General features: G+C 39.3%; 1 protein-coding gene across 1 annotated transcript; it reads right to left on the minus strand.

The window, feature by feature from the left end:
- Window positions 1-1,129: 1,129 nt before the first annotated feature.
- Window positions 1,130-42,444, minus strand: acox3 (acyl-CoA oxidase 3, pristanoyl). The gene is made up of 19 exons (XM_070992707.1): window positions 42,351-42,444; window positions 33,538-33,686; window positions 31,341-31,438; window positions 31,073-31,208; window positions 30,769-30,843; window positions 29,153-29,242; window positions 28,005-28,148; window positions 20,039-20,127; window positions 17,328-17,424; window positions 15,247-15,429; window positions 14,930-15,052; window positions 14,720-14,840; window positions 14,511-14,633; window positions 13,919-14,032; window positions 12,644-12,759; window positions 11,422-11,596; window positions 11,264-11,331; window positions 10,647-10,733; window positions 1,130-4,008 (listed from the first exon to the last, which is right to left on the minus strand). The coding sequence occupies exons 2-19, from the start codon at window positions 33,655-33,657 to the stop codon at window positions 3,889-3,891; spliced, it is 2,079 nt and encodes a 692-aa protein (XP_070848808.1). The 5' UTR covers window positions 33,658-33,686; window positions 42,351-42,444; the 3' UTR covers window positions 1,130-3,888.
- Between the last annotated feature and the right edge of the window lie 21,558 nt (window positions 42,445-64,002).

A 64,002-nucleotide genomic window follows, 5' to 3' on the forward strand; every position in this document is an offset into this window, starting at 1 on the left:
ATAGTTGTCAGTAATGGAAGTTGTGAGCACATAAAAATGACTGGGCTGAAACAACTGCTATGGTCCCACAACAGTGTACAGATCATATATGTGTCTTAAAAGAAACAATTACAAAATTAGTTGTATTAATAAAATGAATTTAATTTGTATTATTATTTCAAGAAACTTTGTTCTTTGTAAGCATCATACAATACTTCACTTCACTTTACAGTGCAATACAATCTTCTTATTCATTACAATGTCACATCCCATAAGATCGCTCTCAGTTTGTACACGTTAATGACAACTACTCTGTGCTTGCTGAAGTCAGCTATGGAGTTCTGGGGGTTCTGTGCTTGGACCAATTCTATTCACCTTATATATTCTTCCTTTGTGGAAGATTATCAGGAAACGCTCAATAAATTTTCATTGCTATGCAGATGATACCCAGCTATACTTATCAATGAAGCCAGAAGACATCAGTTAACTAGTCTTCAGGACATAAAGACCTGGATGACCTGCAATTTTCTGATGCTAAACTCAGACAAAACTGAAGTTATAGTACTAGGACCTAAACACCTTAGAAACTCACTTTCTGATGATATAGCAGTTATGGATGGCATTGCACTGGACTGCAGCACCACTGTAAAGAATTTGGAGATATCTTTGATCAGGACATGTTATTTCACGCCTCACAAATTTCAAGGATTTTCCCTTTTTGACCAATGTAACATTGCAAAAATGAGGCACATCCTGTCTCAAAACAATGCAGAAAAACTAGTCCATGCATTCGTAACTTCCAGGTTGGATTATTGCAATTCTTTACTATCAGGCTGCCCAAATTTGTTGCTGAATATTTTCCAGTCGCTGCAGAATGCATCCCGAAGCTCACGGTATTCTTTCAGTCTCACACGGATGACAGCGTAGGAAGCGGCCCATCTAACCCATGAGCATCGGGGGGGGGGACGAGTCAGACGGCGCTTTTAGCAGTGACCCGGGTCTCTGGGGAAATGACTTTGACCGGCCCAAAGTACGCGCTTACTGGGCAAAAATGGGACCGACAGCTTGTCAAAATAAAAGCGCTGATATGTCTGCATCAGAGCACGCATATAAACAAAAGAGATGTTTTTTTGTTTTTTTTTTTCAAAAACATATTTCAGCCGCAAACAGAGTAACGGCGAGTGTGTAAATAGAGAATGGCTACGTTACTCACCATAAGCAGGGAGTGTATTTTGTTTCGGACCAGAAGAAAGCACTTCTAAAAAGGACAGTGCAGTGTTTATTGATAGCCTCTCCAGGTTTTCAGTTGTGGCTGTGCATTGTTTGAAAAGTAATGATGATTAAGCTATTATTTAGTGACATTTAGGCTATGCTCTGTCCATGGTGCTGTGTGTGTGTTGGGGGGGGGGGGCGAGTTTGTGTTTACAGGTACATGGGTTCACAGGGTTTGTAGTTTGATCTGTTGCTGCTATTATTATTTATTCATTCATTATTATATTCATTATCATTCATTACGTTCATGTTATTGATATGTCAATAAAACTAAATAAAAAAAAACTCGGTGACCTAAATATTATTTTCTATGAGACTCGGTAAATTTGGAGGACGGGACAAGGCCTACAAAACTTCTCAGCCCAGGGGCCTAACAGTAGGTTAAGGCGGCCCTGGCTGTAGGATGTGTTCTGACAAAAACAAGAAAGAGAGATCATATTTCTCCAATATTAGCCACTCTGCACTGGCTCCCTGTAAAATTTAGAATAGAATTTAAAATCCTCCCACGGATAGTGGCTGAATCTGCGGATTACAGCTACGTCTCCTGCCTTGGCCCTGCCTGACATTCACTGCAACTGCTACTACTATTATTACATCCACTGTCACTGTTACTGTGATTGCATTTCTGTCTGTCTCTCTCACCCAACTGGTCGAGGCAGATGGCTGTCCACCCAGAGCCTGGTTCTTCCTGAGGTTTCTGCCTGTTAAAAGGAAGTTTTTTCCTTGCCACTGTTTCCGAGTGCTCGCTCATGGGGGAATCGTTGGGCCTCTATAGATAGTTTGGTCTGTACCAGTTCTATATGGAAAGTGTCTGTTGTGATTTGTCGCTATACAAATAAAATTGCATTGATTTGAATTGCATTAATTTCCATCAACTTAAAATTACATCTAAAAAATACACTTAGATATGCATCAAATTTTGAGGTATTTATTGTAAGACATTTCCATTGGCTCAAACAAAAGTTAATGAGATTTTTTCAAGAAGTCACCACATAAAGCCCATGGTTGTATCTAAGTATCTGAAAACCTGTGGAAAAGATTTTGAAAATATTTGTAATTGTAGAAAATGTCAAAACAAGGTTTTCACCAATTGCTTTGTATCAACACTGAATGCAGGCAATTTGAGAAAGAAATGCTATTGAAAACAATCAAATCAAGATAATTTGTGTTACAAGTCCAGTTTTTTTGTGTGCCATGTATGTAAACACGTGTGACTTAAGTGTTACAAGTGTTACATTTTTAAAACCACAAATCTTTCCTACACCATCATGAAACAGAAGTGAGATCATACAGATAAGCAATAAATAACCACAGGCTTTGAAATAATCTCTTATCATTTAAAAATCTCAAAATATACCTTCAAGATCATTTGTTTGTTGACACTGCAAATTGTGTTACCAGTGTTACCAGTGAACACTGGTTGGCATTTACTTATAGTGTTAGTTGGTATGGCCATAAAGATGATTTTAAAATGTAAGTGAAACATAACTCCGCTGTAATTCTACTTTAAAATAGCATTAAAGCTGTGAGTGTAACAAAAAAGTGACACGGTTATGATTCACATACATAATTCACACAATCGGGGTTTGTATGCTATAGAACAAAGGATAGTGACTGTTGGTAGTTAAATTGCTGTGACACACAAATATATCATCAATACACTTACATTATTTGAGGGAAGAAAAGGGGTATCTGAGGATATCCTGGAAATGCTCTCTTGGTCTCCAAGCCTCTGAATGGTTGTGCTACTGTTCATGACTGACTAACAGTTGAGCGTAGACACGGCGCAGAGCTGGGAGGTGATTTTTGGTGTAGAGGTCATAATTGAAAACGCACATTACATGATGACGACTGGCCCAAAAAAACTTTTTGCCCATTTTTGCCCAAAAACAGCCAAGCCTTACAGAAGAAATGGCTGTTTCACAAAAACTGCATCAGTAAATTACAAAAAGACTTTTTTGGGGCATGTGCCCGACTTGTGACTGAGAGTACGTTTGAATGAATGGGGAACCATTTGAAACATGGTATGCAGTTTTCTTCATACATGTATGCTGGTAACTGTAGCCTAAGGCCAGACTGTTATGTTAGCTGTGGTGGTGAAGCATAAGGATCACATCATTTAAATGGGACAATGTCATTTGCAAGTAATTTTTAAGCAGCTCAAAAGCTGTTCTACTAGCTAATGAGTTTATCAGCTACAGCTGCAAACTGTTAGCAACTCACCTTTCTCTGGCGTAAGTTTGTTTAGTAGGGTAATCAAGACAAATGAACTGTTGAGAGTTGGTGTTTAAGGTGTTTTGTTGTTGTGTCACTGCCACTTCCTGACATTCACTCCATCAGTGTAACTATGTGTCAGGGATCAAGGGTTCTTGAGTAAATGCACACTTCTTCAGAGTGTACCAAATTTGGAGAATTTTAAGCATTTTAGGGTTTTTGGTTTTAACCCAGGACTTTGTCCAAAACCACTCATTTACTATTCCCTTCATAATAAACTCTTGACAGGGTGCATATAAGATTTTGGCACTCAGACACTCAGAATTATCTTCATTTTGTGCCGTAATTGACACAAATTTTAAACCTAAAGTTTGGACACTCCAAACACATGTCCAGGGTTGTGGCTCAAAACATGTCTAGGGTCTAGAGTTTTGGACGGAGGGATCCAACCACAGGCTTGTCTGAGCAGAACTCTTTCCACCAGGATGGCCGCTCGAGCACCTGGCTGCCCTGCATCACTGTTGACCACAAGTTCTTGTAAAGCTGCGTGAAAGAGACACAAAGAGATGAGTCAGAGAAGGTGTTTTTGAGTGCTCACTGTTAAGAAAAAGGTCCTGATTCGTATCCAATCTTCTGTTTCTTGTGACCTATTACACTTTCAATATCCCTGCTAATAAAAAACTTTCTGCTAAAATACTGGAACCATATCCTAAAGCACCTTTCCGTTGTGATGCCAGTAGATGTAGATGGAGATCCAGGACACTGCCCTTGACCTGAGCCACAGCTACAGAGTCAGATATACACACAACACAACACAGCACAACACCCCCCCAAGACCATGCATAAGTTATTCACTGCCATGTACATGTAAATCCTCTACAGTTGGCAGTTTTAATTGCACTGTTTTTTGTTTTTTTTTGTTCGTTTGTTTTTCAGATGTGTGTGAGGTATTTCTGAGTATATTCCTAGCACTTTCGCAGTGAGTGTTTTGTATGGCATGAAGAGGCTGGAAAGACACACCTGTTTCAGTACAATATGTTATGTTACATCGCAAGCTTTATAACATCCGATACATTTTATTTCCAGGCGTAAATAAATGTGTCCAAGATATGCTTTGCTGTTTTAGAGTTAACACTTTTCCTATCGTGAAACACTATTAACGTTAGCTAGGAAGTAGCTGAATGGCAATGTTAGCTGTTGGCTGAATGGTAATGTTAGCTGTTATCGTCGCCTACTGAGCACTGTGTCAGAGGGAAATGGCCACCATGTGAATATGGGCAATTTATAGTGGTCAACCAGATACCTAGGGCTTCAGTGTCCAGTCCAAGGGGATAACAACAGTACAAATTAATATTGTCGAATACTAGAAGAAAAGGGGATTGAACTTGTGACCTTTTCGTTATGCTGTGGGTGGACACTTTCTTCATGCCATGATTTGATTTGAAAGCATTTCCCTCCTGAATAATCTGAGTTATTATCACTTCCTGTCTAACAAGACATCAAAAACCTGCATTCAAACTCACTGATGGATCTGCACAAACCACAATTAGAGGCAAAGCTATCATCTTGAACACACTATAAACACATTTCTGCCCATCCAAAGGTCATATCTCTTCCTGGTTTCAGACAAACAGCCCAAACACATGTGATTCATTATGGCTCGGAACCTCACTATGTATTTGTATGTGACCGCAGCTGAGAGGGAGTGATTCACAGCAGGATGTGTTGCTGAGAAATGTGGCTGAGTAATTCTGACTTCACACTGTTTGTCTTATCTGATTATTTGGTGTTGTTAAATTTACAGGAAGGGGGATGAGAAGGATGTGACACGTGACCATGGTCAGGAGCTGACTAAACTCTGTGTTTGTGTGTATAGTGCCTCCATTGTGCTTCCAGACTGCATGGGAGCAACTACTTGCACATGTATACCACAGGAAATATACGCTCTCTAACCATCCATCCCTCCATCCATCTATAAGTACCAATCAGGGCTGACATTAGGCAAGAGATGGGTTACACTGTGGACAGTTTGCCTGTTCACCACGATTATCATAAATTATGTAAACACTAATAATAAATAATTTTTGTTGAGTGGTTGTGGATAATGGCATCACTGTCTGTGTTAGCTGAGGAGTAAACAGAAATTTGAGTACAGAAATGCTAAAGAATTGTTTGAGGTCATTTAGAAACAGTGTCTTCAGTACATAGTTTGTCTACCAGAGATCAATGACAAGTTGATTTTTCTATTGTAAAATGTCAGGCTCAAGATATGTATCTTGATCACTATTCTTAAATAACCTTAGAAGGGATCCCTATCAAATACGTTTGTTATGTATTTAGAGTGGCATGTGAAACTTTCGGTACCAGTGGTCAAAATTTCTGTTACTGTGGATAGCTACTCAAGTAAATGATGACCTGACCTGACAGCATGAAGTTACAGATCGAACCAAACTAAGTTTGGAGACCCTGCATGGTCAGTATTTGTTAACACCTCCTTTAGCAAGTATCACAGCTTGTAAAGGCTTTTTGTAACCAGCGAAGATAATTTCAGTTCTGTGGTGCAAACCTTCAGCTTATACCTGTTGAGGTCGTCCATTGTGGATTTTCAGTTGTGTTTAGGATTCTGTAGAAGCCATCCTGGGAGTTATCTTTGACCAAGACATGTCCTTTCACTCCCATGTAAAACAAATTTCAAGGACTGCCTTTTTTCACCTACGTAATATCACAAAAATCAGGCATATTTTGTCTCAAAATGATGCAGAAAAACTAGTCCATGCATTCGTAACTACCAGACTGGATTATTGCAATTCCTTACTATCAGGCTGCCCAAATTCGTTGCTGAATATTCTCCAGTTGCTCCAGAACGCTGCAGCACGTGTTCTGACAAAAACCAGGAAGAGAGATCATATTTCTCCAATACTAGCCACTTTGCACTGGCTCCCTGTAAAGTTTAGAAAAGAATTTAAAATTCTCCTCCTTACTTACAAAGCCATAAATGGCCAGGCACCTTCTCATCTCAAAGAGCTCATAGTACCTTATGGCCCCACTCGAACACTGCGTTCCCAGAATGCAGGTCTACTTATGGTTCCTAAAGTCTCAAAAAGCAGAACAGGAGTCAGAGCATTTAGCTATCAAGCTCCTCTCCTGTGGAACCATCTTCCAGTCTTTGTCCGGGAGGCAGACACTGTCTCTACATTTAAGAGTAGGCTTAAAACTTTCCTTTTTGATAAAGCTTATAGTTAGGGCTGGATCAGGCTGGTCCTGGACCAGCCCCTAGTTATGCTGCTATAGGATTAGACTGTCAGGGGACCTTCAAAGATACACCGAGCTCCTCTGTCCTTCTGTCCCTCTCCATCTGCACGCTTTCATGTCCAACCATGGCGTGTTACTAACTTAGCTCCTTCCCCGGAGTCTCTGTGCTTGGTCATCTTGCAGGTTCCACAGTGGCTGAATCTGGATTGTGGATTTCAGCTGCGTCTCCTGCCTTGGTCCTACCTGATATCCACTGCAACTGCTACTACTGTTATTATATCCACTGTCATTGTTACTGTGATTGCATGTCTGTCTCTCTGTCTCTCTCTGCCTCTCTCTCTGACTGCATTTCTGTCTGTCTGTCTCTCTCTGCCTCTCTCTCTCTCTCTCTCTCTCTCTGACTGCATTTCTGTCTGTCTGTCTGTCTGTCTGTCTGTCTGTCTGTCTGTCTGTCTGTCTGTCTGTCTGTCTCACTCTCCCTCTCTTGCTCTTCCTCTCTAACCCAACCGGTCGAGGCAGATGGCTGCCCACCCAGAGTCTGGTTCTGCCCGAGGTTTCTGCCTGTTAAAAGGAAGTTTTTCCTCGCCACTGTCGCCAAGTGCTTGCTCATGGGGGAATTGTTGGTTCTCTGCAGACAAAAGAGCTTGGTCTGTACCAGCTCTATATGGAAAGTGTCCTGAGACAACTTCTGTTGTGATTTGGTGCTATACAAATAAAATTGAATTGAACTGAATTGAATTGAATTGAATCCTATTTACATCTTCCACTTACAGATGGTGTGATGTTTGCTTCACGAATTTGCTGGTATTTAATCCATGCTTTCCTTTTCCAGTGAAATGTTTCCTGTGCCACTGGCTGCAACACAATCTCAAAGCATGATGGATCCACCCTTGTGCTCAACAGATGGAAAGGTACAGTTGGAGAGTCTTAGGCAAGGCGGTGAGGCAGACCCTCCCAAGTGACTCTTGCAACCACAGACTACCACATCGACCCAGGACGATGGACAAGTACTGCTCTAAAAGAGTTTGTTTTGACTGCCCAAAAACCACATCCATGAAACCAGCCAAAAGACAGCCTTTCTTCTGGAGTTCACCAGAGAGCCATTGAACATCGTCCTTAGGGTCAGCAATCTTTTTATTAGCTTTCTTTCAAAAATGTGTAAATAGACACTCATTACTGTATTTCTCTCCAGCCCTTTGGAAAACAAACTGCCTTCTGTTGCAGCTAAATATTTAAAATTTTGACTCATCAGTTCAGAGCACCTGCTGCCATTTTTCTGCACCCCAGTTCCTATGTTTTTGTGCATAGCTGAGTTGCTTGGCCTTGTTTACATGTCAGAGGTATGGCTTTTTGTCTGCAACTCTTGCAAGAAGACCACTTCTGGCCAGACTTCTCCAACCAGTAAATGGGTGTACATGGGTCCCACTGGTTTCCACCAGTTCTGAGCTGATTGCACTGCTGGACATCTTCCAATTTTGAAGGAAAATAAGCTTGATGTGTTTTTCATCTGTTGTCTCAAGTTTCCTTGGCTGGCCACTACATTCCTCAACGATGCCCGTTTCTTTGTGCTTCTTCAAAAGAGCTTGAACAGCAAACCTTGAAACTCTATTTTGCTTTGAAATCTTTGTTTAGGAGAGACCTTCGTGATGCAGTATAACTACCTTGTGTCTTGTTGCTATGCTCAGTCTTGCCATGATGTATGACCTTTGACAACCGTCTTCCACAACCTCACCTTAGTATCAGAGTTTGACTGTTCCTCACCCAGTTTTAAGCCTCCTACACAGCTGTTTCTGTTTCAGTTTTCCTTCCTGACAAAACTTTGTCTTAATTGGGGCGATGGAGTCAATAAGATTCATAACTTTGGAACTGAAACTATTTACAAGGTCATCAGTTGAAGCTGAGGGCAGTGTTGGTGATGGTGTAAAAGACTGAGTGAAGACTGCACAGGTGTTATCATTAATATAACACTTTTTGATTACCTCTGTTCCACTTTTGTTAAGAATAGCAGGTGTGGCCATTTTACATGACACACAGTGATGATCAGAAAATCATCATCATTATCATAAATTATGTAAACACTAATAATAAATAATTTTTGTTGAGTGGTTGTGGATAATGGCATCACTGTCTGTGTTAGCTGAGGAGTAAACAGAAATTTGAGTACAGAAATGCTAAAGAATTGTTTGAGGTCATTTAGAAACAGTGTCTTCAGTACATAGTTTGTCTACCAGAGATCAATGACAAGTTGATTTTTCTATTGTAAAATGTCAGGCTCAAGATATGTATCTTGATCACTATTCTTAAATAACCTTAGAAGGGATCCCTATCAAATACGTTTGTTATGTATTTAGAGTGGCATGTGAAACTTTCGGTACCAGTGGTCAAAATTTCTGTTACTGTGGATAAAACATAAAATCAAGCTTGTGCTTGATGATAAAGTCATTGATTAAGAATGATTTGCCTGCCAAAGACCTAACATTTAAAAGAGCAAACTTAAATGTGCTAAAAAAGTCCAACATCCCCATGTTTTAGAACATACTTTGGCTGACATGGAATACATGTTCCATGTTACATAAATACATAGGTACATTAGGTAAGTAATTAAGCCTATAACTTTGCCTATGCAATCTTTTATGGGGTTCAGGTAATTTAATAAGAACAGTTTTGAAACATTTTGAGGAGGGAATGATGCTTTCTCCTATGTCATTTATCTGAGAAATTTGTTGCACTCATCAACTGAAGAAATGCACTTAATGTACACAATATTTGCAGTTATTAATATGTCAAGTTATTGAAAATGCTGCAAGCAAAATGTCAGATCCATTCAATGTAAACCTTCCCAAACTACTTCTGTACTGGTACTGCTGTGGCTACTTAGTAGTAAGAAGTACCAATAATAATTTTACTACTTGTATTGGTAATCTACACTGTTGTGTGAGGTGTTTTTCTATGCTTTCTTTAGGTTACTTTTTACAGTATTTAAATTTAATACATTATGTTAAAACCTTTGGGTTGATGGAAGAAAGGTCCCATCTTTGTTATTCTTTGTAAAAGCACTAGTCCCACTTTCTATACCAATTTAAAACAAGCCATAGATAAATTAAGTAGAAGAGAGACGAATACGGTTTTCTTATTTGCAGATGATATACTGTATTATTGATAACAATCCTGTTTACTCGATTCCCTCTCTCATGGAAACTGTTAGTGTTTTTCAAGATCTCAGGGTATAGGAAAAACTGACATAAATTAGAAGCATTACCAAAGTCAGCTATTTGCACCTCAGACATGTTCATACCTTTTAAATAAACTAATTAAAAAAAGCCCCCAGAAGAAACAGGAAACTTGAATCTTAAGTTGCCTGGTCATGCATTTTCCTCATAGTTCTGCCCACTAGTCATCTGTCATCTTTTTACAGTTGCTGGTTTGTTGTTCAGCTATGATTTCCTCATTGATATATATCCACAACAGAACCAACTTAGCTAATGTACATAAATGATTTCTCTCCATCATCTTGGTTTATGGTCATAGATAGGTGGTCAGCTACATTTTTCATCTTGTTGAATGTTGGTAATGAACATTAGTAGATCCTAGACCATAATAACTTCTGGCATTTTTGTTTACCTTGTATCATTTAACTTCACTTTAAACTTTAAAACTTGCTGAAAGAAATAAAGGTTTGCCTGGCATGCTTTGGTGTAATCCCACTAACTGTCCCCCACATGGCAGCCATAGTTTTGGCTATGACCTCATTCTAACTGGGTCATTATTCAATATGTTGCAGGAGTGATGTCAACCGATTGGCCACTGTTTAATGGTTACTCATAGAGAAAAAGTGATTTCTTTGAGTATTTAGCTGGTTGGCAAAGATTTGAAGATACAAAAACGTCTTTACTGAGGTGCAATTATGCTTCAGGTGTTCACATCTTTACCTGTCCATCAGCATTGCCAATTGCAGAGTTGAGAATGAAATCAGGAGGTGCAAAAACATCTACCAATGCTACTGCATCATCTTTCAGCTGGAGGAGAGACACAGAGACAGAGCAGATAAGGTTGATCTTAAAGTCAGGTGGAGGAGCAGCACCTACCAGAGTCATAATTTCCTCATTCAGCCTTATGAAGATAGAAAGTAAGGAAGGGAGCTAATAACAGTAAACACTATAAAATGCAGTGTAACTAACTAATACAGAGGATGGTGTGTTATATTGCATTATCCATACTGCAAATATAAAATACATACGCAAATATAAATTGAGATGCAGTCTTGTTTAATCATTAGTGTGACTCAAGTCTGACTTGGGTCCAAGTGGTATGACTCAGGCCCACAGCTCTGTTTAATTGGGTCAGTAGAGGGCTGTGATTCACGTGGTGTGGTGATTGCGAAAATTCTGGTTCACATCTGTCAAGTGTAATGTAACTAAATCACATGTTTACAATGCCTTCCAGTCCGTCTACTTAAAACAAAATATAACTGGTGTGAGTTGCGCAAATCAAGAGCAACACAAAGAGCGAGACAGACAGAGAGACACAAAGACAGATGGTCCTGTACCTGGGAGCAAAGAATGAGAATGGCTGTTTGGACCAACTCTGCAGGCTTCTGTCCACTCAAGTAATTACCTGTACAGGAACAAAGTGTGTTACAAATATCAATACAGTGGAATTGGTTATCTACATTTATGCACCCAGTATACAGATGATGGTACATACCCTGGTACAGTGTGGCCATGTGGCTGCTGAGGCTCCACAGCCCATACAGGGCACACAGCTTGCTTAGTACAGGTCTGAGACCAGGTGGTGTGTCCTGATCAGTAGTCAGCTTATGAAATCTCTGGAGGCAGTTGTATTCAATGTAGGCCATAGCCAGGGAACGGCAATAGTAAACCTAAACACACGAGCATGCACATACACACACATACGCACGCACACAAACACAAGCAGACACACACCTTTTACTTCTGCTATAAACTCAGGTGTAAAAGCAAAGCAGTACAACATGATGGCACTCTTGTCATAGTTAAAATCTAATCATGTGTATGTCATAGGTGGTACTCATTGAATATCAACTGAGACTTCACATTAAATAATATTTTTTTAATTCTTAAAGGATGTCATTTTTATCTTTCTGTGTATCAGTCTGTGTCCAACGCAGTGATATCTCTGGTCCATTGTACATAACAAAGACTAGAAGAAGGACAAAACTGCCACACTAGCTTAATCAAAAGTGAAACTGGAGTTTCCAGATTTTATTCAAAATAAAATGCCCCTGAGGCTGCCAATGTAGCATATCAACAATTTTTTAATGCCTCCACCCTATCCAGCACACTGATTTTATGAAGAGCTGAACATGTTTACTTTACAGAAAAGGAATCTGATACAGCTAAATAGCCAACTAGATAAACCCAAACCTTGCAGAAACATATTGTCTTCTGTCTTACTGCTTCAAATGCAAAATCTTGACTAACTGTTGAACTGGTATCAAAGGGATCAAAGGGCTGCTCTCTCAGCTTCCTCTCCTCTCTGCTGCCTGTGCTTTCAGGGTCATTATGCTCAGACGATTGGCTGGTAACAGCAATATGCATGACTTAAATAGTATAGGTGACAGCCTGTACTACTGTCAGACATAGCAGCTTGGTGATAAGATGGTGGCATTGCTTGCTTTGTGGCTCTTGGTGGCAGTGCAGTGTATTACCATTGTATTATACCGCCTGAAAGAATTTAAATGACTTGCTACAAGAGTTTGTTTTTTCAGCTTGAGCTGTGGGCATAGCTGAGAGTATTCATGAAGGGACCCAAAAGGCCACTGTGTCTATGCAAGGGTGTGTGTGTGTGTGTGTGTGTGTGTGTGTGTGTGTGTGTGTGTGTGTGTGTGTGTGTGTGTGTGTGTGTGTGTGTGTGTGTGTGTGTGTGTGTATGCGTGCGTGCGTCTTACCTGGATGTTGTTCCGGGCCTCAAACTCATCCTTTCCCGAGGCCCTCTGCTGTTCTAGCCTCTTCTGGCTCTCCTTCAGCAGGAAGCACACCAGCCACTTATAGGCTGCCACAGGCACTGATTTTGTATCACAGAAAGGTTACAGATTTTCTGCACCAGACGCATGCAGTTTATTTATCAAACAGGAGCACCAGGCAGGACTTAAAGTTTCTACGTCAATTTTGTATTTAAGGGAGGATTACACAAAGGGAGAAATGTTAACAGAGGTTGATTATATTTTCCACTAGACTAAAGATTTGGTTATTATCAATGGTCAGGTTGGTATGGAAAACTAAATTTGAGAGGCAAAAATGGTAGAAGATTGGATTTACACGAGCCACAAGGTTGGTTGTGGTGGGAAAAAGAAACCTGATTTCATCTTTACTCTACAGAAGTCCTAACAGACACAGCATGACCACACAATGAAAATATCCAGAAAGTTACACTGTATCAGGGAAGTATAAATAAACTGGTAAAAATACCATATACTGTATAATGACAAATCTATTCTTAGAAAGTAAAAAATAAAGAAACAATTTGCACTAAACACAGTATCAGAGTATTTTGTAATAGCTTTTTGTTCATCAAATTCAATGTGAACCTGAAGATCAATGAACTGGGAAATCACTACAGATACTGTTTCTTTAGACATTCAAAATAGGTATGTGAAATACCTCTCACAGTGCAAAAAGAAGAACTGCATCCATTTCTTTTACAGCATTACAGTACTGGAAATAATCCCTGCATGTCTGTCTCTCTGTCTCTGTCTCTCTCTGTCTCTCTCTCTCTCTCTCTGACTGCTTTTCTCTCTGACTGCTTTTCTGTCTGTCTGTCTGTCTGTCTGTCTGTCTGTCTGTCTGTCTGTCTGTCTGTCTGTCTGTCTGTCTGTCTCCCTCTCCCTCTCTTGCTCTTCCTCTCTCACCCAACCGGTCGAGGCAGATGGCCGCCCACCCAGAGTCTGGTTCTGCTCGAGGTTTCTGCCTGTTAATAGGAAGTTTTTCCTCGCCACTGTCGCCAAGTGCTTGCTCATGGGGGAATTGTTGGTTTCTTTGTAGATAAAAGAGCTTGGTCTGTACCAGCTCTATATGGAAAGTGTCCTGAGACAACTTCTGTTGTGATTTGGCGCTATACAAATAAAATTGAATTGAATTGAATTAATTCTAGTTTTAACATGCAAAAAGTTTGGAAACAGCATATGGAATGAATCCAAATCTGACAAGCTCAAATATTGGAATACCTGCGGAGTCCATACACTGGTCCACCGTTGTTGCTGTAAATTTGCTTCCTAGGAGCTTGCCGCAATCATCTAGGAAATCCACAGTGTGAAGAGGAGACTCAATCTGCACACCATCTGAAACCAGAAAACAATAGCAACCAAAACTCAATCAAATTTGCCCATGACAGTCAATAAGAGCACAAAACCCACACGGCCTTAATATTTTAAAAATATCAAACATATATTTGAAATTACTTGTAGATTATTAATGCAGGCTGAAGGGCTTAAGTGAATTTGAGTAGCACAGCTAAGTTCAACTGCACACTTTGCAAAAGAGATGGTGAATGGTTATGATGCAATGGTGTCACGTACGGGATCAGACACCATACAAGCTTGGCTACTTAGTGATACTTGGCAAGCTACTGTGGTTAGCAAGCTAACTGCTCTAATGCTAGCAGGCTCAAAACTAAGCACTAGCAACTACACGTCAATCAACAATGAGCGATATGATCAGCAATCGGCACAATCCATGTGCAGAACTCAGTTATCACCATCACCTACAACTGACACCAATAAAACCTTGTAATAATCAATCAGTGCATAGGGGAATGACCATGATGTTTAGCATGGAGCCAGCTGAGCAGGTAGTTGCTGGTCTGTTGCAGCAAGACATTGTTGTCTCCTTCATATGTGCAGTTTGGATCATTGTCATTACGCAGATCACCCAGCCGGTTCACTGAAAGATAAACAAAAAGTAAGCTAGATAGGTCTCTGAGTGTGTACTTGTGTGTGTGTATGAGTATCTATATGTTTGACACTGACTGGCCAGGTATCCATGTCCACCGCAGGCCTCCCTACATTCCTGGATTCCCCTCTGAGCAGTCCATGAGCCCAGTGGTTTACTGGCACAGCCTATGGCATGAATTTCTCTGCCCATCTCTGCCTGGAAAATGCATACAGCAGATATATAAGACTATAGTTCATACAGCATGATAACTCTAGATATGGACACATGCCCTCATGTTTACTGACTTGTCTGTCACTCTTGTCCTTCATCATCTGTCCAATCTGGAACTCAACAAAGTTCATGAAGATGGATTTGGAGAAGTGTTCAAGGGCATAAGCTGCTGCCAGGTACGGGATCAGACGCCATTGCTGAAACAACATGCAACATATCGAATGAATTTTTGTAAACATTTACAGCCATGCTTAAAATGAGAGACATGAATTACAACAAAATAACTAAATAAAATATGTGATGTGACATGGCTTATATCTGCAACTCTGATAAGGGGCTCTGTAGTTTGACATGGTACATTTACTTAAAAATCCATTCCCTGCATTCTGACCTGTAACTGGTACTCCAAAACAGGAATCTCCTCTGTGTCTTTGGGACCAAACTGTCTCCTGGTGGCTGAGAAGCGGATGGCCGTAATCAGAGCCAGCTTCAGGTTGACCAGAGTAATCCTGGTAATGGACACCCTGCCACCTGACAGAGCACCCAGAGACGCCCCGAAACGCTTGTCGGGGTTCTGAAAGATACAATGGAGAGACATGGAAAAACAAAATAATGAAAAAGGATATCTATCTATCTATCTATCTATCTATCTATCTATCTATCTATCTATCTATCTATCTATCTATCTATCTATCTATCTATCTATCTATTTTTTTCTGGGTCATTATTTGTATTTTTCATTTCAAAAATGACACTTAAAAATGTTTGTTCTCCTGCTTGACACACACATAGAGAGGCAAGCAGGCAGGCAGGTTGTAATAATGGGGAGGTCAAGCAGCAATCTAACAGCACCAGAAATGACATTTTTATAACCACGATAACAAAAACCTATTTTGGCTCTGACACAATTCCAGTAAATTACTTTTGTAATAAAAGTTTAAAAGATCATATTATGTATTAGCATTATTGTCATGTCTGTTGTGAGATAATGTTACTATAATCCTAAAGGCAAGATTATTATTTCATTGATATTTTATGCCTTTATGGGATTATCCTGCTGCCTATATGTACGTTTATGTTGACGAAACTCAAGAGTTATATTCACTACAGAAAGTGGATTTAATAAAATAAGATTTACTCATTTAATCTGGTGAATCACTTCACTCAAATTGAGGATTATGCTTTAAGATTTTTTTTATGACAATGACACCATAAAATATGATAATAGACATGTGAAGCTTCATTCAAAAACCTCAACAGAAGCTTTGAATGTAAAAAAACAAAACAAAACATGAATTACAAATGATCTAAGATGGGAGATTTACAACATAATTTCCTGGCAGGTTTAATGACAGTGTGGATTTTTTCTCATAATAAACAACAGAGGGTTTCGTTTCTTATTTCCAATTATCACAAAGTTTATCATGTTAAAATCATTGACATTGTCAGAATTGTTTCTTATGGACCTTGACCTGGCAGTGGTTTTTGGCTTTCTTAGGTTTTGGTCAGCCATAATGCTAGTGGTTTGATTAGTTTTGCCTGGGTTCAACATAATTAGAAATATTACACCTTTCGTCTTTTAGAGTCAGTGGGTCACATTTGCTAGGCATTGACCGTTCAGGTGGTGGACTAAGCATTTGGGCTCTCGTATTGGATTTCTTGCTGGATTGCCTTTCCGGTAGATGATGTCAGGCCAAACCCTGCCTTGGCTTCCTTCTTTCGGTCTAGCATTGGTGCTTTTCCGGTAATAACCGTCATTCTGGAAGGTTGATTTGTGAGCCTACATTTTATATAATCCCATGTATAAAACTCTTTCCATTTTCAGTACCATATACAGGACCTGCAACACAGTCAATGAATTTGTCATTCTCACGTATTTGATGCAGCGTTTCAATCTTCTTTTCAAGCTGTGTAATTCTCTCATTCAGTCACTCACACTCAGTGCAGCTCACAGATTTTGCCATCTTGTCCCTGTCCTTATCCCAGGTCACAGTCACAGCAAAAAGGCATATGATGTTTGAAGGTCATACTTGCACAGTACTGAAGAAGTAATAAAAATGCTAAAAACATGTGGTGGTAGCCTACTGTGTTTTTAAGAAATTTAAGTCCCGGTGATGTATAAGTATCCTGGACCCACTGCCTGTTGCTTTCAGCAGAAAAACAAGGATATCAGCAAAAGAATGTGAGGAAAACAGAGAACAAGCACAAAATCTTCTGCACTATATGAGAGCAGAGAGTACTTGATGAGAGTGCTGAGACCAAAAGCAATGCGGTAAAAGAGGCTAAAAAGCTCAGTACAGCTGAGGGGATTACTACAAGCAGTTCATCACTACAAGCGACCCCTTTCACATTACATATAATCATTTTATTCAGTGTTAAAGTATTGTGTTATGCAGCTTCAGTCTAACTTTAATTGGTGCTTGGAATGTCTCTGGAGTGTTTTCTTTGGCCAAGAGTGGAAATCTTACTAACCTTGAATGGGGTAACATAGCGTCCATCAGGAGTAACATCACCAGTCTTATTCAGTAGATTCTCCCGAGGTATCCTCACATTATGAAACAAAGCAAATCTGATGGGAAAAAGGCAATGAAAGAATAAATAGAATTACAACAAACACTATTAAACACACAAACAAAATTAAATTAAACTTTAAGCAGCAAATATATCAACCAAAATAAATAATCAAATCAAAGATTGAAGATGATTTTCCAAGGAATCAACTGCTTTTTTGCCTGACAAATAGTCCCCAAACCCCCAAGTGATTGAATCTAGTATTCGGGCTAGGTATTGTTTTCATTTTTGTGTACTAGTACCTATACGGTATCTGAGCTTCTTTATCAATACCAAAATATTAGCTTTTTTGATGCCGTACTTTGAAGAACGTAAACATCTTTTCTATGAAGCTCTTTTTTTATTGAACAGCAGCCAGTTTTGGCTACGTTTACACATAGCAGGGTATTTTGGAAAACCGATATTTCAGTTCAGCTCTCAAACATTGTTTTCAAAAATGTTGTAGTTTACATGAGCCCGGATAAATATGCCATCGAGCGCATCATAAAACCTATGGGTGTGAGTGTAAATATAGGTCGCTCACATGACGTTAAGTATTTTCAGTTGCATGTTGTGATGTTTCGGAATCTAAAACGCTGTTTAACCCTGTTTACAGGCCAACACATAACCGGCGTTTTCAGAAATCTCCACTTTGGTTGGGGTTTTTAAAAATTATTGTTTTCCGTGAAAAAAACTCTGTGTGTAAATGAGAGGCCAAACCGTATGAAAACATATGCGTTTTCTCGAAGTGTAAATGTAGCCTTAATATGTTCAGTGTTTCCAAAACACAAGCACTTGTATAAGAACATTTGAACTCAGTACAAATTATTTTATTATAGTGAGGTTCACAATGATTTTTAGCAGAGCGACATTCTTTTTCACTGTAAAGATTAGTACCAGCAAATATTTGTGATTTCTGAACCAACAAATATTGATGTATTTGAATTCATTTAATTAGATAAATTACTTAAACAATGAATGAATATTGGTTCAAGATTAATTTTCTGTCATCTGTTAATTGATAATCCATATCAACTAACAGATGACAGAAAATTAATCTTGAAAATTAATTCAAAATTAATTTTCTGTCATCTGTTAATTGATAATCCATATCAATTAACAGATGACAGAAAATGAATCTTGAATTCAGGCGTAGCAGGCATAGTAAAAGCTGAAAATGGTTTGATTTTGTATCACTTGACAGCCTATTTAGTAATGATACACCAGAGATAACTGCTTTTTCTGCATGTTTTAGTATTAGTTTCTAATGTTTTCAAGAATCTTACATTCCTCTGCTATAAACTACGAATGTAGTTCCATCTAGTGGCTTTACTGAGGCACTGAAGAACATATGTTGCTGTTTTACATGACCAGAGGATAGTGTATGGATAAAACCACAGCACTTTGAATTATAACTTAGTTTGCAACAATCCTGATCCTGATCTTTAAATATATATAAAAAAACAAAACAAAACAAGAAAATAAACATAGTAGGTAAACTGACATGGAATCTAATCAAATTCTTTTGATATTTCAATGTTGTTGTGGGGATTCTGGGTTTTTTTTGGGGGGGGGGGTATTTTTGTGTTTCTCATTATCTCTTTGTTTTGTACAGGTTTGGAGGTGCGGCGGGCAAGTGTGTTTAAGTGCCACGTTTCTTGCTTCTGGTTGTCAGATCATCTTGGTATCCTGAATTCAACTCATGATCTCTGTTCCCTGTGTCACCATTCCTGGTGAGGTTTGCGCTGCCACGCAGCTGCTGCTTATTGACTGTTAGTATGTTATTATTCCTGCCTGCCCACCTCTGTAGTTTTGTGCTATTTTGTTTTCGGGACTCTCTTAGTCATTCTTGTGTTTTGTGGGTTTTTTCCCTCCTGTGGAGAGATTTTGGTTATTCGTTTCTTTTTTACTGAATAAAAACCGTTAAATGGCTACCTGTGTTTTTGTCCTTTGTGCCTTGGCATTAGAGTCATTTGCTTTAGCGGTCTTCAGACCTAACAGTTGTATTGTTTTATTCTATTAGAAGTTTTATAAATAGTTAACAGTTACACTGTTTCTTCCCCTGCCTGTCATGTATTATCAGAGCAACTCAGAGCTGAGCAAACTCCATCCACAGCACTTCAGAGAAAGCTAGCGAGTAAATCCTGACTTACGATTTTATTTTTTGTCAGACTCAATTGGTAGAATTCTAAAAATTTAAGACTATGATTTTATGTATTTTTCAAAACTAGAGAGTGTATATACTGCATTGCACTCAACAGCATCTATAATGACACAATGTCAGCTGCGGACTATACGGTTGACCTCTCTTTGCTTCTCCACATCATACTGTATGCTATGTATCAAAACTCTCAACATGCAGTATATATACTGTACCACCACACTAACATTTATATGTCTGTGTCTGCATCATTTTCTAGCCACAAGTTTAACAAGTTCTGTCTATTTCTGTATTAGTGATACATTTCTAAATGCAGCATACAGCATGTGTTGACAAATTGGTGAAAATGCTTTCTCCACATTGAGAGCCTTGGGCCACTGTAAAAAGCAATTCATATTAGACCAAAGGGCTAAAAAAAATCTTTCACCAAAAGAAAACAATGCTAATGTTTCTGTAATGTGCTGTCACTGACCCATTATCCAGTCCGTTCTGGCCCAGTTTCTTGCCCATGTCTCCAACAAGCACACCAGGCAGAGCCAGTAGGGTCTTGGGATCTCTCACCTGCAGCACATTTGTTATAGATTCACTGGATGTGACACAGCATGCTCAGTGTCTTCTAACCTGCACAAAAACAACACTGAGTCGCAACCATCTTGTTTAACATTAGGTTCAAGGTTTGTGTATTAATCATCCTACAACACAGGGCTGTACAATGAAATGCAAGTTGTAGCCCTTTTATGCTACACAAGAAAACTATTCATTTGTGGTGGAGTGCGGAGGATGAGTTGAGGAGTCTGCAGACTGGTGGTGCAACAGTAGATACGTCTGCATCGTTTGGCAGATGGCAGCAGTGTGAACAGGCTGCTGGAGTGGGTACTGTTTATTATTCCTTTTAAATTTATTTTTAAGACTGGCTGACATATTTAAGTCATTGTTAAAATGTGTATTTGTGGATAATCAGTTGACTGTGGCCAAAGCCTTAAAGCTCTGCTCAGGTAGAAGAAGAAGAAGAAGAAGAAGAAGAAGAAGAAGAAGAAGAAGAAGAAGAAGAAGAAGAAGAAGAAGAAATGTACTTTATTTATCACACATAGTTGTACACACTACATGCACACGCCATGCTTCCGTGAAATTATTTTTTCCGCATTTGTCTGTTGATCCTCCGCGGCAGAACAGGAGCGGTGGGCTGCCAGCCAATGCCAGTGCCCACGCCCGGGGTCTCGTCACCATTGGTCAGGTGGTGATCTTCTTGCATGTTTTTAGTGGGGGTTATTACGGAGGAAACCCCGGGTCAACACGGAGAGAACATGCAAACTCCACACAGAAAGGCCCCCTTTTTCCTCGAGCAGCAGGCACTGAAGACATGGTGGAGGACATGTCACCAGCGCCCACAGCGGGATTTGAACCGGGGACCTTCTAGCTGTGAGGCGACAGTGTTACCACTTGTGCCACCGTGCTACAATTTGTTGCAGATTGCAGACAATGATTAAACCTAGAGCATAAATGAGTATAACCTAGTTTGTAAGAGTTTGACTCATCCTCTCACACACATCGAATTTAAGAGAACAGAAATGACTGCCTTCTGAACTGTATTACTGTATTTCACCTTCAAGGAGCTGGAGCTACACTGGGTTTTCAGACCTACCACAGCAGGACACTTGGAATCAACGTAGCTATTGAAATTGTTTGGAGACATCTCAACAAGGAAAAAGACTGATCGACTGTGTCTGGGTAAACAAGAGCTATCTTTTACAGGACATGATGAAAGCAAGGACAGGGCTAACTATGTCAAGCTTCTTTCCTTTCTGGCCAAGCATGACAAAGAGTACCACCTTTCAACAATCAAAGTGTTTACTGGGACTTTAGACAAAATATAAAATGACCTGATCAGTATGATAGCTGAAGTGATGGGTGAGGAAAAATGAAGATCAATAAAGCCCCTTTTGTCTAAGTTATGATGGACATAATTACAGATGTGAGTACTGCAACCCAGCTGGCAATGGTGCTCCAATATGTGACCGACACTGGTGTCAAACAGACATTTGTCAGATTTGAGAATGTTGCTGGTGGCAAGAGGGCTGATGACTCTGCTGCACTAATTATTAGATTCCTAAAGAAACTCGAATTCTGCATGAAGTTGTGGTGCAGTGTTTTGATGGCACTGTCGTTGAACTAAAGGGGGTGCAAACTAAAGTTAAGACAAGGGCTCCTATGGATTTATTTATAGATCGCTTTGCACATCGACTTAATTTAGTACTGACTCAAGGGGCATTGAAGCTCTTTTTTGCACATCTCAATGGTCTAGCTTTGTTTTTTCCAGATCCCTTGAACACATGTAGCTGCCTGACGATATCTGCCTGTGGTGTCTTCTTCATGTGGCACCAACAAGATGGCAATAGAGTTTTAGATTCTTCAGCATAATTTTAGAAAAACAAGAAATTTAAGGTTTAGCAGTGGAAGGAGATGTAGTAGCCTGTCACCGCCAGACTGCCTGGAATTTTTAATTATTGGTATTGATTGGGACTGCAGATGTGAGACCAGCAACAATGTTAAGGCAAGTGCATAGAAGGAACATCTACCAGTAGCAGCGGGATGGCGGCATATATCAGAAAATCACAAATAAATATATTTCTACAAAGTATGTTTGTAAACAGTAAATTCAGCAGAGTAAAATATGCTGTGATAAAGTTTATTTTTATTTTATTATTAGAGTAAAAGGCACCCCTGTGCAGCCCAGTGTTGGTGAAAAATTTCAGTGTTACAAACACAGTGTATAAAAGTACTCTAGGAGCCTAGAGTGTAAAATCAAAGTTACATCAGACAGCAGTGAAGTACTCTGGGAGGTCCCGCCAACCTTCTCCTCATGCTGCAAATGGACCAGGAGTCTCACAGCCGCCATTTTCTTGTCGTCGACTGACTTCGGTAAGTCTCTCCTAATCACTTATTAAACTACCAATTTTTAATTTACATACAAACAGCATTTAGAATATCTCAATTACGTTTGTTAACTGTACATTTCAAACAAGTTGTTAGTCATAGTGTGCCGAATTTTAAAGGATTAGGTTGACGAAGTGGATGGCTATCTTAAATGTGCGTGTAATATTTGGAGAAAATGTACTAACTCATGTAAAACTCAACAGCAAAAGGTAACTTTTGTAAGGCGGAGATTCTTTGTGTTTTAGCCGAAGTACAGTTAGTCACTCGAAGCTGCATGTTTGGGACTTGTCTTGACTTGTCCTGGGCAAGCTTGAGCAGTTACCCGCATTTCCGTGGTCAGTACACGGTAAACACGGAGAATTTCATCCCGCACTCGCCACAAGGTAGGGCGCAGAGAGGCAGAGCACAGCGCCTCAACCGCAATGTCCTGTCTGCCTGATAAACAAATGTCTGGCTAACGTTAGCTTTGGAAGTATGTTCATAAACTATATGATTCACATATCGTATGCCCCAACCTGACGGTTCACATTTCGGCAGGCATTGTGTTCACTGGCTAAATCGTAGTCTGGTTTTAATGTTGTGTTACAAAGTTTAATTGGGGAACCCTGGAACACTTTTCTTGGCTCATGTCTGGAAGGGAACCCTTGATTTGTGATATTCTCGCGAGATTTTTGTATTTTGTTCCTTCATTATGATTGTAAAGTGATTACTCTCGCAATCTTCCGCAGGTCTGGGGTTAGCTTCAAAATCCGATTCGTGGTCTCTTCTGCCTGCGTCGTCACATTCAGCTGTGATCTCACTGGTTGCGCTTTGAAGGTTACATAATTTGAATTTTGAGCGCAGTGGTCATGGTTTCCATAACTGTAGTGGTCGGTAAGCTCATGTCGTATTTAATTAAGTGTAGTGTTTCTCTCTTTTGTGTAAATTTGCACGGACAAATGACCCTTTTAAGCTCGTGGTTTTACTAAAAAAGTGTGAATGATGTCCAGGCATTACTGGTTCATCTGTGCTCCTAATGTTATAGTGTTAGCTTACGTGAGTTTATTAACTCTGTAACTGCTCCTCTCCTCTCTGTGTCACAGCAGATCCGCTGCATGTTAGCCCAGTCTCTTTCACACACAGACAGCAGACAGTACACACACTGCCACACACATCGACACACACACACACACACACACACACACACACACACACACACACACACACCCACAGGCTAAACAAATACAGGGATCCTGCACATACTAGTCAAAAAACGTATTGAATTAGAATTTTTACATTCAAGGTCATAGAAGTAGTTTTTTTACATGTAGGTCTTAAATTTCAGATTGCATGTTACCAAGACTGTCTGAATCAAATCTATTTGGAGAGATATGGAGATATTTAAGAGCCCCTGTATTGCTGTTTTTGATTGATGAAGACATCAATGTTGGATTTTTAAAGGCTTGTGGACAGAGGAAGGATGGTACTTTTTAAACTCACTTTTTTGACATAACAGTAACATTTATGTGGATATTTAAGAATTTATAGGCTAAACTATAACTGTCATATCTTATAACATTATAGGGGACGAATATAGCACGAACAAAGATTAGAAATTAAAAGCCTGCCAACATGTCTAAGACAGCAGCAGTGTAAACAGGGACAAATTGCTTTTAATTATGTAAAGTAATTAATTTATTATTCTTATGTTTTTTAGATTTGTCTGGCATGTGATCTGTTGATGGTAAGTAACATTTCAATTATTTTTGGCATTAGTATTTGTGCTGGTGTTTACGTTCATGTTAAAATGTTGTGTGCTTTCTCACCTCAGAGATACAGCATGGCCTTAGGGCTTTAAATGTGAAATCTCATGATTTATTTTCACAAATCCAACACTTATTCTGTAGTATGCCAACAAGAGCTAATGCTACTGCTCGATATAGATGGGCAATGTGGCAAAAAAAAAAATAAGAGATTTTTTTCACATCAATCCACTATTTTTTGCTTTTCTTTTATAAAAAAGATACATTTATATCAGTTTTAGAACACTGGTTTTACACAAACAGTGCATAAACAAAAGAAACATTATTCTGTTAACAGGTGTCACTAAAACTCACAGAATTTAAGTTTCTGACAGTAGCTTAAACTTTTGGTGTAACTGCAATGAAGTTGAAGAAAACTTAAAAAAAAATCAATAATGAACAGAAGTACGTTAAGATCAGTGAACCCAGCCTGGATGAGTTCCTGAATTCTGGTAAGACGTTAGAGACACACTCTTGTAAAAGCAAAGAAAAGTGGATGTAGATGTTGATGATGATGTTAAGAAATGCATATTGTAATGGAAAATTGATCTTTTTGTCTCAAATTCTGGCATGGTATTTTAAGCATCTTTAGAGGTCACATCAATGAAATGTTGGATTTTTTTTATGGTCAGATATTTTAATTTTTGTTTGTCACCTCAACAGTTTGGTATCTAGAGAAGATGTCTGTTATTTTAAACTTGGTATGGTGGAGACTGTGACAATTTAAGTATGTTATGTCTAAAAGATATGTCTTAAGTCATTTTGGGAGCATACCGGAAAATCCTCACTGGGTAACTGACTGTCTTCACGCTCTGTGATTGGCCAGTCACACAGAGACTTAAAATAATGTACCGATTTAAGCCCCATCCATTTTAGGTCCCGCCGACTCCGAGTACAGATACAGTTACAGATCATTTAGATGGTTGAACAGATACAGATACAGATAGTGGTGTACTCGCTCATCCCTAATAGACAGCAAGTCAAATGTTGAAACTGAGAAATGTCATTGTTTTTGAAAATTATATCCTTATTTACAATTTGATGCCAGCAACAAAAAGTTGTTACAGGGTCATGTTTCAGACATTGCCATTTTGAAAGTGGAATGTTTTCGCATTAATGTACGATTTCAGCCGCTCAACAGGTCAAGGTCTCCTTTGTCATATTTGATGTTTCATAATGCAGCAAACATTTTCAATGGGTGACAAGTCAGGACTGTAGGCAGGCGAGTTTAGCACCTGGGCTCTTTTACTATGGAGCCATGCTGTTGTAATACATGCAGAATGTGGTTTGGCATTGTTTTGCTGAAACAAGAACGGCCTTCCCTGAAAAAGATGTCATCTACTTGGCAGCATATGTTGCTCCAAATCCTGTACGCATCCAGCATTAATGGTGCCTGCACAAAGTGCAGGTCACCCGTGCCATGTGCACAAATTCAGCCTCATACCATCACTCTTTTGCTCGGAGGACGCGGCCGTCAATGATTTCCAAAAAGAATTTCCAATTTCGACTCGTCAAACCCCAGGACAGTTTTCCACTTTGCCTCAGTTCATCTTAAATGAGCTCAGCATTTCACAAAATTCTCTTTTGTTGCCACTGTCCCAACTTTTTGAAATGTGTTTTCTCAGTTTCAACATCTGATATGTTGTCATTGTGCTATTTTCACTTAAATGTGGGGTTTCAATGTTTCATTGCATTCTATTTCTATTTAAATTTTATGCAGCATCCCAACTTTTTTGGAAATGGGGTTGTATCACTTCGCAGCAAAAATTAAAACGGGCATATTCCACCAAAGAAGCTGTCCTATGCTTTCACTTACCTACAACCTTAAAATAGTTTTATTGTATAAACTATGATGTTAATCATTAAAGGTAATGGAGTTTTAATTTATTATTTTGCTATTATTATCATTTTCACTTGGTCACATGAGCAAGTGTAACAGGTTTTTGTAAGCCTTCCTTTGTAATGACATTAATTTGAGCTTATAAACAATGTCTATTTGTGATGTAGCATCCTGTCATACAATAGCAGTACAGCCTTGATGGGACTTACGCCTTCAGTGCACTCAAATGTGGAGAATATCAAAAAACAAGATTCTTACAGTCATCACAGATAATGGGAGCAACATGGTTGCTGCAGTCAGACCAGAGGAAGAGGAAGAGGTACGCAGCTCTTTAGGTGATTCAGAAGAGAATGAGAAGAGTGAGGGAGAATGTGAAAATGAGGGGCAGGCAAGGTTAAACTATTATTAATATTTGAATAACTGATAGAAATGGTTGATTTTAAACCCTTATTTTTGTTGTGGGACTACAGTTGAGCCAGAACTCATATAGTTATCATTACTCGTTACGTTTCAATTTAGTAAAACTTATTGTATTGTCCCATGAGAGGAAGTTTGTGTTGTAGCAGGACACATACAAGACACTACAAACAGGATATAAATAAGACAAGCCATGCAATAGATATAGTACTGAAAATAAACAGTGTGGTCGTCATTTCTGACTTAATCCACAGTGAATACATAAACAGATATGGTAGAAACACAACGTTTTCCCTGTGCCGCAAACCATATCAACACCACAGAGGGATGATGAGTTGGATGATGGGGAATTAAGGGGTATTCTTTTAAGAGGTGCTGTCCTCAAAGTGACTGTGATTTAGGTTTTTGTCCACCAAGTCAGCATCGTTTCATTTCATTCTGGAGATTTGAAGACCAATTGCCTTGTTTCCTTTTCCTGCCTAGTTAATTCCACTAGGCCTCCATCATAAATCTCTCTGTCATGCTAAAACCTTTCCTGGGAGTGAATGATTCTTCCACTCCTTTTAAGTGTGATTGCTTTGTTGTGAGGGGGTTCAACGAAGATCCTTGGGTCCATGAACAAACTGAATGTACCCACCATGATCTCCTCAATGGTATGCCAATGATGTTGAGCCGTATCCACTACAATATTATGACTAAGAAATAGTGTTGCTTTCGTCAACAAAAATTCTGACTAAATATCGTCGTCACATGACGAAAACGAGACGAGACACAATGTAAATGCTATTCATGTGACGATAACTATAATTAAATAAATAATGCAATATTGTTCATGAATAAAAACAAGACTAAATGTGGTTTACAAAATAAAAGCTCTGCTAAAAGGTCTCTTCATTTTCATTGACTAAAACAAGACTAAAATGTCATCAGTTTTTGTCGACTAAAACTAGACGAAAATAGTCACAGATAATTCTGACTAAAATAAGACTAAAATGCTCAGACTTTTAGTCGACTGAAACTTGACTAGACTAAAAAGAGTATGAATGTGACTAAAACTAATAAACTAAAATGACAGCTTGACACAAAGACTAGACTAAGACTAAAATTAAAACAGACCGTCAAAAACAACACTGCTAAGAAATTGATTAAACTTAGATTAATATTAAAACTGGGTTCCACTGACTAAATCTTGACTAAAACCAAACCAAAAAAAGACTGAAATGTGACTATTAACTTCTGCTTTCATCACTTACACAAAGACCAAACATGCTGAGAAACTGTTTAAAAGGCTTCCAATGCAGGATTTCAGCAGTGAGCACAATATATATGTAATATATACACTATTATATACTTAAATATAATATTGTGGCTTTTGTCATATATCTGTGTGACATAATATCAGATAACAGCACCTGATAATGTATCCAGCTGTGACTTTGATCAGGGATCAAAGGTCAGAGTCTTACCGGGACAACGAAGGAGTGCAGGCCATGGCACACCTGGTCAGGTGTGTAGAGCTGAGCGAACACCACAGCATGGGTTGCAGTCTTACCCAGGTTCCCCACCCAGAATTTGGCAGCCTCAAAGTCCGGAGAGTTGATCACAAACTCCTACAGAGTGGAAAGTTACTGTTTTTACTCAGCACACATTTTATAAGATGAAGGTTTGAGGACCAAAACATGAAAAGAGTGAGTACAAGTGATTGAGAGTGTGCAGGATTTTTTGGCTTCTTTCTTATCAATCAGATCAGTTGGAGAACAAGAACTTTGTGGTAATTCATTTAAGAAAACAATTCTATGTTCTGTGATTCTATCTCATTAAGTGATGGTCTAAAGCAGCAGTTTTCTGTGGCTTTTCGTGTGAATTACATGGAAATTTTACCTGGCTAAAAATAATTCAAATAATTCAATTCAATTCAATAATTCAAATTTCTGTACAGTTACATGCAAAACTTTTGGCACCCCTAGGCAAAACTTCTGCTACTGTGAAAAGTTAACTGAGCACAAGATGGACTGATCTCCAAAAGACCTAAACATGACACGCTCTGTTCAAGATGTTGAGCAAGATTAGTTTATTATTTTTGTTTTGTACAATTCTAGAGTGAAAAAGGGATTTTTTTTCCTGACTCAAAGCATTTAGCTCATTTTACACATTTTGGCCTCTAAAAATATTAAAATGAAACAATCTGAGAAGGAAAATTCAGTCTTTGGTTGAACAGGCCAAGCTACACTTGCAACTTGTGATGAGGGATCAGAAGAATAACTTTGTTTTACGGAGTCACAAGCCAAAAAAGTTGGGAGTTGGTCTGAAGGCTAAAAGCCTCTCCAGGGTCCAGTAAACAGTAAATCCCTTTTGGTTTTCATTTTGTGTGAATGTGTGTGTAAGTGTGTGTCTGTTCAGCCTAAAAGAGTGATATAGATGCTGAGTTTAAAATATATCAGAATCAGTGTTTAAAATGTACTGTGTGTAATGTGTGTGTATTTTTAGATATACACTCAATGTTTAAATGCCAAAAATGACATCCTTAGATAGTTTTATGCTGTCATGAGCCAAATGTATTCAACATTCACGCAAACATATCCTGTGTGGTTTGTTGTGTGTTGTGTGTATTGACCTGGGTGGAGGAGTCATATGTTGCTGTTGTCCTCATGGCTCTGGTGTTGCTGCCATGGCTGAGTTCAGTCAGTGCAAAGCATCCAAATATCTATAAACAGATACATGCAGTTGCAAATTTTGAGTTCATGGTCATGTCCTGCTGACTGTGGAGCCTGGAGTAAAAATTCTGTGTCGATTAATGCAAAATCTGTGAAGCAGTAAATTGAACTGCTTTGAACAAGTTGCTAGGGCAGAATCTACTGCTGTGGACGCACTTAGCTCACTATGAACTAGGAATGAGCATGATTACTCAATGAGATGATCAGACATTGCTACCCTTGCTATTCGGCACCGGACACACTTGGTGGTTAAACTTATAACTGAACTTAGATTAGAAATAGAATTATATTATAATCGTTACCTTATTAATCTACACAAATAAAATACAGGTTATTGTGTTCATCATGCACAGCAGGGTTTCCGCTGTCCAGTGCTCACTGGCTATTTATTAAATAATTCCATTAAAATATTCTGGCTCTACACTCTGTCCACCCTCTCTCACACTCCTCTCCCGATCTGATGAATGAGTTTATTTCAACCAAACCAGAGTCTGTGGTGATTGTTGTTATTTGGTTTCTGTTAAGTGTGAATAAAGTGTGAATGAAGTGGGGTGGCTATAACTCAGGAGGTAGAGCAGTCATCTGCCAATCAAGAGGTCGGTGGTTCGTTCCCTGGACTCGGCAGCCCACATGCCGAAGCATCCTTGGGCAAGATACCAAACGCCAAAACTGCCCCTGATGTATGTCACTTTGGATAAAAGCGGCTGCCAAATGACTGTAATTGTAATTGTGTGTTTTACGATGATAAAATTACTGTTTCTGGAAAAGAAGTGCAGCAGCTTTGGAGAGGGTGGCATTGTGGCTGTTTCCGGTTAAACAAAAAGGGATCCTTTCCAGAAAGTTGTAAGACACTTAAAATAACAATCTGAACCTGTCAAGCACAAGCACTTTCAGTTGACCTACACTGACAGTACGCAAACGGCTGCAGTGCTATCCCTGAATACCGGACCAATTTCAAAAGTTGTTGTCCCCATTAGTCACTTAAACACAAAACCATGGGAAAATATGGTCCATAAACACGGGTCATGTTTGACCCAAATCTCACTCAATTTGTGCAGTACATTGAAATCTTCCAGGACACATGGACAGGCACCAAAGCCCTGATGCATGGCATAAAGTACCACACATTTATTTCAGCAGCATGTAAAATGTGGTTTGGTTACTGAAGAATGTGATTAACAGTTCAAAATGGCTCTTACACACAATATTTTTTTGGACGATGTTTAACCTTAGAGATTAAATTGTGTTTTCTGTGTATTTTCTTACTTTCAGACTATTCAACTGGTCTAAGATCCATTTAATCATCAGGGAAATTAGTTGTTCAGGGTTCACTGTTGTTCATACTGCTACTGTGAATATCATTCAGCACATCATATAAATCTACAGGGGGAGGATGGCATAACATCATTGTAGACCTTGTTCACTCTGGATTGTCCTGTTAGACTGCCATGAACAAAGCATTGATACAACTATAAAGTGTGGTTATTGACAGCATTAAGGTGTGTTGAACTCTGACCGTCATGTCTTCAGTGTTTTCAACATATTTGCTGTGTCTCCCTGATCCTGAGTTAGCAACGGTCGCTCCAAACATCTGAAACAGAAGATGTTTTTAGCATCTTTTACTGGGATGAGACAATGACAAAAAAGGGGGAAGAAAGAAGACAACAATGCTACTGTAGCAAGAACTCTCAGTGTTCAGCAAAGGCTGGAAAATTCATTTCAGCTCCACTGGAAAGTAAAATAGGTCTCTAAGTAGATCTTATCATAGTACACATTTGATACTCAGGCCACTACTTTAGTGCACACTCATGCACACGCACCTCTTTGCTGAGAAAGAACTTGGTTGCAACGGCCCAGTCATACATGCCCAGACAATCACTGAGGATCACAGTCTTCCAGGGGTCGGCCATCGTCTCTTCTTTTGTGATGAAGTCATAGCGGAAGAGTTGCTTCACCCTGTGGATTTTTATCTGAAGCTTTATTTGCTATATGTACAGAGGACATTACTGGTGGTAAAATAATTTCATTGTGATGTGTAGGTTGGTTCACAGTAGATACAAAAGGTAAATCCTTGTATTTTATTGATACCTGAGGAAGGTCAGCTCTCTCATTTTCTCTATAGGGACATCTTCACCAGGAAGACGGGCGAACAGAGGATCATTCTCCAGTGTCTTGAACACATGTTGCTGCAGCAAAAAGAAGAGAAAATGTACAGGTTATATAGTGGAACATTCAGATATCATAGGGTATCAAAAATATTTTCTTATTACTAAATGTTATGCAAAAAGTTACTTTATTACTATTATCATCAATTTCTGATGCTGTTTAAAGTTTCATTATATCAGTAAGATGCTTGTAAGAACATTATAAATAAGGCCATGGATTTATTTTTGAAATAATAACAATAATTACAACTACAAATAAGATTTAAGCGTTCTCATAAGGAAAATTGCAGATGTAAAGTAAACAGTAAACAAGTTAGAATATCTTAAAATATTATCTTTTTGCATGCACATGTTGTAGTTTCAGTAGGAACACTTGAACTTGAGGTATCAGTTGAACCATGAAAATAATGTGAAGTGTAAGAAGCAAAAGGAGGTTTAAGGATTCTGGGTTTGTGGCAGCGCAATGATCAGCACAAGCATGACCATTTCCTGTCAGCCAGGAGATGTATTTAAATCAGCATAAAAAAGTCATTTTTAAGGCCTATTTAAGCCCTTTTTGCATAAGGCTGCGACTGCACAAGAGCTGAAAGCAGCAGAAATGGAGGCCAAAGAGTAAGAGACGAAAGCTGTTGAAATGTCTGTTGTCCAGAAATCATTCTTGACCTTGGAAATGGCATCAAATGGTCTTCATCAGTGGATGGAGTTGCCCTATTATCATGGAGCTGTAGATATTCAAACTTTTAAGACTTTTTTTGAGTACTTTAAGAACTTCCTGTCCATGTTGACTTAATATCTGAGGTAGGTGCTCCACAGCTTCATGGCAACTAGGAGAACTCCATCTGGTGATGAAGATCATGTGATAAGATTGAAAGAGTAAAAACTAGTGCTGTCAATCAATTAAAATATTTAATTGCGATAAATCTCATGAATGTCATAGTTAACTTGCGATTAATCGCAAATTAATTGCACATTTTTATCTATTCTAAATGTCCCTTGAATTATCATTTTAATACTGTTATCAACATGGAAAAGTGGATAGGCTTGCTTTGTGCAAATGTTTTTTAATTGAAAACATGTTGTGTTATACTTCACACTAACATTCTCACTTTGAGCAGTCATTCACATTTGAATGAATCAAATCTCACAATTTAACACCGTCAATAGATGACAAAAAAAAAAAACTTGGTTACAAAAAAGCCCCTTCAACAACCTTTCTAAGCGATCAAAACAGGGTGATACAAGATAAAGTTACAAAGTGCACATCATTGTAAACTAGGACTCAGGCTATAGTGCAGTTAAACCATGGCTTAAACTTTCCTTTCTTAAGTTGCCTTTCAACATAATAGCATCCATATGCCTCTGTTGAAAGCCATCCATTGTCGCCTGGTTTTGACAAGGGGGTGGCGGAGAATTTGCATTCGTCGTGTGTTTGGCCATCAAGTGGCATTTCAGACTGAATATGCTATGGTGATAACTCAGTTCACAACAACAATACACACAGATAACTTTGGTCTTCTGGCAACTTTTTGAAACTAAACTTTCCATTCAGAATCTTGTCCGCATCAATTTCGGCGTTTCGCGCTTGACTTCCACACAAACCAGTAGCCTACACTTTTACAGCTAGCGAGCAGGCAAGACCAGACACGTGCGTGGGGCGTGCCTATTGTTTTGCTTCCGGTTTACAATCGGATCCTGTAGTTTTTCTTACGTTACTAGCAGTGGCCACAGCTTACAAAAAACTACAAGTTCTCTAGGTCACAAAGAGCATTAATCTTGCAATAAAAAAAATGACGCCGTCAAAAGTGATTTGCTTTAACATGTTAATAACGCAATATTTTTGACAGCACTGATAAAAACAGCTACTAAATGGAAGTTGTGGTGAGATTGTCGTCTCGACAGCAATTACCAGTAAGAACTGGGTGACATGCTCCTTCATTACCATGAACACACAGTTTATTTTGACTGAATCTACATACACTACACTGTCCCAAATACTCACTAGTAATAATAATAATGGCAACAATTAATAATATGAATAATAAACTTTAAGTGGAATTCATATTATTAAATATTTGCAGAATTTCTCCTAACTACAGAGAGCATTTGATGCTGACAGTTACCTTGAACGCCTGTATGTTCTCGTCCTCTATGAAGTGAAGCATGTCCTTCCAGTTGAAAGACGCTTTTTTCCTGTAGATATCCAGCGGGCCACTGGGAAGGTCAGCTACTTCATGGTCCATCTTCTTCTGTTCAGACTGAACGGGAAAGACTGAAAGTTAAAGTAGAGCAGTATTACCAGCAAATTGTACTTCAGGTATCCAAAGTAAAAGTACTCGCACACTTACACCCCTGTGACTGACATATTATTAAATGCTACATTTTCAATAGTGATGCAACAATGTGTATGCAACATTCTACTATTGTAGCAGGTTGCGGAGTGGTGCAAATAAAAAAAATAATGGGACAGAGAACAGATCCCTGCGGCACACCATAAGTGACCTTCTTGCAGTCTAATCAACAGTTGTTGTGCAAAGCGCTGAGATCTGGGAGCATTAATATTTTAATATTAACTAATATTGAAACTGAACAAGAGACTGAAGCATGTAGTAAATAGTTTACCACTTTTGTCAAAGCAGTTTCAACACAACATCCAAACTTGGCTCTCCTCCCTTGCTCAATGCCTCCAGAAGCACAGCATGTACATACACTTTAAGCTACTATTGCAGTAGTGGGCGGTATGACCAAAAATGTATATCATGGTATTTTTCAAAATAATGGATGCATAATAATGCATGGCCCCAGAAAATGATGCTATTTACAAAGAGGAGCTACAGTCATGATTCTAATGAAGTGAAGAATCAGAATGCAAGACAACTGCAATCAATACAGAAATTTTATTGTGCAAATTTTACAAGCATCTTTTATAAACCAACTGGCAAATACACAAATTAGACAATCCCCTTCCCCAGTAACTGCAAAGTTCAGACTTCTTTAACAACTGAACAGCTTGCATACATAATACAGCTTGCATACAAATAAACAAATAAATACAAAAAGTTGTGTAACTTGCAATAATTCTACTTTTGCTTCAAGTTCAAGCCCAGGTACATTTGCATTAATATGGGCTTTGAGGTATACACATTCAAATAAATAGTAAAACAAAGTGAACTCAACAGCATGCAAAGGCAACTTAGATAATACTTGAGCAAATAAAAACAAAAAGGTGTGAAACTTTACACATGTATTCAAGTAAATCTAAAAGGAAAATATAAAACAAGTGTGACTTGGTGAAGAATTCTTTACCAAATGGACCTTCATGAAGGCAATTTGCATTAATATGGACTTTGAAGTACATGCACATTCAAACAAAGCAAACTGAACAGCATGCAAGGGCAACTTCCATACATAATACTTGAATAAATACAAAAAGGTGTGCAACTTGCATTAATGACACTATTTCTTGAAGTTCAAGCCCAGGTACATTACACATGCATTCTTCACCAAGTGTGACTTGGTTTACTTACCTACTTATTACTTGGTTTACTTATTACCTACTTATTACTTATCTACTTACCTGAACCTTTATGAAGGTAACCTGCATTGCTTTGAGGTGCATATAGTAGGGATAGACCAATTATCGGCCCAGCCGAATAATAATAATATTCGGCATTTTTTCAATGATCGGTATCGGCTGTTTTTCCACCGATTACCGATAAAATTAATTACTGTATTTTCCGCACTATAGGGCGCACTGGATTATAAGGCGCACTGTCAAAGAATGGTCTATTTTCGAACTTTTTCCATATATAAAGCGCACCGGACTATAAGGCGCATTAAGCGAAACAAAACAGTCAGATAAGTCAGTCAGTCAAACTTTATTAAACGCGTTCACAATAACTCTCGAAATTGTTCAAACATTAATGAGTGTATTCACAATAACTCCCAACCTTGTTCAGCTGTAACACGTAAAATACAACACAGTCTGATACCGCTAAATCAAACATTAGCGTATTCACAATAACTCTCGAAACTGTTCAGTTATAACACGTAAAATACAACACAATACACTCACTTTATCAGTTCATTCCTCGTCCACAAATCCCTCAAATTCTTCATCTTCAGTGTCCGAGTTAAGCAGTTGGGCGATTACGGTATCCAGCATGCCCTGATCCCCTCTCGTCATCATCCGAGTCAGTGTCGTTGCTGTTACCTGGCAGTTCAGTGATGATTCCTGCCTTTGTGAAAGCTCGGACCACAGTTGATACCTGAGCGCAGGCAGATAGTGGCGCAAGTCGCCCAGCGCTGTCTCCCTGTCTTGGTGAATGTGTGTTCGCCTTCTGTCATCCACTGCTCCCACGCAGCTCACAGTTTGCTTCACTTGGTTTTTGACAGCATCGATGAGATGGGCGCGCATGGAGTCGTAGATCAATAGGGACGGAGATTTGTGGAAAAAGCTATCCGGTCTCTTGATGTAAATTTCTCTCAGCCACTCACTCATCTTTTCTTCATCCATCCAGCCCTTCAGGTTAACTTTGATGATGTCGCCAGCTGGAAACTTTTCTTTTGGCAAAGTCTTCCTCTTGAAAATGACCATGGGTGGAAGTTTCTGGCCATTAGCCTGGCAACCGAGAACTACAGTGAAGGATGACTTTGCGTTCCCTGTGGTGCGTATAGACACCGTTCTGTTCTCCACAGTGTGTTTCACGGGGATATCAAAGGTGAGGGGAACCTCGTCCATGTTAGTGATGTGCTCTGGCCGGATCTTCTTTTCAGTGATCTTGTTTTTGCAGTATGCGCGGAAAGTGGCCAGCTTGTCTTTGTAATCTTTTGGCAGTTGCTGCGAGATGGTAGTTCGTGTGCAGATGGAGAGATTACATCGTTTCATAAAACGAAAGCACCGAGAAGGACCGCCTCGAAAGTCATTGATATTTAAGTCCCGTGCTAACGCTGTTGCCTTCATTCGAAGAGACTGTAGAGACGCTTCTACCTGCTGCTCTCTGTTCAATAACTCACTGTTCAATTTTGTCCTCTAACTGTGGCCATCTCGCGTTGTTCCCTCGGAAACTGTGTGGTCTTCTTTACTTGGCACAGGTCATTTTCTTGCTTCCTCCACTTCCATACCATTGATTCATTAATGTTGAATTCTCTCGCAGCTGCTCTATTCCCATGTTCTACTGCGTGACTGATAGCCTTGAGTTTGAAGTCCACGTTGTGTCTCTTGACAGGTGCCATTTTGGGGTCCTTACACACACACACACTGTAATATTATGGTGAAGCACAGTATGTTTTACTCCACGACACTCCTGATTACAGTAGCCGTAATGCTGCAAGCGGTGCAGCTTTGTAGTTTACCAAAGTCATACTAAAACATTTTGACAGAGCGCCGTGAGCGCCGTGTACCACACAAAATCGCTTCGAGGTCAGTAAGCACAACCAGAATTAATCCATATATAAGGCGCTCCGGATTATAAGGCGCACTGTCGTTTTTTGAGAAAATTAAAGGCTTTTAAATGCGCCTTATAGTTCGGAAAATACGGTAATGTATTTTAAAACCCGCTCCTTTGGCACTGATGCAGCCGTCTCTCTGCCCGAAGTCACCACTCTTGGCTGTGTAACAATGTCCCGCCCACAGCCCTCACTGATTGGCTACATGGCAGTAGTGAGTCAGTGACAGCCAATCGACACTGAAGCCTCTACATGCAGCGCCACAGACACGGAGAAGCAGACAACTGCTCCGGTTATCCAGCAGATATAAGGCGACAGAGTCAGTTGAAGTTGCAATAAAAGCCCTCTATGATGAAGTTTTAAAAACACCACGTTATGATTAATTTCGGTGATAACATGCAAGCCCAGAGTTGAAATTTCACCGACCTACTTGTCTAACCACATCAAGCATACGACTTTGCAAGATAAATAGTGTCACGCACCAAAAAAAAAAGAAAGAAAAAGACGTAACCAAGGCGTATTAACTGCCGCAACCGCTTTATAGCTGTGGCCAAACGCACAATAATAATATAGGCCCTTTCGGTTACCGTTACTTCGTGGGAATAATAAATCTCCTAACATGTTTCAGCCCGTGGGGCGGCTCCTGGTTTATCAATAAACAACACCGGAGGTGATTACAGCTGATAAGTTTAACAGTACTACACGCTAACGTGTCCTTGTTTGTTGCAGTCGCATCTCCCTTAGCGCTCGTGCTCTCACTACACTATGGTGCAGCAACGTAACTGTTGTTAAATTATCGTCTTTTTGCCTGTCACTCGTAAAGTCCAGGGAAATGAGTCAGGCAGAGAGCACACGTCGAGGAGATTATTCTCAGTGTGTTTTATTTTCAATCAACAAATTTACCGTCGCGTGTGTAATGAAGCCTTTATTGTTTGCATTTACAGTTGCGAAGAACCTTATTCTTATTTATGTAATACGACATACAGTATAAGCACAAGAGTTTACATCTATCCTGCTGTTCTGAGATTCAGAATATGCCTTTATCACTCTAAATATATATAAATATATATAATAATAATAAATAAGGAACTCTGAAAAACTCTGGGAACCCCTGAAAGTTAAATCTTTATTTACTCATTATGCTGTTTTATGTAAAAATTTAATCTGAAAAGTAACTACTAAAGCTATCAAATGTAGTGAGCCAAGGTTCCTGCCACCCTCTTTATTGGTTTGCTCTTCATCATTAAGGGAAAGGGAAAGGAATCATTAATCATCACTTTTTATTTTAAAATAATTAAACTTAAAGGCATTTCAATTAAGACTTTGTGTTTGTGTTATTTTACAAAAAGTTAAGATCTTTTTTTTTTCAGTGTACACAAAACAAACAAACAGTATACTGTATTCATTGTAGTCCCAGGTGTGTTAATCTAAATTTTGACAACAAAATTTACATTTTTACTGCAAACAAATATCGGTTCTAAATATCTGCTATCGGTTTCACTTGATTATTAATAATCAGTATCGGTATTGGCCCTGAAAAATCGGTCAATCTCTAGTATACAGGGCTGGGCGATAAAACGATAGCGATATGTCTCGCGATAGACACGTCATCAATATCAATAAAAAACGCGTTCGATAAAACATTCGATAATTTTTATTCTTCGTCGGAAGACACTTAAGAAGTTGCGAAGCGAGGTTGGTTGCATGAACAATGGCACTCACTCTCAGGTAACCGAGCAACGTAGGGAGTAATGGCTGATCAGTGAGAGAGACACGCTAACACGCCAATCATGAAACAGTATCGAGTTCGGTTTGCGCCATCTCATTGTCTTGTGTTTGATGCTCCGCAAGGAGTGAGATGAGAAATGGAAAGTGTGCGTTGCAGCGAGTGAAGAAATTGTCGATACAATAGGGAAAGTCAGCTCGCCAGTATGGCAGTTTTTTGGATTTTATGTCGGACCGTGGTCAGACCAGTGTGTTCTGTAACTTATGCAAAACTGTCGTCCCTACCAAGACCGGTAATACCACAAACTTGTTTCACCACCTTAGCCGCGCTCACTCTTTGGAGCGCAGCCGTATTCGCCAACGTCCGATAACATCTGCAACTGCAGCACCACCGCACAAGCAGCAGACCACCATGCAGAGGTATCTGCTTCAGTGCCTTAGGACAAATCATCTAAAAGGCACAAAGACATAACGGAGGCAGTGGCATATCATATAGCTAAAGACATGCTTCCGTTGAGCACTGCGGAGAAGCCAGGTTATAAACATCTTACACGTGCTTTTATTTATTTTTTTTTTTAAAACACACTTGCAATAAAAATATAATTGAATAGTTCATGTATGTTTAGAGTAAGAAGAGTGACTGAAGTTATTCATATGTCTAGGCTGGTTTTATAGTTCAGTCAATCTTACTGTACTGTCTATCATGTCAAGTCCACCTCAGTTTCTGCTGTTTACAAAACACTGCGCATATCTGAAAGCATTTTATTCACCAGAAGGTGAATCAGCTTGTGAACTTCCTGCACTAAACCTGCAGAAAAAAAGTTCTCAGGTTTCTCTGTTTACATTTTAACACTTTTTTTTTACATTTATTATTTGAGTGTTTTCCATGGTTGTGTTGACATTTCCTTTCCTTTCTGCTTTGATAGCTGAGGGGATTATAATCAGAGAAAGGTTAAATTTTAAATAAAAATGTTTAAATTGAATGTATTTTTCTCCTGGTCCTTATTTTAAATAGGTAATAATAAATATCAATATCGACCAATATAAAATACTTATATCGTGATACAGTTTTCAGCCATATCGCCCAGCCCTAGGTACACATTCAAATAGAAATTCAAATAAAATAGTAAAACAAAAGTATACAACTTACATTAGTTATTACTTCCTTCAAAAGTACTGCATCAAAATTAATATTGAACATATAAAAGAAATATAAAGTGCAACTTGGCTCGCAGGATTATCCTGTATAATAGAAACAATAATCACACATTTCAACATTTGCTCGGTATTTCATACCTGGGATCCAATGTCTTGATCATCTGTCTGAAGCCTTCTTTTTCTACAGTGTTAAACGGGACCATGTCTTTGGCTAGGTGGATAGTGATAGAGTTTGTAATCTCAACCCACCGTTTGCTTTTTCTGTCGTAGGGAGTCCCTCTAGCAAACGTATCTTTAAGTGACATTTGGATCGATTTTTCTTTTGCTTTTCCTGTGTTACCTGCTGACATTCTTGATATTCCAAGAGATGCTTGCAGCTAAGGTGGTGGAGCAAACTGCTTGTGTTGCCGCCTCCAACGACCACTGTAGCCTGACAACACTTGCATATAAATGATTGTTTGGTCGACATTGTATTTTTTTAAACCAAAAAAACTTCAAACAAACTTCAAACAACAGACACACCTCCTCTTTTGGCAAAAGTTCTTCTGTGTCACCTTGTTCTACTAGTTCTGCAGCTTCAATTTTGGAACTTTCAATGTCTATCCTATCCATCTTCACTGTAACGTAACACCAGAGCACTACAGTTTACCCTCACCACGCTCGCACCGTGCATGTTTAGAAGTGAAGAAGAGCCCGATTCAGGGTCAAAAAGTTATTATGGTCACCTGGTGTATTTCCTGTTATGTGCCATTGTGTGTCGCTGTCCTGTCGCCGAGAGCGCAGGTATTTAAGTGGGTCACCTCACTTTGTTGGGTGTGTTTGACCCCAGAAGGGCATATGGTTTTTGACCGCTGTGGTGGTAAGCGGGACAGAGGAACCGTGTGTGAACCGGTTTCAATTTCAATTCAATTTATTTGTATAGCGCCAAATCACAACAGAAGTTGTCTCAGGACACTTTCCATATAGAGCTGGTACAGACCAAGTTTGTTCATTTGAAGATGGTTGGACTATGTATTCATTGTGCACACGGAAAATAAATGGACTGTATTATGCAGCACAGACGAGACGAGCCGCAGACTCTTTATTGAAACAATACAGCAGACGGTAAAGTGTCGGTGGCGTGTCAGCCAGGTCACTCTTGGGAGTCAAACACCTCAGTAGCTTGGTATCAGACCAAGCTCCTACAAGCGCAACACTGAAAAGGGTCCCATCTGAAACAGTGTTGTGTTGCGCAGCATTCCAAACGTTGTGCCATCAAATACGCTGGTATGGTGGTATATTAGAAATTCATATCATAACAAAAATATACACTGGTATTCGGTGTGAACCGGTATACTGCCCAGAACTATATTGCAGGAATGTTAAATTTGTTTTAATGGAAAACCTTATACTTTAGCAAGCTAACTAAGCTAATAAGAAACAGGCCAACTCTACATGTCACAACTCACTCCCATCTTCTCCTTCACTGCTCACCAGCATGAAAGGTGTACAGTTGTATTTTTCTGTTTAATAAGGAAAATAAGTGTAAGAATATTTCCTTTATCAAACTCATCATTCATCTCTCTGGTGAAACTATACTAATGGATTATCACCTACAAAATGGTATTACAAGACAGGATGGGCCACAGCCAGCTAATTACCATTGCGTTCTATTTACAATGGTGGTTCAATTTTTTTAAGTTTTAAACTAAAGTTCTGGCGATATCTTTTGCATTGTACCTTCAAAGTTTTAAAAGCATTTGAATTGAATAAGTAATAAGTAATTAATAAGTAGAATATTATTGTTTGACAATATATTGGTTAAGAACAGTATTGCTGTTATTGTGACTAAGTAGTACCAAAGTTGGACTACTGTCTGTGCAAAGCAGGCAATTACTACGTGGACCCAGACCCCCGAGAACCCAGGCTTGCTGTGTAGCAATAGATATTTTTACTGATAAAATGAGACTTTTGCACTACAAAAGCACAGCATCACCACATATGAACCTGCTCTGTCTTAAACAGGGTCCCTGCATCAACATTGATTTCAAAGCCCTTCATTAATTTAGCTGATACTGTGCTGATATGTTACATATTTTTACCATTAATCTTTGGAGCTCAGACACCGTGTGGTATTTGGCAACGCAGATAGTTGTCGTTTTTTGTGCCCAAGTTAAGAGAGGGGATTGAATTTCATTCACGATTCACGATGACAGAGATCATAAAACGCTCCCATTAGTGTAACACTGAAGAGTTCTCTGTGCAAACTAAAATAACTACACACCACTTCACTGTAAGTAACCTTTGTAGTTCGGCTGTTATCAAGTCAGGGCAGAGTTCAAGGCTTAATATCAATCTGTGTCTAGAGCCTCTGTGTGTCGGACGGTTCACTTTGCTTAGTTAACTGCCATTAAACCTTGCCTTGTCCCACCGTCACCGCGCTGTTTAATGGTTAACGTCAAGCAACAACCTTCACTTGGATAACAGCTGCTCCGTAGTGAGCTGAATGCTTCTCCTTCCACATAAATTAAAGTTTATTGGCTTAAATGTGGTCAAATCACAACCAGGCCATAACATCTGACGTTTCTGTAAACACCTGACACTGAGTCACTGTGTTACGCCTTACCTTATGTCTTTGGGTCAACTTTCTCTGACAGTTGTCAGGCCGTCCTGTTAGCTGCAGCGTTCACGTTGCGTATCAAAGATGTCCAACAGTTTCTGTTCTACCAGTTGTGACAACACTTCCCTTTCGAGCCCTTCAGAATAAGAGCACCCTATTCACGCGTCATTTGAATGAAAAACGTCACTCGCCGTTGAAACTTTGCAGTCACAAAATATGTATCTTATTTTGATCATATCAGTTAATATTATATGTTGCCATATAGCAGATATGAAGATCACTTACTAAAATATCGTGCGATACATTGAAATCATTTAAACATGTTCCGATATTTTGAAGGTCTGGGTGAATAATGGTCGTTAAAACGCATTTCTGTAGGAAAGCCGTGAAGGTCCTTATTCATCCCCTTGGGCTCGTCTCAATTCTCTATTGTGTACCTCCTCGTCTGCTCTCTCCTCCATTCTTCCATAGGCTGTGTCCCAATTCAGGGGCTGCATCCTTCGGAGGACGCATTTGAAGGCCGATTACGTCATAGCGCTGCGCAAAGGCTGTCCCAATTCGTCCAAATTCGAAGGGTCCTCCAAATGCAGCCGACAAATGCGTCCTCCTTTTCCTTGGGTGCTTTTCTCTGGTCTCCTCGGGTGCTTTTCATTACATAAATTGGTCTCCTCGTCTCCTCCACTCGCTTCCTCTCCTCGCTTCTTAGCTCCGCCCAGCGAGGACATGAAAGAGGGATGCGAGGAAGGGACGTGAGGACGGAGGAGACGAAACTCCGGGGTGCTTTTCATTACGTTGAATTGTGCCTCCTCGTCTCCTCTCTCCTTCATCGACCCAGTCTTTTCCCCTCCGCCATGATGAAGGATTTTCCAATTGCTTACAGGTGCTGGTCATAAAATTAGAATATCATGGAAAAGTTGATTTATTTCAGTAATTCCATTCAAAAAGTGAAACTTGTATATTATATTCATTCATTACACACAGACTGATATATTTCAAATGTTTAGTTCTTTAATTTTGATGATTTTAAACTAACAACTAATGAAAATCTAAATTTCAGTATCTCAGAAAACTAGAATATCACTTAAGACTGATACAAAAAAGGATTTCTAAAAATGTTGTCCAACTGAAAAGTATAAACATGAAAAGTATGAGCATGTACAGCACTCAATACTTAGTTGGGGCTCTTTTTGCCTGAATTACTGCAGCAATGCGGCATGGCATGGAGTCGATCAGGCTGTGGCACTGCTCAGGTGTTATGAGAGCCCAGGTTGCTTTGATGGTGGCCTTCAGCTCTTCTGCGTTGTTGAGTCTGGCATCTCGCATCTTCCTCTTCACAATACCCCATAGATTTTCTATGGGGTTAAGGTCAGGGGAGTTTGCTGGCCAATCAAGAACAGGGATACCATGGTCCTTAAACCAGGTACTGGTAGCTTTGGCACTGTGAGCAGGTGCCAAGTCCTGTTGAAAAATGAAATCTGCATCTCCATAAAGTTGGTCAGCAGCAGGAAGCAAGAAGTGCTCCAAAACTTCCTGATAGACAGCTGCATTGACCTTGGACCTAAGGAAACACAGTGGACCAACACCAGCAGATGACATGGCACCCCAAACCATCACTGACTGTGGAAACTTGACACTCGACCTCAGGCAACGTGGATTCTGTGCCTCTCCTCTCTTCCTCCAGACTCTGGGACCTTGATTACCAAAGGACATGCAAAATTTACTTTCATCCGAGAACATGACTTTGGACCACTCAGTAGCAGTCCAGTCCTTTTTGTCTTTAGCCCAGGCGAGACGCTTCTGACGTTGTCTCTTGTTCAAGAGTGGCTTGACACAAGGAATGCGACAGCTGAAACCCATGTCTTGCATACGTCTGTGAGTGGTGGTTCTTGAAGCACTGACTCCAGCTGCAGTCCACTCTTTGTGAATCTCCCCCGCAGTTTTGAATGGGTTTTGTCTCACTATCCTCTCCAGGGTGCGGTTATCCCTATTGCTTGTACACTTTTTTCTACCACATCTTTTCCTTCCATTTGCCTTTCTACCAATGTGCTTGGACACAGAGCTCTGTGAACATCCAGCCTCTTTAGCAATGACCTTCTGGGACTTGCCCTCCTTGTGCAAGGTGTCAATAATCGTCTTTTGGACAACTGTCAGGTCAGCAGTCTTCCCCATGATTGTGTAGCTTACAGAACTAGACTGAGAGACCATTTAAAGGCCTTTGCAGGTGTTTTGAGTTAATTAGCTGATTAGAGTGTGGCACCAGATATCTTCAATATTGACCTTTTCCACAATATTCTAATTTTCTGAGATACTCAATTGGGGGTTTTCATTAGTTGTCAGGTATAATCATCAATATTAAAAGAAGTAAATACTTGAAATATGTCGGTCTGTATGAAATGAATGTGTACATTATACAAGTTTCACTTTTTGAATGGAATTACTGAAAAAAATCAACTTTTCCATGATATTCTAATTTTATGACCAGCACCTGTAAATGCACCTGAAGGAGACGAGGAGCGAGGAGAGAGGAGGCTTCTGAAGGAGATCAGAGTGAGGATACACCGGTGTAGCCTACGCGGAAGTCTTTTATTATTTAAGGGGCGTGTCGTATGTGGCACACGTTTGAATCATGGCGGGAGCAGGTCTTCACAAATGTAATCTTGTTTCAACTGTGTCCTTTTAACAATTGTATCTGTCACCAAGAAATTAATGAAAATTCTTGGTATATTATGTTTTTTTAAAGCAAGGCTACAAGGCTGTTGGTTTAATCTACCACACACCCGTCCTCTGTTATGCCTCTAACGACATATAATTGAAACCTCATCAATAGCAATCAGTAGAGTAGAACAGTCTGACTGCAGATCTGACCATAATATCACGTTTTACAGCTTTTACAGCTGTGCAAACATCATCAGTAATTGACGTCGCTTCGGACTGACGCTATGGAGCGAGGATTTTTCATTTTGGAGTTTCGTCTCCTCTGTCCTCACGTCCCTTCCTCGCATCCCTCTTTCATGTCCTCACTGGGCGGAGCTAAGACGCGAGGAGAGGAAGCCAGTGGAGGAGATGAGGAGACCAATTTATGATTCAAACGTGTGCCACATATGACACGCCCCTTAAATAATAAAAGACTTCCACTTTCCATTTGTTCTCTATACATACTGTATTTGTATGTGAAAGTTACATAAAGGAACAAATATAATCTTTGGATCACATCAAATGAATGTTGTTTTTGGGTGGGGGTGGGAATTTTATGTCTGTCCTGATGATGATAATGTGATCTTGTGTGTTTACCTTTTGTTTAGAACAATCCTGCAGAAAATGGGATTGACAAAAAATGATTGACAGGTGCTGATGGGGTTTTTTTTTACGTTTTTCTTCTGTTTGATTACATTCTGTGTTGTTAGATTTAAATTGTTAATTAAAAATATTGTGTTCTAAATTAAAATCTTATAACCTCGTTACATTATCTATTCCATTTCTTATTTACAATATAAGTAGACTTTTGAACTACTTTTCAGTGACAACACAGTTTATTTTTTTCTGTGATATTTACAGATATTTACAAAGATACAATACGAATATTTCAATTTACAAGTGGGCATTCTTAAAATGTACAACTATTTACAAAAGATCAGCAGAAATGACTATTTACAGAGATTTGCAGATTTACAGAGAACATATATACAGTTGAGGCGTCCCTGATAGTGCTGCAAGATTATTGAAGCAAACAGTTTCCTGTTCTGATAACAGTGACCATCAGGATTGCTTGGAGGCTTGATCCTCACATGGCAGCTGTCGATTGCTCCAGCAGCTTTTCGAAAAGCTCTGTGTCTTGTCAGCTCTGCAAACCCCTGAGTTACTGCCGCCAGGTCTTCTGTGGTCTTGGGGAGGTAGATGACCCTGTGGTGAATGGCCACCACCTCCTCAGTAACTCGATGGACGATGCGGTGAACAGTGGAGCGAGGCATCCCAAACACCCTTGCCACCACAACTGGAGGATGTCCCACTCGCCAGCCAGAAGAGACAGACCAAGGTCTCTATTGTGGCACCCCATCCGTGTTGCCTTTCCTGGTGGAGAAGCTCCAGCAGCACCGCCAGGGACTCTCTGCTCAGCCTAAAATCTTGTCTGGTGTCATGATCGTTGAAAAATAATAGGAGAACAGGAACACTGATGTTTATGCAGCAGTACATCGCCCTTGCCTGCATGGAGAAAAGAGGGTAAGAACAGGAGGATTAAATAAGAGCAACTGAATTTTAGTTGATACGACAACTCTTGTGAATGTTAAAGCTTAGACCAATAATGCTTCATTTCTCCATCTGTTACACTTTGGCTCCTCAATATGGTTCTGATGTTTAATAACACAACATTTTAATAGGCTATTGAATTAAGTCAGGGTTATTTACAGGGTTCGTACACATTTAACTATTCAATTCAAGCACTTTTCAGATCTTGAAAACATCGGCAAGGCAAGGCAAGGCAAGGCAAGGCAAGGCAAGGCAAGGCAAATTTATTTGTATAGCACAATTCATACACTAGGCAATTCAAAGTGCTTTACAGAAGCACAAAAAGACATTAAAATCACACATTTCAAAGAAAGAAAGAAAGAAATAGAGTAGAAGAGAATAGAAAAATAAAAATAAAATACAATTAAAGGAAAATTAAAAACAGAAGCCAGTAAAAGACAATAATTTAGCATTTAGAATGATTAAAACCATTGAGCAAATAAATTTACTTTAAGTAAAAGCTGTAGCAAATAATAATGTTTTCAACCCTGATTTAAATGAGCTGACAGTTGGTGCAGACCTCAGGTGTGCAGGGAGAATGTTCCACAGGTGAGGAGCATAATAACTGAAAGCTGCTTCACTTTGTTTGGTTCTGATTCTGGGAACACACAATAGACCTGTCCCTGATGACCTGAGGGGTCTGGATACTTCATATGGGGTTAATAAATCTAGAATATATTTAATGCTTTGTAGACCAACAGTAAGATTTTAAAGTCTATTCTTTGACTCACAGGAAGCCAATGTAGTGATCTGAGGACTGGTGTGATATGGTCCAATTTTCTGGTGTTTGTAAGGACTCGTGCAGCAGCATTTTGGATCAGCTGTAGTTGCCTAATTGATTTTTTGTTTAGGCCAGTAAAGACTCCATTGCAATAGTCCAACCTACTGAAAACGAATGCATGAACATGAAGTTTTTCCATGTCTTCTTTGGACAGACATCCTTTGATTCTGGTTATATTCTTCAGGTAGTAGTAGGCTGATTTGGTAATCAGCTTTAAATGGTTGTTAAAATTGAGGTCTGAATCAATAATTACACCAAGATTTCTGGCATTATCTGTTGTTGTCAGTGACATGGAGTTAAGCTGAGCACTGATCTTTGACCTTTCATTTTTGGGGCCAAAAACAATCACTTCTGTTTTATCTGCATTAAGCTGAAGAAAATTCTGGCACATCCACTCATTGATTTGATGAATACACTCATTCAGTGAAAGTAAGGGACTGTAGTCATGTGATGACACAGAAATATAAAGTTGTGTATCATCTGCGTAAGTATGATAAGAAATATTATGATGCTCCATAATCTGAGCTAGGGGCAACATGTAAATATTGAAAAGAAGTGGTCCGAGAATGGACCCTTGTGGCACCCCACACATCATCTTTTTTCGTTCAGACACATGCTCACCAATTGACACAAAGTAGTCTCTATCCTGTAAATAGGATTTGAACCAGTGTAGTACAGTGCCAGTTAGTCCCATCCACTCCAGTCTGTCAAGAAGTATGTCATGATCAACCGTATCAAAGGCAGCACTGAGATCTAACAATACTAAGACTGAGGTTTTGGAAGTATCATTATTCAGATGTATGTCATTTAAAACTTTGATAAGTACAGTCTCAGTGCTGTGGTGTGGACGAAATCCAGACTGTATTACAAAAAAAGATTGTTCTGCATCATGAAAGCATGCATTTGTTGAAAAACAACCCTTTCAATATTTTTTCCTAGAAAGGGAAGATTTGATATTGGCCTGTAGTTACTAATTACTGAAGCATCCAGATTAGTCTTTTTTAGGAGAGGTTTTATTACTGCAGTTTTCATGGCCTGGGGAAACTTCCTGGACTGAAGAGAATTATTTATTATCTGCAACACATCTGGAGCTAGCAAATTAAAAACATTTTTAAAAAACTTTGTTGGCAAAGTATCAAGGCAGCATGTTGTGGATTTTAACTGTGATACAGTTTCTGTCAGCCTTGTATGATCTAGAAGGTTAAAGTTGGCTAGATTAACTGGAGAACAAGAAGGCACAGATGGACTTATCATTTTGCCTGAGTTGGAGCTGCACACTGTTTGTCTTATCCTTGAAATTTTATCTGTAAAAAAGGCTGCAAAATCATTGCATGACTTGTTGGATAGCAGCTCAAGAGGGACTGATGCTGTGGGGTTTGTCAGTCTGTCCACAACAGAAAACAAAGTGCGGGCATTATTACAATTTCTGTTGATAATCTCTGAGAAGAATGCTTGCTTTGCCTTCTTTAGTTCATGGTTATAGGTGTGGAGACTGTTTTTGTAAATTTCATAGTTAACCTAGAGTTTGGTTTTTCACCACCTGCGCTCTGCCTGTCTGCAGACTCTTTTCTGGACTTTAACCAATGTGATGTTTCTCCAAGGTGCCTTTTTCCTTCCTGACAGAACTTTTGTCTTAATTGGGGCGATGGAGTCAATAATAGTCATAACTTTGGAACTGAAATTATTTACAAGGTCATCAGTTGAAGCTGAGGGCAGTGTTGGTGATGGTATAAAAGACTGAGTGAATACTGCACAGGTGTTATCATTAATATGACGCTTTTCAATTCAATTCAATTTTATTTGTATAGCGCCAAATCACAACAGAAGTTGTCTCAGGACACTTTCCATATAGAGCTGGTACAAACCAAGCTCTTTTATCTACAAAGAAACCAACAATTCTTTTTGATTACCTCTGTTCCACTTTTGTTGCGAATAGCAGGTGTGGCAATTTTAAATGACACACAGTAATGATCAGAAAGAGCAACATCCGTCACCACAACCTCAGAGATATTAAGCCCTTTGGAGATAACCAAATCTAATATATGCCCTTTGTTATGTGTTGAATGTGTTACGTGCTGAGATAGGCCAAAATGATCCAGGATGTTTAAAAGTTCTTTAGCACATCCATCTTTGAGATTATCAACATGAATGTTGAAGTCACCCAATAACACAACACAGTCAAAATCAATACAAACAACAGACAGTAGATTGGCAATCTCATCAGAAAACTTTGCAATGTATTTAGGGGGCTTGTAGATGGTTATGAAGACTGATCGACAGGGAGACTTTGATTGAATGGCAACATATTCAAAAGATTCAAACTGACTGTAAGAGACTCTCTTGCAATCACAGCATGATCTGATAAAGGAGCTGCTGACATACAACAATCTGAGACAGAATGCATCATTGAGGTAGAAATTAACCAGAAGTCGATTCTGGATTTGAATGTATTATTTGGTTTGAACCAGGAGTATTGTTTAATATTGGGGTGTTTAAAGCGCCAGGGGTCAACTAAGTCATGTTTGCCACAGAAATGAGATAGGATAGGGTTATGAGAGCTGTGTTGACTTTTAGAAGGATATCTGTTCAGATATTCATCATAAACCATATTGTAATCTCCTCCCACAATTACATCTGCAAGTGGATAGGTATATATAAGTAATAATTTGTTCTGAGCAGGGTTGTTGAAGCCATAGATATTAGCAAGTATACTATATTGATCATCAATGTTCCAAACACAGATTAACCACTGACCATTGTTGCTGGATTTAGAGGTCACCAGTTTACCAGGAGAGTTACAGAACAGAATGACCAGTCCAGCTGATTTCGTGGAGCCATGATCAAAAATAATTTTATGCCCCCATTGGTTAATCCAGAATATTTCATAGTCTGGTTTAGAGTGCGTTTCCTGTAACAAAATGAAGTTTGCTTTCTCGCCCTTACAAACTAAAAAAATAGATTTTCTCTTAGTGATATCTCTTAAGCCCCTAGCATTCAAGGAAATACAAGAAAAATCAACATTCATTTTGAACCACAACTAGCAACCACTAGTAAACAGTAGAAGTCCAACTGAGTGAAGAGAAGTGGAAAAAAGAAAGAGTTCTCTGACTCTAGGCACTGTCCCTTCAATATGAAAAAGTCTCTTTAACTTAACCATCCAACCTTTTTATATCAGGGAAGATTAAAACCCTGTTTAATGTCTATTTAAGCATAGGATTTAACTACCAGTATACCTCAAGTGTTTTTATTAAGTGATTCTGTGTCCGTCGCTGTATCCAGCCCCTCCTCTGTAGTAAGCTCATTTTCCAGCCGCCCGTGCTTGTTGTATCTTCGGCCACAGCGCCACTCGAGCCTCCCTGTCAGCCTTGCAGAGGTCTTCGATAAAGCCGATCCCAAGTTTTTTGCACATGGAGGAATCCTTGGTCATCTTCCACATCGCGTCCTGGTGATCCTGTCGCCCTCCACCACCACAGCGCCGACGGGCACCACCTCCACCCCCTCCATGGCTTGATCTGAACCTACTCCAGTCCCCTTGTAAGAGCCCAGCACAGCCACCTATTTGTGTTGGTAACTGATGTGCTCTGGGTCCAGCTTTTAAGGCAAATGTTATGCCTGACTTTTCCAAGGAAAAGCCAGGGCCCATTGTGCCGGGAGCTTCATTGATTCATGTCTCAATAAGTAGGAGGAGAAGATCGGTCCATCTCTCCAGAAACATCACATCATCAAATTTAACATGTATTCCATGTCAGCCACAGTATGTTCTAAAACATGGGGATGTTAGACTTTTTAGCACATTTAACTTAGCTCTTTTAAATGTTAGGTCTTTGGCAGGCAAATCATTCTTAATCAATGACTTTATCATCGAGCACAAGCTTGATTTTATGTTTTTAACTGAAACTTGGTTAGGACAAGATAATAGCACAGCAGTTCTCAATGAGTCAGCCCCTCCGAATTTCAGTTTCATAAGTGAAGTAAGAATGCATAAGAGAGGAGGCAGAGTCGCCATTTTGTTTAATGATAGCATTCAATGCAAGAGAGTCTCTTACAGTCAGTTTGAATCTTTTGAATATGTTGCCATTCAATCAAAGTCTCCCTGTCGATCAGTCTTCATAACCATCTACAAGCCCCCTAAATACATTGCAAAGTTTTCTGATGAGTTTGCCAATCTACTGTCTGTTGTTTGTATTGATTTTGACTGTGTTGTGTTATTGGGTGACTTCAACATTCATGTTGATAATCTCAAAGATGGATGTGCTAAAGAACTTTTAAACATCCTGGATCATTTTGGCCTATCTCAGCACGTAACACATTCAACACATAACAAAGGGCATATATTAGATTTGGTTATCTCCAAAGGGCTTAATATCTCTGAGGTTGTGGTGACGGATGTTGCTCTTTCTGATCATTACTGTGTGTCATTTAAAATTGCCACACCTGCTATTCGCAACAAAAGTGGAACAGAGGTAATCAAAAAGAATTGTTGGTTTCTTTGTAGATAAAAGAGCTTGGTTTGTACCAGCTCTATATGGAAAGTGTCCTGAGACAACTTCTGTTGTGATTTGGCGCTATACAAATAAAATTGAATTGAATTGAAAAGCGTCATATTAATGATAACACCTGTGCAGTATTCACTCAGTCTTTTATACCATCACCAACACTGCCCTCAGCTTCAACTGATGACCTTGTAAATAATTTCAGTTCCAAAGTTATGACTATTATTGACTCCATCGCCCCAATTAAGACAAAAGTTCTGTCAGGAAGGAAAAAGGCACCTTGGAGAAACATCACATTGGTTAAAGTCCAGAAAAGAGTCTGCAGACAGGCAGAGCGCAGGTGGTGAAAAACCAAACTCTAGGTTAACTATGAAATTTACAAAAACAGTCTCCACACCTATAACCATGAACTAAAGAAGGCAAAGCAAGCATTCTTCTCAGAGATTATCAACAGAAATTGTAATAATGCCCGCACTTTGTTTTCTGTTGTGGACAGACTGACAAACCCCACAGCATCAGTCCCTCTTGAGCTGCTATCCAACAAGTCATGCAATGAAATAGACATTAAACAGGGTTTTAATCTTCCCTGATATAAAAAGGTTGGATGGTTAAGTTAAAGAGACTTTTTCATATTGAAGGGACAGTGCCTAGAGTCAGAGAACTCTTTCTTTTTTCCACTTCTCTTCACTCAGTTGGACTTCTACTGTTTACTAGTGGTTGCTAGTTGTGGTTCAAAATGAATGTTGATTTTTCTTGTATTTCCTTGAATGCTAGGGGCTTAAGAGATATCACTAAGAGAAAATCTATTTTTTTAGTTTGTAAGGGCGAGAAAGCAAACTTCATTTTGTTACAGGAAACGCACTCTAAACCAGACTATGAAATATTCTGGATTAACCAATGGGGGCATAAAATTATTTTTGATCATGGCTCCACGAAATCAGCTGGACTGGCCATTCTGTTCTGTAACTCTCCTGGTAAACTGGTGACCTCTAAATCCAGCAACAATGGTCAGTGGTTAATCTGTGTTTGGAACATTGATGATCAATATAGTATACTTGCTAATATCTATGGCTTCAACAACCCTGCTCAGAACAAATTATTACTTATATATACCTATCCACTTGCAGATGTAATTGTGGGAGGAGATTACAATATGGTTTATGATGAATATCTGAACAGATATCCTTCTAAAAGTCAACACAGCTCTCATAACCCTATCCTATCTCATTTCTGTGGCAAACATGACTTAGTTGACCCCTGGCGCTTTAAACACCCCAATATTAAACAATACTCCTGGTTCAAACCAAATAATACATTCAAATCCAGAATCGACTTCTGGTTAATTTCTACCTCAATGATGCATTCTGTCTCAGATTGTTGTATGTCAGCAGCTCCTTTATCAGATCATGCTGTGATTAAATTGAGTTTTAAACCCCCTGGTAGAAACAAGGGCTACTGGAAATTCAATTCAACCTTATTAAACTGTCAAGTATATTGTGTTGGTATAAAATCTCTAATTGCTGAAGTGATGGCTGATGATGCTATAATTTCATATATTTCAAAGTAGGAGTTTTTAAAATTTAAAATTCGAGAATTTTCCATCCATTTTGGGAAATCATTTCATAAAAGTAAGAAACTAGCAGAACTTAGTTTAATTAAAGAAATAAACATCTATTGTAACAAGGCATCACCAACAGATAGTGATAAACAGAAATTATTAACTCTGCAAACTAAGCTTGATGAGATTTATCTCAAAAAAGTAGAAGGGGCCTACATAAGATCCAGAGCTAAATGGATAGAAGATGGTGAAAGAAGTACAGCTTATTTTTGTCGCCTAGAAAAAAGAAGGCAAGAGAGAAATTCAGTTGATTCAAAACCAATTATGTACAGATCCAACCTTGATTACCAAGGAAATAACTTCCTTTTACAGTAAATTATATTCATCTGCCTTTTCTGCAAAAGATTCAGATTACTTCTTCAACCACATGAAAGATCTTATCCCCTGCGTGGATGAGGAGTTTGTTAAATATTTAGGAATACACATATCAAAGAAAATATGAATGTATGGAGAGTAATAACAGAATGTCAAACTAAACTTAACTCCTGGTTCCTGAGAGACAGTTTACTAGGTCGAGTCTTTCTTACAAAGATGGAAAGCATATCAAGATGCATCTATCCAGCGTGTTCTTTGGCAATTTGTAACAGAGCTATTAAGAAGGTCAACCAAATTAATTTTGATTACATTTGTAAGAAAAAGATGCAATATATTAAGAGAACAGAGATGACTAAGGAATACAAGGATGGGGGCCTGCAGGCCATTGACTTTGATTTCATCAATGGAACACTGAAAATCAACTGGTTAAAATCTTTCCTTAATAATATTAGCTTCTGGTATCATATACCCAGAGAAATCTTCAAAAAACTTGGAGGCATTGATTTTCTGCTAAAATGCGATTTCAATATTCAGAAACTTCCCATTAAATTATCCTTGTTTCACCAGCAAGTCCTTTTGTACTGGAAACTATTGTATAATCATAATTTCACCCCGCACACACACCGATATGGAACAATAGATATATTACAGTTAAAAGCAAGTCGTTGTACAACAAGGACTGGATGGATAAAGGTATTTGGTCTTTAGTTCATTTGATTGATGCAGATGGGCGGGTGATGTCACATCGAAGTTTTTGTCTTAAATTTAATATAGTAGTCGATTGTAATTTCTATGCATCCATAATGAAAGCCATCCCTAACCCTACTTTAAATTTAACTCAGGAGATGGTTTCAAACTCAGCTCTCATCAATCCTTGCCTTCTACATCTTCTTGTTGGAAGCTGTGATTTTGAGAATTTTAAAATTCCTAATAAAACAATTAGAAAGATGTTCGATGATGTCACTCACCGTTTAATGTCTTTTAGAAATTCCATTAAACAATTCGGTCAACAAAGAATGAGACTTTCTGGTAAACAATATGTTAATTCTTGGGAAATACATGAATGTAAAACCTAAATTTAATGTGTTCTATAATGAATTCCTTTCCTTCACCAAAGCCCTGAATATAATGAAAAGTAAATGTGCAATGAAATTTTTCAATTTATTTGAAAAATACAATCTACAACAAAAGCCCTATAGCTAACCCTTTTATTTTATTTCATAGAGATGTTATTTCTCATATTGTATTTCTAAGTTGCTCTTCTCTTATGCACCTGCTCCTTTTGAAATGTTAAAAAAAAGAAGTATGCCATGTTGTTTGTACATGATTTAAATAAAGTTTATTATAAAAAAAAAAATCCTTGAGGGACTTCCGGAGACGCCATGTTTGAGGCAACAGCCTAAAGAAGAGCTCCGTCAGTTCAATTGTTAATACCCCAACAAAACCATTAAAAAAACTCGGAAAATTTGAACGATTTCGACATGGCATCATCCTCGAGAGGGAAGGGCTCGAAGCAGTCTCTGCCAGACAAGAGCGAAAACTTAAAACAACTAACTCTGATGCAGGCACAGAGTGGCAACAGAGATGCTAACACAGGTGACCCGGGACTCAAAATATTCGCTGAACTGGAGAAGCTAAGGCATGAGAACCTCAATGGTCACTCACAGACCAGGCTGTTGCTAAACAAATTTGAATCCTCTATGCAAAGACTCAAAGACGAAATGACTGAACTTGAAAAAAGAACCACGGAGGCAGAAGACCGCATAAGTGCCGTAGAAGAAGTCGGCATGAGACACCAGCGAGCAATACGGTACCTGCTGCACAGAGAGATGGACCTGACGGCCAGGTGTGAAGACCTGCAGAACAGGTCAAGAAGAAACAACCTCAGAATCTACCGGGTACCTGAAGGGAGTGAAGGAAAGGATACGAAGGCTTTCGTGAAGGAGTTAATTCAATCAACCCTCCAACCGATGCCTGACGTGAATCTCCAAATAGAAAGAGCACACCGGTCCTTAACAGCCAAGCCAAAAAATCCCACTGCCACTCCGAGATCACTGATAGTAAAGTTTCTGGACTACTCCGTGAAAGATGCTATTTTACGACAAGCCTGGAGCCAAAAACAGACCCTCTACAAGGCAGAGCCGATATATTTCGACCACGACTACTCTCCAGAGCTGCAAAAAAAACGCAGGTGCAGGATGTAATTAAACAGTTGAAGCAAAAAAACATCCGAGCCAAATGCATATACCCGGCACAGCTACGGATCCTCAGGGATGAAGGTGAAAAAACCTACTCGACGTTAACACACGCCCTCCCAGTGCTACAGGAGCTTGGAGTCCAGGTTCGAGCGGAGGAGAGAGAGAGGATGGAAAGCGAGCTGTCCCGCAGCAGGTGGAGCACCGCGGGAGGGAGACAAGGTAACAACCCGGCGGTTCTACCGGTCAGAGACATTAAGGCCCTTCTCAGTGGAGACGAATGACCACGAGTTTTTCTTCATGGAGTTTTAAAACAATCGACGTTAGGATGAACATTTAAGTTTGGTTACACAACTGACGGAATTCAATTATCCGTGGCGAGTATTACCCGCATACCGAGCAGCCACAGCTGCTTCACCAGTTGGCCCTTGTAGTGTAAATTTTTCTAACAGATATGTGATGATGTCATGTATTCACTGGAGAAATAGAATATAGTGTTATAATCAATGGTAGCAAATGACTGAAGAAGATAGATTTGTTGAGCCGTATATTATAGTAGCTCTGATGAAGTGTGTTATTGTGATGTACTGCCCTCAGAATGACACCTGGCCACAGCCGATATACTGAGCATGAATCTGGGATACACTGAGACAGAAGGGGGAGTGATCATGGATATGACGGAAGGAGAATGCTCATGGTCTGAGAGTTGAGGACAGTGTTCGCTGCCCGAGATTTTGAAACCCCCCTTCCTCGAAACCCCCTCAGCGCGAAACCCCCCTTCGTGGCCTTGTAGGTGTTTGGGCAGCTACTGCTCCTGAGATTTTGAAACCCCCCCTTCCTCGAAATCCCTCATCGTGAAACCCCCCTTCGTGGCCTTGTAGGTGTTTGGGCAGCTACTGCTCCTGAGATTTTGAAACCCCCCTTCGTGAGGTGTGCAGGTGTTCTGGCAGCTGCTACTGTGTGTGACCTAACATAACCTCACTGTCCTGAAGTAACCTTAAGGCATATATTCTTTATGATTATGTGTTTACTATAATCACTGATGGATTGAAAGTTGTCACGATCACTTTATGTGCACTTAATAACCAAAGTATTGTTTTTATGCTTTTTGTTATACACTCTGTGTCTGCAATAAAGTTGTAAACTTTTACCTTAAGTATTAAACAAAAAAACAAAAGATAATGGTGTAATTTGGGAAGAATAGAGAGAAAAATAAATTGACTGCCTCCTTGGGATGCACCTTTTAATGTAACGATGCAAATCTGGGAAAGATAGGTAATATTAAGGTCAGGGCAGTTGCCCTGAGATGACCTTACGGTGTAAGATGAGAAGCAACTCATAAAAAACAAAAGATGCCCACAGGGCGTGGTAAACACCTAGCTGAAGTGTATAAAAATAGAGCACTGACCATTGTACTTCGGAGCTCATCAGGATTGCTCTTTTTGTGTTTCTGAGCGTGTTCCCCTTTATTGTGCACAATAAAGTATTTTTGCTTCTCGGACTTCTGACTCCTGCAGAGTTTATTCTCACCGGACTCTTATCGGACTTCTGACTCCCGCAGAGTTTTATTCTCATCGGACTCTTATCGGACTTCTGACTCCCGTCTTATCGGACACCTTTTTCGATTCTTTTTCATTTTTATTGGACATCCTCTATTTTATTCGACACCCTTTAACTTTATTGGATTTTTACAATTTTTATCTTTATTGGGCATTTTGTTAAAAAAGAAGGATTTCTTTGAAAACAATTGGACGGCTATTTTTGAGTGTTTTGGGCCTGATTGTGGTTTGTGCATTTGGCCTTCACAATCCACCACAACGTCAGCAGCTCCAGCACTGTGTGTGTTCCCCACAGAGGAGCAGTCACCATCCTCAGCCCAGGTTACATCAGGGACTGGCTCATGTTCAGGTTTGAAGATGTTGAGTGACAAAATGTCACTGAAAAACCCAGTTGGGTATTTGGAAGTTCATTTTATTCTGTTATTTTGCAGTTATTTGTTCTGTTTTGCCTTGAGATTAGATTTGGGTCACTGTCACTGTGTGTTACTTAAGATGTCTTTGTTTTGTTGGATACATGGAGAGGGAAACATATCTACTTGCACAATTTGATAACATATGGATAGTTTAAATCGTATTAGCTACAATGTAAAGGGTATAAGTAGTCCAATTAAAAGGAAAAAAATATTTAACCAACTCAAAAAACTACACTGTTCTATAGCGATGATACAGGAGACCCATCTGTCAGAAAAAGAGCATTTAAAACTAAAGAGAGAATGGGTGGACCAGATATATAGCTCTTCTTTCACAAATGGGAGAAAAAGAGGAGTTGCCATCATGTTAAACAAATCAGTTTACTTTAGCCATGAAAAAACACTTGATGATAAAGAGGGTAGATACGTGATTGTGATAGGAACTATTGCAGGTACTAAAGTTACTTTGGTTAATTTATATGCTCCAAATGAGGACTGCCCGAACTTGAAAAATTATAGCATCTTTATTAGCAGACAAAGCAGAGGGAATTATTTTGATTGGGGGGGATTTTAACTGCATTCTGAGACAGGCTGTAGACAGACTACCAGCAGGAGTTGGCCCTATGTCCAAGAAATCAATAACTCTCCATGCAATGATGGATGAACTAGGCCTAGTGGACGTATGGCGCCACCTACACCCTAGAGAAAAGGACTACACCTTCATGTCACAGGTGCACGGTAGCCACTCAAGAATAGATATGTTCTTGATATCAGGAACAGATACCTATAGAATGAGGGAATGTAATATAGAACCAATAACTTTATCGGACCATGCCCCTGTCACTGTAAAAATACAGATAGGATCAAATAGACAGTTTAAATACTGGAGACTCAATGTTTCACTATTAAATGACGAAACAATTCAACAAGAGATACGTAAAAAATTAACAGATTATTTGGAATCTAATGATAATGAGTCTCCCAGACTCCTCTCTGGGAGGCTGCTAAAGTTGTGATGCGGGGTAACATTATTGCTATCTCCTCCAGATTGAAAAAGCAAAGATTAGCACAACAAGTTGAATTAGAGAGGGAAATTAAGAGATTAGAAACACAATATCAACAATCTAAAAAACACCAAATTTTACTACTATTAAAAGAGACGAGAAACAAGCTAGATGAGCTCTTAACCTACAAGGCGGAGGGAGCACTGCGATTCATAAATAGGAAGTAGATCAGCCTCATAAAAAAGAAAAGATTGAATCTTTCCTTAATTCAATTAATTTGACCAGTCTAACACAAGATGAGGCGGATATAATGACAAGTGCAATTACAGAAGAAGAAATTAAAGAAAGTATTCTCAAACTTAAGAACAATAAATCTCCAGGAGTAGACGGCCTACCCGGAGAATATTATAAATTCCTAGTAAGTGAGTTAGCTCCGGTGCTGTGTAGAGTCTATAACCATGTATTAACAGAAGGACACCTCCCTGAATCATGGTCAGAGGCAGTGATAAGTGTTATCCATATGGAAAATAAGGATCCAACTCTGTGCACATCTTATCGTCCAATCAGTCTTCTTTGTGTAGACTTTAAAATTCTGACATCCATTATTGCAAATAGAATACAAAAATATATTAGAAAACTTATAAAACCAGACCAAACAGGCTTTATTAATAACAGACAGGGAACTGATAATGTCAGAAGAGCCTTGAACCTACAATCACTGGCAGCTAAGAGGGACATCCCATCAATGCTTCTCAGCTTAGATGCTGAGAAGGCATTTGACAGGGTTGACTGGACCTTCCTAGAACATACTCTCAATGCAATGGGCTTCAACAATACCTTTGTGAGATGGATCAAAATATTTTACAAAAATCCAAAATCCAGAGTTAGAGTAAATGGGCATTGCTCAAATGTTTATCCGCTGGGACGTGGCACACGCCAACAAGATGCTTTGTCACCATCTTTATTTGCTCTCAGCATTGAACCTTTAGCTGAACTGATAAGATCTAATCCCCTTATAGAGGGAATACCCGATGAAGGAAATAACCAACACAAATTGGCACTTTTTGCTGATGATATATTAATATTTTTGGAAAACCCAATTACCTCTATTCCTGCCCTCCTGCATAATCTTAATGAGTATAGCGAAGTGTCAGGCTATAAGATTAATACAAACAAATCTGAGGCCATGATGATTGTGGGGGACTGGCCCTCACAGCTAGATGACCTGGTCTCATTTAGGGTATCCAATCAGGGATTTAGATATCTTGGGGTCTTCCTTACCCCTAAACCCACAAAATTATTCTCCTCTAATTATGATAAATTGATTAAAGAAATTAAAAAAGATCTAAACCGTTGGGATTTGCTTCCCTTATCACTTTTCGGTAGAATAGAATCTCTGAGAATGAATGTTTTACCGAGATTATTATTTTAATTTCAATCACTCCCCATTTTAGTACCACAATCTATATTTAAATTACTAGAAAAATTAATTTCAAAATTCATTTGTCAAAACCGAAGACCAAGAATCCGTCTGAAGGTGCTGATGTCAGCGAAAGAAAAGGGAGGCCTAAACCTACCCAATCTAAAAATGTACTACTGGGCAGCCCAGCTACGAGCTTTGGTGGCATGGGTTGTGAGAGACTTAGAAACAGGATGGGTCTCTATTGAACAATGCTCCTTACCAGGGGTATCTTTATCAAGCCTTCCATTTCTTGGACAACAATCTCAGAAAAAACTTAAAATTAGAAATCCATGGATTAAACACACATTGAGGATCTGGTGTACAGTCCAGAAACAACTAAAAGGAGCCGCTGCTCTGTCACGAGCTATGCCCATAGTAGGTAACATTGAGTTTTTACCATCCATATCTGACAGGGCTTATAAGAGATGGGCGGAGGCTAGTCTGATAACAATAAATCAACTTATGGATGGACATGTATTTAAATCTTTTTCCCAACTTAAAGACAAGCATACTTTGCCTTCAAGTGACCTATATAGATATCTACAAATCAGACATTATGTTACAAAAAATACAGACTGGGAATATATACAAAAGGAACCCGCAAATATAGAAAGTTATTTAATACACCTAGTCGAGCATTGCCCTTCAACAAAGCAACAAATATCCCATATGTACAAGAAACTAAGGATGGACATATCAGACAATACACTACATATTAAGCAACAATGGGAACTGGAACTAAATGCAGTAATTGATGATGACTCTTGGGAAAGCATATGCTCCAGATGCCACGTGGGGATTGGAAGCCAACTTTGATTGGAAGGTCAAAACCAGGTTCTTCAGGACACTATTAACAACTTCTCTCTCCAAGAGTAACCCTAGCAACAAATGCTGGAGGAACTGTCTTATGGTCGGCGACCACACTCACATATTCTGGGACTGTCCGAAAATACAAATATTTTGGAAAAAAATTAAAGCGGAACTGGAAAAGATTTTGAGAATGGACCTCCCCATGGACTCCTTGCTATTTCTACTGGATGTGTTCCCCGACCACCTGTTAACGACAGATCAGTGTTATTTATTACATGTACTATTAGTCATTGCAAGAAAAATGATTACTGTTAACTGGATGAAACCTGACTCCCCTACAATTGCTCAATGGCTGCAGAGGGTAAAACTTGTATATCAGATGGAATTTATGCCCAAGTTACAGCTTAAAGTACCTATCTTTATGAGAAGATGGGCCCCAGTTAGTGACTACCTACCCTCAGACTCCTAACGAGTTACCTTTCATTTAACTAACCATTATTATTATAAATATGTGAATTGCTTTTATCCGTATGTTGCTGTTTGAATACTGAACCAGTAATGTGTAAGTGCATTGTATATATGCAAGAACTATTTTTGCCCGACAGATATGACCCAATCTCAGGATGCTTTGTTCTGTGTTTTTGTACTTCAATTGTCAATTGGCACCTATTATGTGTATACAGACAATAAAGTTAAAAAAAAAAAAAAAAATCCTTGCTCCACAGCGTCAGTCCGAAGTGACATCAATTACTGATGACGTTTACCTGCTCCCGCCATGATTCAAACGTGTGCCACATAGGACACGCCCCTTAAATAATAAAAGACTTCTGCGTAGGCTACACCGGTGTATCCTCACTCTGATCTCCTTCAGAAGCCTCGTCTCTCCTCGTTCCTCGTGTCCTTCAGGTGCATTTAAGCAATTGGAAGATCCTTCATCATGGCAGAGGGGAAACAACTTCCGGGTCGACGAAGAAGAGAGGAGACGAGGAGGCACAATTCAACGTAATGAAAAGCACCTCAGTTCCTAAAACGAGTAGAGTAATAAGTGAGGATGAATGGGTTAATAATAATATAGAAACCGGGGGGGGGGGGGGGGGGGTAGAATGGCATCAACAGGGCACATAAATTTAGCATTTAGTTTCAGACACAACACTTGTTCTCACATATGAGCCCTGATATTTGGTTGTAAATCATAAAGATTAAAAAAAGTAAGTGTTTTAAAGTTCATTAACTAGGATTTATCATCTTGAAATCCAGGTCTGTATTTCTGCCATCTCTCCAAAAAATCTATAAACCACAATACGGGAATGATGACAAGATGTTGACACTTTGCACTGTGAAGCAATAAATGATTTGTTGCAACTGCCACAGCCAACAATGTGATTCATATCATCTTATTTAGTGTTTTGTCTCAGCCATTATCCTCACCCCTGACCCTCCTTCACATTTGTCAACATGCCCTATACTTTCCCCCATCCTTCATCATCCTTTCCCATTTCCCTCCTGTCTACATCTGTTTTCGCTCCTCTCTTACTGCAAGCAACATTTTAATTTTGTCAACTGCCACAAGCCAAGCTGTAATTTAGCCTTTTTGGTTGTTGAGCAGACGGCTAATATAAATGGTGTAGGTTTAGGGTGTCTAATCAGAAATTCAAATAAAAAAAAATTAAATAAAACGATTTTCATAGTTATGTCCCATATTATTAAAAACTCACTTGTTTGGGTCTCTGGTGCTGCCACACACATACAAAGTGTGAAACAAGACCGTCCGCGCTTTTTTGAGTGAGATACGGATCTCTGTCAGCACCCTGCCTACAGCATCCACATTTGGCCCTCGGTGTCTCTCCACCCAGCGCCACCTTCTCACAGATCCACTGTTAGGTTATCGAAAGCACTGTGCTATGAATCATGTCCAGGCGTTGTTCTGTTGTTGGCTGTAAAGAGGAGCACAAATCGCTCCATCGGCTCCCAGCTGACAGAAGAGCACCGTGGATTGAATTCATTTTTCAAGGCATGGACGTGCGTGCCATGAACTCTTTTTTTTTTTTTTTTTTTTTTCATTAATAGTAAAGGTGCATAAACTGCGTTCACATGTGTTTCCTCTACTCCAGCCATCCACTTCGTTCAAGATGACAAGACGATTTCTCTTCCTTCCTTCAAACTCCATTTAAACTGCATGTTTAACAGCCCGGTTTAATAATAATAATGATAATAATAATAATAATCGGGGATTAAGCCCCAAACCCCCTATTAGGTAGGTGCTGAACACTTTCTAGCGTAACACAGTAGTGATGTGTCGGTCGTGTTGGTTTGAAGTGAACGATTGGAGCCAGGGAGCGAGCCGCTTTGGGCTTTTTTTTTGTTTTGTTTTCGTATTTTTCTCGACTTTTTTCCGTTCAAGCCGCACGTGATTGGTCAAATACTTGATGTGTGGTGGCTTCAGTGTTTGTGTGCGCGCAAAGCGCAATTTTGGCGAAGTGGTGATCAGGCCTGCCCAGACTTAATCCACGCCCGCCCATCGGTCACGTTCTGCATCCACCACTGGTAGGTTGGAGCAGTTTTGATGACAATTTTGCAGGCAACCATCAAGGACTTATACTTAATGTGGGCAGGAACTGGAAGCCAGTGGAGGGATATGAACAGCAGAGTGACACACACTCGTTTGGGCTGGTTAGAGACCAGATGAGTCGGCGCATTCTGGAAGGGTTTTAATGAGCATGCTGGGAG

This window comes from Chaetodon trifascialis, chromosome 23 (assembly GCF_039877785.1).
Source record: "Chaetodon trifascialis isolate fChaTrf1 chromosome 23, fChaTrf1.hap1, whole genome shotgun sequence".
NCBI lineage: Eukaryota > Metazoa > Chordata > Actinopteri > Chaetodontiformes > Chaetodontidae > Chaetodon > Chaetodon trifascialis.

Excerpts from the sequence above, each read along its gene's own strand:
- acox3 (XM_070992707.1), bottom strand. The coding sequence starts at position 33,657 with ATGGACCATGAAGTAGCTGACCTTCCCAGTGGCCCGCTGGATATCTAC. Across the intron at positions 31,209-31,340 it reads AGAGAGCTGACCTTCCTCAG|GGTGAAGCAACTCTTCCGCT; the intron begins GTATCAATAAAA and ends AAAAATCCACAG. Across the intron at positions 14,634-14,719 it reads TGGACATGGATACCTGGCCA|TGAACCGGCTGGGTGATCTG; the intron begins GTCAGTGTCAAA and ends TTTATCTTTCAG.